At 44.1% G+C, this 72,089-nt stretch overlaps 1 long non-coding RNA gene and 1 other non-coding gene across 2 annotated transcripts; one reads left to right on the top strand and one right to left on the bottom strand.

Annotated features, from left to right (window-relative positions):
• Positions 1–21,716: 21,716 nt before the first annotated feature.
• Positions 21,717–21,847, top strand: LOC120098378 (small nucleolar RNA SNORA17). The gene has a single exon (XR_015643189.1). It is a non-coding gene; the product is annotated as a small nucleolar RNA SNORA17 (small nucleolar RNA).
• Positions 21,848–42,051: 20,204 nt separating this feature from the next.
• On the bottom strand, positions 42,052–51,305 carry LOC102548779 (uncharacterized). The gene is made up of 4 exons (XR_015643153.1): positions 51,141–51,305; positions 48,792–48,856; positions 43,000–43,092; positions 42,052–42,275 (listed from the first exon to the last, which is right to left on the bottom strand). It is a non-coding gene; the product is annotated as an uncharacterized LOC102548779 (long non-coding RNA).
• Between the last annotated feature and the right edge of the window lie 20,784 nt (positions 51,306–72,089).

A 72,089-nucleotide genomic window follows, 5' to 3' on the forward strand; every position in this document is an offset into this window, starting at 1 on the left:
TGTCCCCCTCTGGCAAGCACAGGGTGACTGGTGAGCTTCCCCAAGCATATCATCTACTGGACAGAGGAAAGATATGTCACCCTTCTGGGTGATATGGTTCACTCTCGCGTGAAGCTTCCCAAGGTTTAACTCATTGCTGTTCTTCTGAGTAATCAATTCTGATAGTTTCCACGTTAGCGTTTAGTTTACGGTCTCATTGAAACAATAGCATTTGTATTCTTTTTAATGTTCGAGTATCTATTATGACTTATTGTAGAAGTTTGAATTAAAGAATAACTGACCTCTTTTAGTAAAACGCTCACGTCACATGGACTTTAGAATTAGAGAAAATGCGGTATTAATTTGGAATTCATTTTAGAGACAAAATGTCTCAACTTTTAAGTTATTACAAGAACACAATGTTATAAATCTTAAAATACAGAATGATGAAGTGATTTTCATACTCAAAATTTGGTAAAAATATTGACAAATGAAATCAGATACAAACACTATCAGAACACAGTCCATGCTAGGACCTTATCCTCACCCCTGAGGTTACTGGAGAAGAGAAATTAGATTGGAGTAGCACGTGTTCAGTGGCTAAGGACTGGTTTCCGTCACACATAATAGCGTCTCATTCAGCCTTTCCATAAGACTATCATATAATGAAATATTCAGCCCTGAGAGTAAATAAAATTCTTATTGATGAGGCTTGGTGAGGTTTGTTTTAATTTCCACCTGCTCCACGTACTTCTGCCAGCTGTAATTTCTTCTTGCCTCCCCAGACCTCAAATCACACACCCTCTGCTTGGGTGTACCTAGTAATCCGACAATAGTTCACTTTCTCCAGGATGGGTTAGTTTTGCACAGCTATGGTGCAAACACAGAGAGGGTGTCTTAATTTAGCTTGGCTCACAATCTCAGAGGTTTGTTGCATGGGTGTTGGCCCCATGAACTTGGGCAAAACATTATGGTGACCGATAATATGCAAAAGAGCATCTTGAAGGGGGTTAAGTGAGAATGTCCAACACTCGATATATACATGTGTGAAATTGTCAAAGAATTTAAAAAAAGAAAAAAAGGAAAAAGAAAGAAAAGCTTTTCCAGGGAGTGTCGTAAGGGGACAGTGCAAGATGTATCCTTCAAGGACACACTCCCAGGGACTCCTTCCTCCAACCAGGCCCCACCTCTGATTTTTTTAAACTTCTATTAATGCAAGCAGATTCTAGAAAGATATTAAGTCAGAGTCCTCACAATCTTGAGCCGCATTCAGACGGATGCTTTCCTAGTCACCTCTTCAAGTCAGTCCTTGTCACCCTGATCCCTAAAATTTATTTCCTCCAACTGTCCCATTCTACCCTTGGCGGCTTGTCCATCTCATGGGACTGAATACAATTTGCTCATCTCCGTGAGTCTCTAACAATTCCACCTCTGTTCAAAAGCCTAAGTTCAAAGTCTTCTCTGGAACTCAAAGCAAGTCTTACCAGCTTAAATCTCATAGCTTCAAATGAGGTATTTGGGACACACTTCATCAAGAGGTGAGTCTCAACAGGCTCAGATATCCTTGTAGCCCTGCTATTTGCCTCCTACACGGCCTCTCTCTTTAGCTCTTCTTATGACCTGTACTTACCCTCAGCAGACGCCCTTCATTGCTGGCATCTCCAACACCTTGACATCTACGTTATAGCTTAGGCTTCACCAACATGGTCGCACATGTTAGTATCTCAGAGCTTCCCGCAGAGACCTTCTCACATTGGCTGGCCTTTTAGGTTTTTCTTGGAAATCTGGATAGAAGCATTTATGCCATCCAACTCTTGCGTTCTGCATGGCTGTAAAGCCAGCATCACGGGGTATGATTGTGTGATCTGTCACCAGCTTAAACAATGGCTGGTCCTCCATGGACCAGAACTATATTAGCCTCTGAGTGTCTGTGTGGTGGAACCAAGGAAAATGCATCCCCGGGTTTCTCTGTGAAAGACTGAAGCCCTTCTCTCTTCTTAAAAATAAAAAGGAAAGAAAGAAATAAAAGGCTTTGTGATGATGTTATAAGTTTACAACCTTGAGTCTAAGATGCAGTATCTTCTGCATTTAGCCAATTCCTGGATGCTGTCAAGCATCCGTTCTCTTTCAAAGTGTTTGGCTTCTCGTTCATCACTATAATCTCTTTAGCAGCCACACTTTTCTACTTGCTGTTTTGCTGGCCAAGCTGCTCTTGTGATGAGTTTTACTCTTGATTCTCATTGGACATCTTATTAAAAGCAGAAAACAATAACTGTGCCCAAACCTAAATTCTGTTGTGGCTTGAAATTTCCTCCCCCAGATTAATTAGTCCATTTCTTTCTAATCTGACTTCGCTCTGAAAGCACCAGGGCATAGACAAGGTGTCCATTCCTGTTAACATTCTGGACTCCTTAGTGTAGACCAACCACCTCTTACCTCCTGCTTACAGCATCTTGAGCTCTCTCTACTCTAAAAACCTTCCCTAATTTTCCCAAAGGATTAAGGCACAACCGGTGAGGTTCAATCAAAGCAATAGCCCACCTTCTCTAGTACCAATTTTTATCTAGTTAATTATTTATGTATGGGACTAAAATACTTGTGAGAAGCTAAAGAACAAAAAACCTCATTCAGGTGAGTCTTTCAGAGATTTCAGTCCAGTTGCTCAGCCCCATGCAACTGGGCAAACCATAATTCAAATTGGGATAGCCTTCTAGGCTCTGTCTCATGTACCCCTTAGAAATGATGTATTATTGCATTATGAATCCCCCAAAGGAACGAATCCACCTATCAAGTGTTAGCTGCTCTGATCTAAATGTCTCTAGAAGCTCTTCCCGTACTTTGCATAGTCATATCCAGAGGTATGCTTAATCTTACAGCAATTCTCAATGCAGTCAAGTTGGCGATCAAAATTAACCATCAAAAGAAATAAAATAAATGCTGGGCACTTTCAGGGGGGATATGTTATGCAGACTAGTACCTACTAGTGATGGTATGTACCAGGGAGATTGTTGCAAATGCAAGAGAAATCCATCAGGAACCATGCAGTGACCCATGTAAAGGTAGATCAAGAATGGGAAAGAAAAGATATGCTTGCCAGTAGATGACATTCTCATCACCAAACTCCAGTTAGGGCTTCTCGGGATGCTGGATTGACAGGGAAATCACTTCTAGAAATGAGGTAAGCCTTTCTTCCATAGAACCAAGCAATATGGAGCCTTGGCCCAGCCATTTTGCATTTCCTTCTTCCATTATTGTTAATCCTGATACATGTGGTGCTAGCCATAGCAACAGAGTGTGTTAGACTGCGCGTACAAACTGAGTGACCCCCCCCCTCTCTTCCCCACCCCCAGACCCCGCCCCTCTCTGGAGAGATTCCTAGTTATAAAGATCAACTCTCATGGCATATGGTGTTGCTGTTTTCCTACAAGGTTTGAGTTTGGTTATGTGCAATTCAGGAAGTAGGGAGAGTAGCAGACCCTGGTGCCCTGCAGGCGCCATCAATAAGCTGGTTTTGTTTCGTCTTTTATAGTAAAATGTCAAAGAAACCTGTTCCGTGGTGCCTTCACAGACTGTCGAGCTTCCCTCCGAGATGGTGTGGGTGGGCTCTGTGTACCGAACGATGACCGGGGAGCCTGTACCTTGCTCTTCCCTCTGGTCTGTCAGCTCCACTCACCCTTGGTGCAGACAGAATGCAAAATAATATTTTAAGGAAATTTGATTCCTGAGGTTGTTGTGCTTCCCTTATACATAAATTACCCTTAAACCACAGTGGTTATTGAAATAAAAATTCCATTTCTCTTACATTGACAGTCCATCCGGGGGGAGCAGGGGAGTTCCCCCGCCACGAAGTGGATGAGAGGAATTGGGCATGACATCAATGCGATTATTACAGTCATGCCTTTTATTTTTAATATTTTCCCGTGACAGATTTATTTCTTTTCAAATCAGGAATATTCCTTTCTGAGGAAAAAAAATATATAGCTCCTGTATGTTTTTCTGATACTGAAAATTACCAGACGCCAAGCTGCGAATGTAAGGAAATTGAAGACCCTGGCGGGTGACCTTAAGGACCATGGAGGTGGAGAATTGTGATACAGCAGCTTAGGCAATTTCACTGCAGCTGCATGGTTTGTGAAAAATGAGAAATAGGTTTTCTATTACCAAATATAATGAATTTCCTTTGTGTCCTGTCACAAATTGTCAAACTTCATTGAGCAGAAAAAAGATCCCGGCCGACATTGGTAGGCGGGTGGTATGGTCCCCACATTGTCCAGAGACGAGAGCTGAGGGAGGTGATGTCATCACATTACATGGACCTAAAACTTTAGACTAACATAGTTACTGAACAAGGTCATACCCCACACTTCAACTTATAAATAAAATACTTCAAATGTCATGGGGGGTAAAACTACACACATATATGCTTGGACATGTACATTATTCAGCGGGCCCAAACTACATCCACGAAGAGGTTAATCACCTCCTAGGAAAACCAAGAGGCTCCCTGCATATCTGTCACACTTGTCATGAAACAACATGGGGTCTGGGGAAGGTTGCGTAATGTCAGAGAAGCAAGTGATTTACAAGACAGTGACAGTGAGGACAAGAGAGACGACAGCTCTGGGTACCTGGACATCTACTGATGCCCAGCTTATTACTTGTAGGGCAAAAGCATCCGGTGCGTCAGAAGTGTTTGTGTCCCCTTTTGACCCATGCTGCAGGGTGGCTGGGTGGCTGTTTGAGCTTAGGAGGAGCTCGTGTCACCCTCACCCTTGCAAACACGACACTGTGTGTGCTGTCATCCTCACACCTCAGTGAGGTTGGACTGGGAGACACCTGATACTGCCAATCTGTAGTCATCAAACGGGAGCTCAGAGCCTCGGAAGCCACAGCTCCCTCTGAGATGTGTGGTGGCAACTGTGCCTACCTTTTGGAGATACAAGTGAGGCCACTTCTGTAAGCTCCCCCGAAGTTTCTGAAATTTTAGAAACACCTCTAGCCTCTGCGTGCGATGACTAAGTTTAAACTGTGTTTCGATCTGAAGGGATAGATGACAACGTTCAAATAGCACTGAGAAGCAGATGTCGTGAATCAGGTTTTAATATATACCTAATAACTACTGTGATCATTTTGCATAACTGGCATCTAAGAAGAGTTTGGTTGTGTAGGTTGATGTCATGCAGGCAAAGGCAGACAAGATAAAACAAGGCCTGCCATTGGACGAGAAGGAAAGGAGGTGGGAACAGAAGTTTTAGAAGGGAGAAGAGAGAGGAAGCTGGAACAAGAAAGGAGCTGAGAGAACATGGTGGCAGATGTTAAGATTCTTCTCTGTTAAGATTCTTCTCTGTGCGTAGTTACAGGTTATTATGACTATTTTTAAGGGATGGGTGTGTGCAGGATTTTGTGTTGTCTAGATGGGCAAATTAAATCTTATGAATTGGATCAGAGGTTATTGTGTGATGTGTTCTTTTTTTTTTTTTTTTTTTTTTGGTTCTTTTTTTCGGAGCTGGGGACCGAACCCAGGGCCTTGCGCTTCCTAGGTAAGCGCTCTACCACTGAGCTAAATCCCCAGCCCCGTGATGTGTTCTTTCATGTGGCGACTTGAGTTCAAGAGAGTGTATGGTGGCGGGAAGCACCGGGCCCCACCATGGAATTGGGATGTGGATGTCTGGCATGGTAATAACCCACTATGGGAACTGTATGGATAGAGAGATTGTTGTCTGGGTCAGAGAGTACTCGAGGTCAGCCTGGAGCCGCTGAGGTAAATAAGGGCTAGTTCTAAAGGCCAGCTGGAACTGGAACTAGCCAGAGCGCAACCGCCAGGGTACCCTCGGGAACCATTCCTCCCTCTTTTATTTATTTATGTATTTATTTATTTTATTTTATTTTATTTTTTTACTGCAACATGGTTGACAGCCATAGGGGACTCCGAAGACCTTGACATGACCCCTGGTGTCATGTGTAACAGACAGATGTTCAAATTATAAACTTTCAAAAAGACCAGTTGTCGAAAGCAAACAGGAATCTCAAGATGTCTTCATGACCATGGGCTCTGAAGCAGAGGATGGCTTTAAAGACCCAGAAAAGAGAGACTGGTTATCCAAACTGACCTGTGGATGCTCAGCTATGCAGAACTGAATGAACAGGGGTAGAGCCGGCCAGGGAAATCCACCTGGCTATTCTGTTTTACGCATACCTGCAGAAACGCGATGTGAGAACATCGTTCCATTTGATCTGCAAGTGTTGTGACAATATCTAATCTCAATCAGGGGCTTCCACCCTAACTTTGGTCATGCAGTTCTTGGATAAAGAACACACACAACCTTTTTATTTACAGTAAGCTTTCATGAGCAAAAACCCTCTATGCTATTGCACTCTACTTCCCTATTGATAACCCTATTAATAAGCAATAAGATATTGCTTATCTTTCACCTAGGCTGCTCTTGACTCCAATTGGCCAGCCCTCAGAGCCATGCTTTCTTGACTCCTAACCCATACCATCTTTCTTTTCTCTCTACCTTCTCCTCCCTGCTCGTGGTCTCCTCAGATCCCAGGCCCAGCCACCCAAGACCCCGCCCATCTCTCTTCTGTCCAGGTATTGGCTGTCGGCATCTTTATTCACCAATCAGGGATAACTAGGAGGGCAAGGTCAAGAGCATCACCTGGTCTATGGGTCTACGGGAGCACCTGGTTTTTAGCATAGCAAAAGACCAAACCTCAGCGTGCAAGCGAAACAGTGGTGTTTTCAGTGCTTTCCCGACAAGATCACAAAGTCTCCGAGAAGTTGAGATTAAAAGCCATTCAGCAACTGAATAAATATGCACCCAGATTCAAGGCACCAGAATCCAGCGGAGCACACTCCTCTGTAGCTGGGCCCACTTGTGCACAGCATGTTATCTCTAACTTTAAATATAAGAGACACAGAATGAAAACATATTCTGAATGTGGTACGACCTGCCTAAGATGCCATGGGTCAGAATCTAAGCTGTGCGCTCCACACAGAACGAAGAAGACCTGGATGTGAACCCAGGGGTTCCAGAGCCTCCGTGAGTCTCCTGGAGTCTGTGATGGAGGACAAACCCTCAGATACTTAAACTTGTGTGGTGATTTTTAAATTACACCTCGGTCTCAGTGGAGTCTAGAAGACTGTCTCCTAGGTCACAGCCCGAGTGTCACGTACAAGGGAGTAGTAATATCCCACTTTTTCTTTCATACGAACCATCAGAAGCTCTCCAGCCCCGTCTGCACACAAGCTTGCCATTGGTTGTCATGGTGTTTTACATTTCCATTTTCTTTTTACCGAGAACCTTCCCTCTAAGTCTCCTTGGAAACAAGGATACTGGAGACACAGCACGGCTCCCTGCCCTATACTGCCCCTTGCCTGGTGCCTTCTTCCCATGGAATATTGTAAGCTTTCATCTTGAAGGTGCCTCATAGCCAGGGTGGGGCAGGGGTATGGTTAGAGCATCTATCAGTATGAGTTCAGTGTTCGCCCTTGGGATGTCTCTTTGGTGTCCCAGAGATCAGTTTCTGGAGCAACCGTTGAGGTTGTATCATAGAGGTAGGAGGAAGAAGGGGGGAGTGGGGAGTAAACGTAGAAGGAAACGAGAGGAGGGAGGGAGGAAGAAGAGGAAAGGTAGGGAGAGAAAAAGTGAGAGAGAGGGTAAAGGAAGGAAGGAGGAAGAGTGGAGGAGAGGGGAAGGAGGGATATCTGGGCTGCCACTCAGTGCTTGACCATTTCTCTAGCACACTCAACAGCCGGGATGCAATTTCTAGTACTACGGAAAAATATTCTTTTGAGGAACCGATAGTTTCTCAAAGATGCTCTTATGTTTTGCCTTTCTGTCAAGCAGCATGAGAGAGTTCCAGTTTCTCCACCTTCTCACCAACTTGAGTTTATCTCATCAATGGTTGTCTCCCTAGTGGTTCCAACTTACACATCCCTAACAATTAAAGATTTGGGCTTCTTTTAATAACAATTCATGCTGTTTTTGTATCTTTTTCAAAGAACTATCCAATGGAAGTTTTCTCTAGTTTTCTTTTCTGCTTGCTTTTTAAATTTCTCATTTTTGAAAATTTTCATATACTTTGATCATTTTCTTTCTCATCACACGTAATATCACCTATCGTCCACCTTCTTTCTCTTCTTCTTCTTCCTCTCCCTCTTCCTCTCCTTCTCTTCCTCTTCCTCCTTCTCTCTCAAAAAACTCTACCAAATAACACACAAAAATCACGGAGTCCATATTGGATTAGCCACTGCTCCTGAGCATGAGGTCTACCCTGGAGTGTGGTTGATATACTCATGTCACTCCATTGGAGATAGCTGATTTTTTTTCCTCTTCTGCTGGTTATAAATTTCAAATACCTTCTTGGTTAGGTGTGGAACCTAACTTTGGCCTACTTCCCTTTCTCCATCTTGGGATTTTATCTGCCTTGAACTTGCGCGGGTCTTACATATGCTGTCACAGTTTCTGTGACTTTGTATGTGTTTGAGTCCTGTTGTGTCTGGAAAACATTGTTCCCTTGGACTTATCCACAGCCCCTGACTCTTACAGTCTTCTACATAGATCCATGTGCCTTGAAGGGAGAGATGTGGTACAAACATCCCGTTTAGGGCTGAGTATTGCAAAGTCTCTCACTCTGTGCATTATCTGATACTGGGTCACTGGGTTAATTATCATCTACTGCAAGAAGAAGCTTCTTTGATGAGTGCTGCATGATGAACTAACTGGTCTATGGGTAAAACAATATGTCATTAGGAGCCAACATATTGCTGTGTTTGTTTACACGAATAGTAGTAGCAGGTTTTCTCCCAGGGCCCACTACCTATCTAGTTTCAAGCTTTTGATCTCATTAATAGTGTCAGGTATGGGTCCCACCTCACGGAGTAAACCTTAAGTCCAGTTTTTAAGGGTGGTTGGTTACTCCCATAGCATGTGCCATGATGGCACCAGCATATCTGGCAGACAAATCACCATTGTAGCTCTCAGGGTTTCTGGCTGGGTAAAATTAATTTTCTCATCCTTCCATAACTATGAGTGCTAATAAGTAGAGTTGAATTTTCTATTGGGGCACCATTTAATTATTGCATTCCATGTTTGATTGTATCAGTATGTGGTGTCTTCAGCAATGCACTCTTCCACAAAGTTGTAGAGGGTGTTCAATTGCTTTAGCAATAGCCTTTATAATAGCTTGTGGGTGGTTAATGGGACCCCATAGGTCAATTGACCCATAGGTCAATGACTCAAAAAAAAAAAAAACTAACCTATTCCTAGTACCGGGGTGAGGTTGCCTGGTAGCATATAATGTCTAGTTGGGAAATTGTCTCCCCATTATATAGTAACTGCAATGGGATTTCGTTTATATAAATTTTAGGAAGCTTCTACAGGAGATTTGCACATGCCTCCACATATTCCCAGATTTACACGGCCTTCCTTTCCCTCCTACTTTAGCTTTTCCATTTATCCACTTATAATGCTAAATCCTACTTTCCACCCCATGTTTATTTTTCATATAGATCACACATTTTTTATGAATGAATTTAACGATTTTTGTACATTCTGAATGTAGACTTCTTATCACATGCATAGTTGGCAAGACTTTTTTTCCCCCACTTTATGGGAGTTTGATGAGATCCAGCTTATTTACTTTTGTTAGTCACTTGTGCAATTGGTGTTGCATCTCAGAAACTATGACCAAGGTCGTAAGAATTTGTACAGCATTCTTTTCTAGATGTCTTAACATTCTAGCTCACACTTAAGTTTTTGGTGCAGTTTGAATTGATTTCAGCATGAATATAATGTGAGGTAAGAGTCAATGTCATTATTTGTATAGGCTGCCAGTTTCCCGAGTACCATTTATTTGAAAAGATGTCCCATCTGCCATATGTCTGTCTGTCTATTTATCTATTGGTATCAACTATTTCTGCCTCATCTATCTTTATCATCTCTTTATCTGTCAGTTATTTATCTATGCATCATCCATCTCCTTGTCAATTATCTGCTGTTCAATCATATATATATATATATATATATATATAATCTATGTATCTGTAGTCTACCTGTCATCATAGATCATCAATCTATAATCTACTATCTATGATCTATTATCTGTCATCTTCCTATCATCTACTGTCTATCTATCCTCATCTATTACCTATCTATAACTATCTAGTACTGATTCCTTTGTCATCTATCTTCTTTCCCCTATCTCTCTGCCCCAATATATTTATATAGATATCTTCTAGCTGTAACACCTAGTACTTAGATTGCTTTGACCTCTGCCTTCCATTGTTCTATATCTTCTGGTGTTCCCTTGGGCATAGTGAACTTTTTTTTCCCCTTCATGATTTCTCTTTTATCCTTGGATCTCAAAAGCTTCACATGCAGTCACTGAGTTTCCTGGATGTACAATCTTCATTAAATTGGGAAGTTTCTAATCATAGTTTCTATGACGAGCTTTCTCACTCATTTCGCTCCTTTTCCTGGTTCTCCCCTTCATCTACATGGGTATCTTGATGGCTCCTTACACTTACCTAAGGGCTAAGATTCCTCTGTCCACTTCTCTTGGCTCTCTTATCTCTCTCTATTCTTGGCAATATAGATTTCTGATTTTGTGTTTCCTGGAAATTTCCTTTGCTTGTTCACATCTCCTATAGAGTCCCCTGGTAAACTTTGAATTTCAACTCCAGTGCTTTGGGGTCCAGGGCTTTCATGTGTGCCACATCCCATCTGAGTTCTAGCCTTTTATGCTGGCATTTTCCACCGGAATATCCTCACCACAACCCTACCTTCTAACTTCCTAAACCACATTCCCTTTTGTTTGTTGAAAATGCTGTCAAGTCCTGCTTTGACGTCTTTGTCTCCATGCCCATCAGTTCCCTTCCCTGAGCAGCATTTTCCAATGCTCTGCTTGGGTTTCACTGGTGTCTTTATGTGTCTTACGGCTCTGTGGGGGGACACCTAGCACTCTGAATAGTGCGTCATAGCAACAGAGGATGCTGGGCTGTCTTCTGCTCTCTATAGGTTATGAAGTCCTATGGATTTCAAATGCAGAAGTATACACCAGAGTGTGCTAATATTTGTTTAAACACTTTGCCCTTGACATCAAAGGTAGACCCATAGACAAGAAGTAAATAGTGTACAAATAATACAATTTGTTCAAATGAATACATTCAATAATCTAAATTTACCTGTGCTGTGATCCCATGGTGCTTTTCAAGGGGTCATTCAGTAGCACTGAATTTACTATAGAGCCCAATGCTGAACAGCCGAGACAATGTCTCATTGTGGAATTTAATGTCATAAAAAAGTTCCACCTGTCTGTAGCACCAACTGTGACTCCCAACAATGGGGGAAAAAAAATCAGAATTAACTGTAACATAATCATGTCCCAGAGCTGTCACTGAGAAAAAAGTAATATCTGAAAATACTAATTATACTATTTCTGAGAACTGTTAGTGTTATCTTAAGAAAAATTAGCGAAATAGCATAACTGCTAAAATGGTTTATATTTGAAATCATTTTGAAAGCTCGATTTTAAGACTTTTTCCCTTAGCTACAGAGCCCTCTAGTGGAGTAGTGGTTGTCAGAAATGAGTATGTGGGGAAAGGCCCTGCTGCAGATGTGGACCTGTCATCCCTAAGGGTATCGAGTCTGGGTTTTGACATATCTCTGGGAGAAATGATTAGTCTCAGCTTTCAATTATCGTCTTCACAACAACGTGTTTGCTTAGTAAAAGAAAGAGCCTACCACTTTGGGAGAAACACATGTGAATTTTTTTATTTTAAAAGAATTTTTACTTTATGCTTTGATAATTCCATGCATGTATACACTGTATATTGCTTACCCCGGTACCCTTCATTCCCTCCCACTGCCCTTCTTCTGATTGTATCTTCCCATTTTCATGGCTTTTTTAAAAAAAGAAAACCTGATGAGTTTAATTAGTGTTGATTGCATATTCATTTATATGGGTTTCTAAAATAACATTTTTATTAATTCCTTGAAATTTTAATACAATGAATTTGGTCACCATATTCCCCCACCGTTTCCCAACTCCTCACAGATCCACCTCTTACTTACCCACCCAGTTTGTGTCTTTTTTCTTTTTCTTTCTTTCTTTCTTTCTTTCTTTCTTTCTTTCTTTCTTTCTTTCTCTCTCTCTCTCTCTCTTTCTTCCTTCCTTCCTTTCTTTCTTTTTTGATTTGTTGTTTTAAGCACATCAAGTCCAAATTGTACTGCCCATGTCCTCTTGAGTGAAAGGCCATCCACTGGAGCATGGTGAACCTACCAGGTCCACATCCTTAAAGGAAGCCAACTCTCTTCCCCTTAGCAGCTCTCAACTATCAGTAGCTCCCTGGCTCAGAGGGGGAGTTTCTATCCTTCTCCCCTCTCCATTTGGGGATTTTCTGGCTTGAACTTGCACAGGTTTTGTGTGTGCTCTCACGGACTCTATGAGTTCACATGGGCAGCTGCCCTGGGACCACTGAGAAACAGTCTTTGCTGTAGGCATCCAACTCCCCTGGTTCTTGCAATCTTTCCACCTGTCTTTCACGATGATCCCTAAGCTTCAGAAGGATAGAGCGTCCCACTTAGGGCTGAACACTCTGCATTCTCTTATACTCAGCATCACGAAAATTACCAGCTAGAATGTCTCTGTGTTAATTGTCATCTACTGTATGAAGAAACCTCTCTCATAAGAGATGAGAGGTGTGGGAATCTTTGGGTGTGACTACAAGGCATTAGAAGTTGGTTTAATGTTGTCTGTTTAGCAGAGTAGTAGTAGTAGTAGTAGAAGAAGAAGAAGAAGAAGAAGAAGAAGAAGAAGAAGAAGAAGAAGAAGAAGAAGAAGAAGAAGAAGAAGAAGGGGGAGGAGGAGGAGGAGGAGGAGAAGGAGGAGAAGGAGGAGGAGGAGGAGGAGGAGGAGGAGAAGAAGAAGAAGAAGTTGTAGTAGTAGTTGTTGTTGTAATATAACTTACCACTGACAAGGTGGGAGATGACAGTTGAAGTCTCCTGATGGTTTTTTAATAACAGATTAATCCCTGACAAGTGAACTTGTCACTGATATTGTGCATGTAGGTAATGATTTGTGCCTTGGCCTTGCAGGAACTAAGAAGAAGGTCCTCCTCGGTGTTTGAAATCAGATGTTATACAGTTAGTGCAATCTGCCAACACCTGTGGCTGAGAGAAGAGGTCAAAGACCACTAACTAAAAAGAGCTTACAACAGCTGAAAGCTGGTCTAAGAGACAGATGAGAGCAAGGTGCAGACAGTGCTCGGATGGGTGGGACAGACAATGGTTGGGCAGAGCAGACAATGGTTGGGTGAGGAAGACAGTAGTAGGGTGGAGCAGACAATGGTTGGGCAAGGCAGACCTGTGCACCTCCATTTGTTTTCCTCTCTATCACCAGAATCTGTGCTGTGGATGGCTGTAGGTCCTAAAGCCCCTTTTCTCTTCCTTCTGCATTCCCCACACACTCACATACACCGTACCCAGAGGTTTTGCTTGCTTCCCACAGAATGTTAATTAACTTGGGTGAATATCCTTGGCATCACTAACATCGCCTTAACCAGGAACATCTCTCATCAGCGACAGGTTATGGGTTCACTACAATGGAAAATGCAGGCTACGGAACCTAAACTTCTCAATGAGAAGAGGATGGGAGCCTGTTACAGGCTCTATGGAGGGTATAGGGGACTTGATCTAGCTCATGGGATGAACAGTGGGCTTACTATAAATACTAGCTGCTGGGGAGGGGAGAGGGCTTTGTGTAGACTCCTGAAAAGTGAACAAGAGGGCTTGTTACAGACACCACTACTGGGGAGGGAAAGGGGATCTTTTTACAGGCTCTGGTCCCTAGGATGGAGGTGTAGACCTTGTTGCAAGTTCTGGCTCCTGGGGAAGAGATAGGGTTTGTGGCACATATATAGTCGTTGGGTTCAAGGGGAAAGAGCAGAGGGGCTTGTTGCAAGCTCTGGCTCCTGGGAAGGGGACAGGGAGTTTGGCAGAAGTTCTGAAGTCTTAGGAATGGCCAGAGAGACTTGTCATATTATACTCTCTGGCTCCTAATGAGTGTGTTTGGGTGTGGTTCAAAAAGAAATGTAGTAAAGGAATAGGAGGAGAAGAAGGGGGTGGAGAGGAACGTAGGTACCCTGCATGGGTCGCTGTCTATCCTCAGGGGGAAGGGGGAAACAGCGTATGACAGTGGAAGACAGCACACATGGCCGTCTCTCTGGGCTGGACAGTGTTCTCTGTGGTCACTTCTGGAGTTATCTCACCTGTGGCCAGTGTTCTGTGAGACATCTCAGGCAAGAGGAAAAGCTCAGGTTCAGGTCTACAAGTTCCCACTCCCAGGAACCAGGGACTCCTCTAAGAAGAAAGCAAGGTACTTGTTACAGGACCCACCTCCATGTCCCCTCTCTGCCCAGCTCCCATCTTGGGTGTGGCTTGATCAATATCCAATCTGCCCTGCCTCATCTTTGTAACTGTCTTCCTTCGCCCCTGTATTCTGAAATTCTTAAGCTCTAAGGAAGCTGACTTTCTCTCCCATTCACTCCTAAGACTCTGCCCCAGTATTCACTTCCGTTAATGGAGCCTTTCTGATGCTTCGAGGTGGTCAGGATCCTAGCTTGACCCATGACCTTGCTACCTCCTTCAGTGGCTCCTGTGGCTCTCCCTAGTCCCTTCCTGAATCCCCTGCTCATTGACTGTGCCGGCATGAAGCACATCTCATATGCACCCCTCAGTGAGGTGCTGCATTCCCGATCCCCATCGTTTTCTTCAGATGCTGTATTCTGTGTACTCACAATGCTCGACTTGGAGCCTCGTTTACCTTCTCTGGGTGTGAGAACCAGAGGATTAATGTATCCTGTTCCTGTTTTCTTCCTCTTAGACTATTACCGTGGCTATGAAAAATGCTCAATAAAGAAACAGAAATGTTCACCAAGAAACTATTTCTTGTTCTCTCACCTAGGATACTCAGTTTGTTAATAGGCTACCCCATGTCTCAATTATCTCAGCCATAGCTGGGAACTCCTGGGAGCTGATTGCTAGGCATTAGTTTTCAAACTCCTCTATTTTAGTCTATATTTCCAACAAGGCCCCTACATAAATAAACCCAGTTCCCACAAATCAGAACCAACCTACTTAACTTCCTCTCCATAAGTATTCTGGAGTTGGGTACCCCTTCCACCTGCCTGTCCCTTGTGCTCCATCCTCCACATGTTCGTCATGTGTCACTGTCACTGGTCCTCTGAGCCCTGCAAGTGTAGAAACACCTAATCTCAGTAGTTTTCATCCCGAGAGTGCCTTAACTCAGCCTGGCTCACTGCGGATCCTTTTATATTTAAAGCAGAGAGATGATGACTTTTAATGAATTGCATTATGTTTTACAGTGCTTACCCATGATATTCAAAATCCATTTTTCTGTGGGCACAATGCTATATAGTAAAGACACTTTCCTTTGTTTTTATACAATATATTTTAATCATGTCTTCTCTCCCATAATTCCTTTTAAATCTTCCCCACATAACTACTCAACTTCATGTTTTTTTCTAACTCTCTTTTTAAAAAGAAACACAAAATAAAATGCAAAACGAAAAACAATACGTTTTTTTCACCGCCAGAACCAAACAAAAGCAAATAAAAGACACACACACACACACACACACACACACACACACACACACACACATCACACAGCCCTACAGTTCATTTTGTGCTGCCCAGCTGCATCTGCCTTAGGACCTGCCCTTGAGGCCAGTGACACTTATCCTTGGCCATCAGGGAAACGGTAAAGACATTTTATGTTAAAAATCCTCATACGTCAAAGTGTGTGTGTGTGTGTGTGTGTGTGTGTGTGTGTCTGTAATAGATGTCACCCTGCTTTATAGTAGACTTTACAAAAGTTATGTATGGGAGAAGACAGAGACCTACTCAGTCTTCTGTGGAGGCTCTGAGGGACCAACCAACAGTCTCTGTCATCCATGGAGGCTGTGCATGACATTCTCAATCACCGATCCTTTGCAACTATAGTTAGAATCCTCATTGTCTCTCACACAGCTTATCACATATGTTTACATTATGAAAAAAATTAATTAAAGATGAATTCATGACAGAGATTAGAATTTCCCACAAGCCTATTGTGCCTAGACGGCCATTGCTTCATTGTCTCCAGCCAGCAGATGGCGGTAGGCTCACATGATTTTGGAGTCCTGACTGAGTTTTCTCACATCAGAGCTGAAGTTGCCCTTTTTCCTGAAATCCTCCGTATTAATCACATTGGCTTCCAGTAAACATTCCTAATATAAATGTACTGGGTGGAGTGGGGTGGGGACTCAAGGATCAGTCACACTGTGCAGCTGTGAATTAAAAAATTAGAAGACTGAATTCTGCATATAACTGTAGTGCTGACCTGAGTATCATGTCCCCAAATAACCTTTACCAGGTATACATAGTAAAACAAACGTTTGGTGCATTGCAAACATTTCCGTCTTAATAATATATAATGATAGGGCTTTTTCTAGCATTTTCTTTCATACATGTATTTAATGTATTTTGATCATATCTACCCCCATTGCCCTCTCTTGTCCCCTCCTATTCCTGACAATCCTTTCCCCTTCCCAAAGAGGACCCTGTCAACTTTCATGTCCCTTTGTATGTGTGTTTGTGTGCTGATGAGCTCAGTTGGGTTGTTTCATAAGAATGTGAGGGAGGGGCTATTCACGGGCACACAGGCAACTTTCCCATGGCTGCCCACTGAAGGGAAGTTCTCTGCCTTCCCCAGCAATCATTACCTGCGTGTAGCCCCTCATCTAAATGATTTCACAACAGTGACACTGGATATTGTTTCAGTTTCAAGGCTAACCAGGAGCTCCTCAACCCCTTGCTTCTACCTCATGAATGGAGATTACACAGTAGCAACCAAACTTCCAAACACTAAACAGAATCATCAGCTTGACCTCCGTTCTTGCTCAGCTGCCTGATGTCACATAACGTCAACCTTAAACGCACCTCATGTGGACCAAGCTGTGTCTCGGCTTCAGCTACTAGCCTTCCTAGGTAGATTTTGTCCTCTCTTCTAATTTAGTTCACAGCCTAGTGAGATGTGTGTGTGTGCACGTGTGTGTGCACGTGTGTGTGTGTTTGTGTGTGTGTGTTTGTATGTGTGTGTGTTTGTGTGTGTGTGTTTGTGTGTGTACACTTTTCTAATATTTTTTCCTGACAACTTGGTATTGGGTAGAGTTTCCATGGACTTCTGTTCTGTCATAAGGCAAGAAATAATCATGCCATTTTAACCTGTCAAGCTGGATTAGAAGCACAGCTAACACAGTATTTCCAAATCTGAAATTCTTTGGATATCTTGATCTTGAACACTGTCCTGTATGCTTTGAAGACAATTGTATTTATTTTTTTCCATATGTTCTTATGTTTTGAAACATTGAGATTAAAACAAAGCAATGGATGAGTTAAACAGAATAGAAAAACTAGGAAAATGAATAAAAATAAAATAATGTAAATTGGGGGTAGGAAGGAGACAACTGAGGTCTGAAGACCCAGAGGTGCCCTCGCAGAGGCTAACACTGGTCTGTTAAGGAGCGCTGAAGGAGAGTAGATGATTGCAAAGAGGTGATGTCTAGAACAATTCTGGAAGTCTTGTAGAATTAATGCAAACATGGCTTTAGGCCTTCTCCAGCACTCTGTGTAATTTGTTGCGATGGGGGTGTGAAAGCAGTGCGTGCTCAGGGCCTTCAGTGGTCACCAGACAAGCCAAGGATCTCAATGTTAGCTTGAAAGAGCTTACTTTGCCTTAACTAGAAAAAGCCTGGGTTCTCTATAGCAAATGACGTCAGAGGCCAGTGTGACCATCTCTCTTCACACAGATAAAATAACCATTGACTCTGAACTCTAAACCCAGTCCAAGCCGCAAGGGAGAAAGAAAAGCATTGCTGTGTGACAGGAAGGAGGCCCGTGTGCAGGGAAGAGGATGAAGATGAGGAGGAAAGGAGGAGGAAGAGAGTGAAGAGGAGGATGGAGGAAGGAGGGAATCAGTGGAAGAGGGGGAGGAAGAGAATAATTTTTAACAAGAAACGAAACACTAAATCATTCATTCATGGCCCTTTTTGCCAGTTCTGCATCTCTCCATTGACTGCTGCCACAGCCAAAGGAAGTTTTTCCAACCACGGCTGAGGTCAGCACAGGTTGACAGGTAGACACATGGATTTTGAGGAAGCAATTTTGACACCTTGGCCATTTAGCAAAGCAACCATAGGAGGTTCTATCCAGGGCTCATGACCTCCTCAGCCAGACACTTTGACCAGGACTAAGTATTGGGTGTGAAGACACATCACACAAGAGGGAACAAATGCATGCACGTGAGAGCTGGGGGACAGGGAGAAGTGCTATGAAATGCTATCCTCTGGACACACCCACTGCATACAAGATACAGTTATGGTTACACAACAAGCCTTACATAAGAACAGGACAGCTAGAATTTCAGCGTGGGTGTAGTGGATGATATGTAGGCCACCAGTCCTTCCTAAGGCCATCAGTTGCAGTTGCAGGGAGACTGCAGACTTGTTGAAGTTGTTGCCATTGGTAGGTTTCCCATGCTCTGATGGATGGAAATGGAAATGAGCCCGTGGAAACACACATTTAACCAAACCGAATGGGTTATTTAAACACGGGAACACAAAGTCGAAAAAGAGACTTGTTGACGGAATATGAGGGGAGGGGTTGGAAGAGAAATATGGGTGTAGATATAGTCATGTTTCATATGGATATATGAAATTGTCAAGAATAAAGAAACATTTTATAATATGAAAAAAGAAAAAAAGTACACAGGCATGATAATCAGAGGCAGTGCCCTGCTGAGGACACAAGGCCTCCAGGAAGCAATAGAGAACACCAGAATCTGTAGGGAGCCAGGAAGGGAGGATCTACGGTACAGGTGTCTGGGCACTGTCTGTCAGTCATGTTGACTAAAATTGTTCTATACAGTAAATATGACACACTCCACATGCTTAGAGTTCTGTGTTGAGGACTCATTGTCTACACAACCCGACTCCCCATCACAGAGGCCACACTGAGAGAGTTGACAGTGGTATGCGCTCATGAGAAAAGAGCAGGATGAATATACACTTCTAAGTGTGTGTCAGTGGGGCTGTCAGTCTAAAGGGAACCAGCACTTGTTCAGAAGAGATTGTGTAAAGGAGGGAGGGTCCGTTGATACATTTGAGTGGTGGTTCTCAACCTTCCTAATGATGCTACCCTTTAATATGGTTCTTTACATTGTGATGACACCCCTCCCCCAACCACAGAATTATCTCATTGCTACTTCATGGCTATAATTTTGCTACTGTCATGAACTGGTAATGTAGATATTTTTGGAGAACTGCTGTTTTAGAATCTCCTTCCCTACGAGGAGCTCTGCTACAGAGAAGCCATCATGAGAGGCCTGGGGTGGAAGAGAGTAGCCATTGTCTGAGTAGGCAGCTATGTGAGCTGTAGTGTCATATGCTCTGCTTTTAAAGGGAAGGCAAGCAGAGATGGTATCTGTCTGATATTCTTATCATTGTGCAGTCCATATCATCCAATATTATATGCCACTCAGAAGGATTCGGGTTATACCTTTTGCCACCATTTACACACCATTGCTCCTGTGAAAGACCCTCTTTCATGTAAGTAGAAGCCTTCAAAGCCCTCTGATTCTCAGCAGTACCTAGACACTGCTTTATGTGGAGGTTCTAAATGTGCAGATTTGGAAGCTAAAATGTATGGAAAGCTCCGTGTGCAATGTTCTTGCTTTACATAGCCCACTGTGAGGCATTAGAAGACATTTAGTAGATGTTAGGTTTGTGGTTGGGGTAGGTATTTCAGCTTTATTGGGTATCATCTTATCGCTTAGTTTTAATGAACAAACATTTGAAATAAAAGTGAAGAGAATAGTTCACGTAAAAGATCGTGCTCCCTGAAATTTCTGTATGAGAATGATGATAAGGATGGTGACTGCGATGATCTTGGTGATAATGGTGAGGGTGATAGTGAGGATGAGACAGATGATGGTGACGACGGTGATTTGGGTGGATGCTGCTGGTGCTGATGAGGATAGTAATGGTGAAGATGATAATGATGGGGATAGTTGTGATGAGATTGAAGATGTTGATGATGGTGACAGTGTTTGGAATGGTGTTGTTGATGGTGACAGTGTTTGGAATGGTGTTGGTGATGGTGACAGTGTTTGGGATGGCATTGGTGATGGTGATGGTGACAGTGTTTGAGACTGTGTTGGTGATGGTGACAGTGTTTGGAACTGTGGTGATGGTGGGGACAGTGATTGGGATTGTGGTGATGATGCGGACAGTGGTTGGTGCTATAGTAATGATGGTGACAGTGGTTGGGACTGTGGTGGTGATGGTGACTGTGTGGGACTGTGATGGTGATGGTGATAGTGGTTGGTGCTGTGGTAGGGATGGTGACAGTGGTTGGTGCTGTGGTGGTGATGGTGACAGTGGTTGGTGCTGTGGTGGTGATGGTGACAGTGGTTGGTGCTGTGGTGGGGATGGTGACAGTGGTTGGTGCTGTGGTGGTGATGGTGACAGTGGTTGGTGCTGTGGTGGGGATGGTGACAGTGGTTGGAGCTGTGGTGGTAATGGTGACAGTGGTTGGGACTCTGGTGATGATGGTGACAGTGGTTGGTGCTGTGGTGGGGATAGTGACAGTGGTAGGGACTCCAGAGTAGTAGTAGGTATGGTAGAGCCTTTGAGGTCATAGTGGTGGTGCTAACACATGGCATAATGGTGAGGAGTGGCAGAGGATGGAGTTTTGAGATTCTTGGATACTTCCGTTAGCCTTCAGAATATAAGAGCACACCGTGTTCCTCCCTTCCTCTGCCCCTTCTGCCACGAGATAGCGCATGTGAAGGTCCATGCCAGAGGATAGCACCTTGGCTTCCCAGACAATGAGAAATAATTTAATTTTGTTTATAAATTACCCAGTTTGGGGTATTCTGTAATGACAGCCCACAACAGAGCAGGCCAGAAACAGAATGTTAAATTTGCTCATGCCTTATGTTCACTGACTTTTGCAGCTTGATAATTTCAGGATGAAAATGGCAGAAGTCAGCAGTCTTGCCAATGAGGTAACCGCAGATGAGGCTTGAAGGTTTGTTTTTGTTTGTCTTTTTAATTGCTGCCTGTTTCTCTTTACTGTTTTGTGCTAGTTAGTCTAATGGTGCCTTACAGCGATCGAGATAATCATTGGTGTCTAGATAGGAGGGAGCACACATTATCATTTTTCAGATGAGAAATCTATGGTAGAAAAAAATGTGGCTTGCCTACGGTCACAAACTAAAACCAAACTGGTATGGGAGAGAGAGCGCCCACGTGCTTGTCGCAGGAGCTGTGTCCCTGTGACGGTCTGCATTATAGATCTCTGAATCGATTTAAAAACATGTTCACTCTTGTGCTCCCTTGGATCTGCAGTTTGACATTGTGACAGCAATTTGTGTCCAAACTGAGGCAGTGATATGGCACCACCATTCCTTCTTTTGTTCTTCTCAGTGTCAAGGATTTTGTTCTCTTATTGTCTATCTCAAAATGCTCTTCATTTAAACTCTTGGTGAGTAAGAAAAAATTCACAATATCTAATCTCTAGATATGGAGTTTCATTTCAAAATACAGCAACGCTTTGCAGAATAGATTTAATAATAATAATTATTATTATTATTATTATTATTATTATCTTGCCCCCAGGGGCATTGCAGGTATGGGTGCTGTACCCCATTGTGTCAGTAGGTGGCAGAGAGGAGAGAGGTTATGTCTATGCTCAGTGTTCTGACCTGTGGGCACCTGAATAATTAGTAGCCTAACGTTCCCTAAAAAAAGCGAGCCTGAGACCCACCAGCCAGGCGCCATGCAGGCCCTGACTGGTTCGCAGAACAGAGAGCAAGCTAGAGACTAGAAGAACCCACCTGAGACTGTGAGCCCAAGACAAACGACCCCGGGGCTACTCAGATGGCCTGTGGGAACCAAACCAGAAGCTAGCTTGAGATGACCACCAGTCTGGCACTGCACATGCGTGAGTGGGACAGAGCACTCCTGAGATGACCCCAGACGCTCAGAGACCCTGGGTGCCACTAAGAGGAGCAAGTAAGGGTGGAGAAATGAAAGAGAAAGAAAAACAGAAAGACATGAGCATAATGAAGAGGGACAGAACTGGAGAGTGAGGAGAGGTGAGTGAGGAACAGCCAGATGATGAGTAGCTGGTAATGCCACCTGGAACCATGGCGGTGTCCTGTTCTGAGCTGCCAACAGGGGGCACATGTGTGTCCATGGCCCTGCAGCAGCAGGGCTCTATCACCACCAAAGGTCAGATGAATGTCCCTGGTCTGGGCTGCAGCCTGGGGACCTGTTGATGTTTGAGGGTTGTGGAGAACTGGCCCCACTCCTCACCTGGGCATCCTGTGGGAGACGGCCTTGGCGTGGGGATGAAGGTTGGAGGGCTGATCCCACTCCTAGCCAGTTGCATTCTGGGAGAGAAGGCCCTGCACATTGTGGGAGTAGCCGGTGAGCTGGCCCGGGGATATGAGTGTAGGAGAGCTGGCTCTACAACTTGTCTGCTGTGCAATGGGCAATGGAGAGAGGTACTCCCTTACCCTCCTCCCTTGTCTCCTATAGCAGGCAGGAGAGCTAATGCTAGGGTCATGAGAGCAGGCGAGCTGGCTGTCCTTGCCCCTCACCTGCTGCAGCGCTGGGGAGAATGGGACCTGCACCTCACCTGGGCAGCACAGGAGAGCTGGTCCTGGGTATGTACGTTGCAGGTGAGCAGACTCCGGGGCATGAACATAGAAGAGTTAGCTCTGCTTCTTGTCTGCTGGGCAGACAAGACATGGGGAGGGAGAGACGTCCTCCTCCTCTCCATCATCCATTGCCACCTATGGCAGGCAGGAGAGTTGTCCCTGGGCACCAGAATAGAGCTGGCTCTGGTTGTGAGTATTGCTGGCGAACCAGCCTGGAGGTGGGAGAGTGGGAGGGCTGGAGGGCTGATCAGCACCAATACCTCTCGGGCCCAGATTCGGGGCTTTGAATGGCCCTCCACCCCCACCCCACCGCGTGCACCATCTACGAACTGCTGGAGCACATGAAGGGGTTTGGTCCTACAGATCCAAAGCTATAGGATCTCCATGACACAGGGAAATAACAGGATATCCAAGAGCAGTTCCAGTGAGGTCCCAGTATTGATAGAGTAGCAGAAACCAAAGACCTCGTACCAGACAGAATCATTGCAATGGACATTTGCAAGCAAACAGGTATGCACAAGGGGGCTGAAGAGATGGCTCAGTGGTTAAGAGCACTGACTGCTCTTCCAGAGAGGTCCCGAGTTCAATTTCCGAGGTCACATCTGTAATGGGATCTGATGCCCTCTTCTGGTGTGTGTGAAGACAGCTACAGTGTACTTATATATAATAAGTACACTGTGGGACACACCGACAAACTACAGCTTCCACAATAATAAGATATGTTTTTCCTCTGTTGGGAGGGATGTTGCAAGCTTGGATGGTGGGCATAGGGGACGGGGACGGGGATGGGGAGGGGGAGGGGAGTGGGGTTGGGATGCCTAATATGAAATTCACAAAAAATAAAAAAATAAATAAAATCCATGTCAAAATTATCACTATCTTATCCAACATTAAATTCTAGGGCTAGAGGGAGAACCCATACCTCACAATGGCTTAAAATTACCACAGAATTGAACTCAAGGGTCCCAATCTCCTGGCGTGCCAGGCTGAGTCTTCCTGAATGAACAGCAAACAGGGCCTACATACCCATTTCACAGGGTCACTCTGCCAGATGAAGTCCCAATTTTTATTCTTTCATGTAACTCAATTATTTCTGAGAGAAAAATACAACAGTTAAAACTTGGAAATCATGTCAGGAGCAGGTCAACAATCAAGAAATAAAATGGCAGCCGAGTCCTGAAATTAAGAGGTTTCCTTACAGAGCAGAAACAAACTGTCGATAAAGCGAAGAAGAGTCCCCCAGAGTGGGAGACAAGCTTTGCCAGCTACACCACAGGCTTGGGATTCGTGTAGAATATACAAATAATAATTAAAAAAATCCAACTATTAAGAAAAAATATCAAACAATTAAGAAATGGGCTATGAGACCAGGCACTAATCTCAACAGAAGAAATGAAATGGCCAGGAATCCGTTCAAAGGACTCGGTGGCCCTAGTCATTCAGAAAAGGCCTGTTAGAACTTCGAGCCCTGTCTCACCTTATTCCTAAGGGCCATCAGCAAGAGCACAAATGACAAGAAATGTGGACGTGAGGAATGTTTATACAGTGCTGGTGGGAATGTTGATGGGCACAACCATGGAGGAAATCAGCTTGGAGGCCTCTCAAAAACCTAGAGGTAAAGAATATCTCATGATCCAGCCATACCACTCCTGGGCACGTCCTCAAAGGACTCCCTATCCTGCTACAGAGAGACTTGCTGTCTTAGTCAGGGCTTCTATTCCTGCACAAAACATCCCAACCAAGAAACAAATTGGGAGAAAAGGGTTTATTCAGCTTACACTTCCATATTGCTGTTCATCACCAAAGGAAGCAGGAGAGGAACTCACACATGGCAGGAACTTGGAACAGGGGCTGCTGCAGAGGCCATGGAGGGGTGCTGCTTAATGACTTGCTCAGCTTGCTCAGGACCACAATAGGCTGGGTCCTCCCACCTTGACCACTAATTGAGAAAATGCTTTATAGCTGGATCTCATGTAGGCATTTCCTCAAGGGAGGCTCCTTCCTCTGCAATAACTGCAGCTTGTGTCAAGTTGACACACAAACCCAGCCAGTACACTTGCCCATTTACATCCATTACCTCTCTATTCACAACATCCAGGAAATGGATACAGCCTGGGTGTCCATCAACTGTCGAGGAGATAATAGAAATGCAATGCATAGTAACTCCGTGTAATTTCGCTCAGCCGTAGAACTGTAATTTAAATATTTTGGGGATAGGGGTTTGTCAAAAGGGTCGAGACCCACAGGTTGAGAATGGCTGCTCTATACCTTGGAAAATCATTCTAGGCTTTCTTATGGTAGGCAAAGTTTTCTCTGATTATCTTATTCGTGAATGACAAATTCACACGTTGCACTGGCTAGTTTTTGTCAACTTGGCACAATCTAGAGCCACGTTGGAAGAAGGCATCTCCATTGAGGCACTGTGTTTATCTGTGGGAGTATCTGCGGGTTGCTCGTTTGGTGAATGATTGACGTAGGAGGGTTCAACCCATTTTGGACAGTTCCGAACCTAGGCTCAGGTGATCAGTGAAATTATGGGAAGCAAACCAGGAAGCAGTTTTCCTCTGTAGTCCCCGCTTCAGTTCCTGCCTCCAGGTTCCTGCCCTACATTCCTGCCCTGTCTTGCCCACATGATGGATGACAGGTGTAAGCTGAAATAAACCCTTTCCTCTCTAGGCTGCGGTTAGCATTTTACCACAGCCGAGGGAAAAGTAGCTTGCCATGTGTTTAAAGGGCTTACTTCCTATACTGTCCAAAGATAAACAAGTTACAGAGATGCAAACGCCCATAAGACACCCTGTGGGTTACCACATCCATAGGAGTTACTCAGTGTTTGCTGACAGGTCCAACTCAGACACCTACAGCACAATCAAGGCTGGTGCTACACCAGATGATATTGTTTAAACATTAAACAGTGGATAGATGGAGTTAATTGTAGGCTATAAAATTTCCCCCCCAAAATAGGTAAAATTTAAAGGGTTTTTTTGCAATGTAAATAAAAGTAACCAAAATATTTAATTCATATTTAATATTTATAAACAACTATACTGTACTGTAAACTCACACATGTAAACGGTATTGTATAATACTTAAATTTATGCACCCTTGTAAGAAACTCTGTAATTTTTTTTCCTTTACATTTTGGGAGCCATCTAGAAATTATAACCTCTGGCCCATAAGCCAAAAATTAAACGGGAAATAAATGTTCTCAGAACAATTGATTTTTTTTTAAAAGAACTAACTGTGGGCTCTTAGTAGCCATGGGGAAAATTACCAAACTGGAAAGAAAGACAGGTGTAAACGGTTCAGCTGCAAATGAAATTGATTGAAAGCTGGGGCGTGAGGCCGGCTCTGCTCACACACTTGGTAACCTCACAGTCTCCCCGTTCCTACAAGACTTACAGCTCCCGCCAGAGGGCAAGACCTCAGGATGAGCGCAGCAGGGCTGAGACACGAGTGCTCTGTGAATGTTTCAATTTCCACAGGAGAAGTAAGTATCAAGTTGGAACAGAATAGTGGAGTGTCCCTCAGTGTTACTTAGATTTTTCCAATAAATCCACTCCTTGGAAAGCCCGATTAACTAACAACCTGTTTTCCTCTGAGTGTTGAGCGCTGACAACAGGTTAATTCCTATTTTATTTTCATGCACTTTTAAGCAACACTGAGCCTGCTGCTTTGTGAGCGTGAGATCACGCCAAGATTCACAAAGTGGCTTGGTTCATCCAAAACTCAAATACCTCTACCGTGGGACATGCATGGACAGCAAGGCACTGGCGAATGCGCCCACAAACTCACGACATCTGATAAAGTACAAGTGTCTGGGGGAAATTCTACAGACGCGGGTGCCGCAGGGCTACCTGTCAGTCTTTCGTTAGTATTCGAAAGTCTCCCCTGTGGGATAAACACGTAGTCTGGCATTGATATGAATGTAAATTTCTGCTAATTCCTCATTAGAAATGATATTTTCAATCACAAGCACGTTTACACTCCTTTAATTTTAGAAAATTTGGAAAATCGATGAAGCCTTACAGAAGAGAAATTTTAAAACCTTTCAGTGCCAACTGACTATTAATACATTTTACTTCTTTGCCGGTCTGTTTACTTTTCTATGTGCAATTCTGTGCATTTCCAGTGATGCTGTTAAGTCCAAGTAACTGATGGAGCCTATTTTCCACTAACCAGATCGTGACTATTTTGTGTGGCCCTTAGGAAGCGTCTTAGATGCCTATTCAGTATCTCTGTGGGAATTGACAACTTACATTTTGATAAATATCATACTCTTCAAAGTCTCCTCATCAGTTAGAGATGCACACAGGGGAGTGTCCAGAGGTGGGAGTAGCTTTATACAACACAAGAACAGGCAGCTGAGTGAGTGAGCTGAGTGAGTATGAGGTGGGAAGGGGAAACCGTGTTCTTTGTTGATCTATGTGGAAGGGGGAACCCAGCCTCACCTCAAATATAACCACTTACACCTTGGTGCTTTGGAAGTATTCTCTTCTTTCATGTCTCTGTCCTTGGTAAACTTTAATAAATCCACACAGTTGATTTGATTGTCCACTTGGGTCCACAGAACCATTCACGTCGGCGGCAACCTCGACCTATGTGCTGCTACTAGCCTTTGGTCGAGGCTAATCTGGTATTCGGTCAGTGTCTGTGCTTGTCGCTTAGCTCGCTGGGGCCTCCATGTCTTGTTTTCTCCTCCTGCCTTTCTCAGTCTCCTCCCCAGCCTGTTTCTTAACCTGTTTTCTGCTCTTATTTTAGGTAGATAACATCTTGCTTTCTGTTCCACAGCCAGCCCTGACCATTGGTGTGCATGGTCAACTTACCAGAATCTAGAATTCCCTAGGAGACAAGCCTCCAGGCATACCTGTGAGGGATAACCTGGATTGGGTTAGGCTCTGGCAGGCCTTTGGGTGGTTATCTTGATTGTGTGAATTGGTATGGAAATGGGTAAGCCCATTGCCTGGGTGGGGACTCTGGGTTATACAAAATGGAGAAAGAGATCAGAGCCCCAACAGTCATTGCTTTTGTCACAAGGTTTTATCACAGTCTTAGGAAGATAGCCTAGACACTGGCATGTGTTTAGTTTCTTCTGGCGAGGGCCATTTTCTGTTCACACCTACTGCTCAGAACAGTGTTGACTCTGCAGTGTGGCACTGAGCTGACACACTGGCTTCCAGTCTCCTCATAACTACACGAGGCGAGTTCGCCTGGAGTTTGCTGAGTAATCGATCTGTGGACTGCACCATCTAAACTATGGTATCCACAGTACCCAGCAAGCTCTCGGCTGTCCACTGGATAGTCTGTGATTTCAGATGCTTCATAAAGGAGACCAAATCCTTTGTGTCCTTTACTAAACCAAGAAAAGATTCTCCTTGCGGAAGGATGGTGATGGTTAAGTTCAAGGAAGTGCTTCATTCTATAACTCGTTCATTACAAGGTCAGAGCAATAGTTTCACATGGCCTTGCTTTATCATAGGGCACACCTGTGGCCTCATCCTTAGGCCTGACCTAGAATGAACGTTTTTCCTGGATCACTAATTTGTCCCAAACCTATGTCTCTTCTTTGTGCCATTGTGTTTCTTATTACAGAGCCTTATGTACTATTCTATGGGACTGGGGGGGGGGCACATTCTATTCTTGATTCTAACTTTATTACATCTTTCTGGCAAAACATCTGGAACCATCTCCATACCTTAAGTTTTATTCCTAAAATCATCTGAACCAAACCGGGAATTCTACAGACCCATTAATTCATCTAAACAGCATTGATTCATGAAATTTCATCTTCATGTTGATCTGTAGGAAACTTGCCCAACATGGGGATGGGGAGCAATCAATCACCCAGGAAGTAATCATAGCAGGATATAGTCAGGCTTTCAGGATCCTCTCAGCAGATAACAATGTGCTCAGTACCTGATGAGTGAGATAGACACACAGCTACAGGGTGAGAGGGGCAGCCATGTTCCTTGGAGAACATAACCAATGCTTGGGCTTCATTGCATTGAGAACTGAAGCACCCAGAAAGCCACCCATTCCCCATGCTCCAACCCAGACAGGAATTATTGGCAGATTAGAGCTTTGTGGAGACTTAGATTGTTGTAGATGACCTTGAAGTATCATCAGCCATGTTATTAGCCATGTGTTGTCTGTCCCACATTTCACTAACATTCTTGCAGCTACCACTTTAAGTCCTTGGAAATGTCAGAAGCTCTACCAACCCAAAAGCCATGACTGTCCTCAGAGAACACCTGAGACTGTAACAGGAACTGTCCTCTTTCCTGTAACCTTCACCTGATATCCCCATCAACACATTTGAAAGGAAGGTGTCCACGGCTGGCTGGCTGTACAGTCCAGGCATAGACAGACAACAGGCGTAATTAGTGTCTGCAGATTGTTATATTGTTCCATTATGATGTAGAGTTATCCTGAGGATTATGCTAAGCCTAAACAAGTATATTTTCCTCTTTATGACTTTTAAAATCTGTAATTAAGTGTATATTATTTCCTGGAGCAAAGTTGCCCAGGAGGCCTAGCACCAACAGCTGCACCTTAAGGCCATGACGGAGATCTCACTCACTTGCTTTTCTTTATAGACATGCATAAATACGCCTCTCAAATCCGTCTAGTTAGCAAAATATCCTTCTATTCTTATATTTACCTAGAAGCTACTCATGCTTTACTTATGAGCTTATAAAAATAATTAACAATTAAAACTAACTTTGCATCCATAGTTAAAAGCAAACATCTTAATTGAGTTGGACTTACAATTAGAGACACCAATACCAGCCAGGTACAGAAGCTCCCAGTCTGGATAATATAGAGACAGGTTTGGACAGCCCTGTATAAATAGCTGTCCTCGGTGCAGATACCAGGTGCTGTTGATCCAGCAGTGGCAGGTACTCCGGTCCATCCAGGACACACTCTGCCCCAGGAGGATGCTGCTAGTCACATCCACAGAGCATTTGAAAAGTATCATGGACCAGGGACTCTGATTAATGCTATCAATGTGCAAAAAGAAAACATCTGAGGGAGCCAAAATGGTTCCCAGCCCTCAGCTCAAAGACGTTTCTGTGATTACCGATGCCCCCTTCACATAGTGCTGAGCACCAGCTCTACTAAGGACAAAGATCCCTCTCTCCTGGGAAGAGAGCTTGGAGAAATGCCACCAAATGTCATCACATTTCACCAAGTAGAGGGAACAACACAGACAGGCAAGAGCACAAGAATCTTAGTACAAAGGGCTGCTGAGGCCTCTGTTGACCGTAGGGGGTGTCTTAGTCAGGGCTTCTATTCCTGAACAAAACACCTTGAGCAAGAAGCAAGTTGGGGAGGAAAGGGTTTATTCAGCTTACACTTCCACATCACTGTTCATCCAACAAAGGAAGTCAGGACAGATACTCTCACAGGACAGACACTTGGAGGCAGGAGTTGATGCAGAGGTCATGGAGGGGTGCTGTTACTGGATTGCTTTTCCTCGCTTGCTCAGCTTGCTCTCTTATAGAACCCAGGACCACCAGCCCAGGGATAGCACCACCCACAATGGGCTAGGTCTTCCACCCTTGATCACTAACTGAGAAAATGCTTACAGCTGGGCCTCATGGAGGCAGTTCCTCAAGGGAGGCTCCTTTCTCTATGGTAACTCAAGCTTGGGTCAAGTTGACCCACAAAACCAGCCAGTACAGGGGGGAACTGATGACATCCCAGCGTGGTGTTCAGCTGCTGAAACTCAAATGCACAGGCAGTTAGATAACCTAGGCATCAAGTTATTGCATCTGGAATCAACTGAGACTCACTCTCTGGGCTGGCGAGTGGGCAGTGCCTTCCACAGTGCCTCCATATAAGGAGGCTTGACAGAAAGCTGCGCTAATTCTCCCTTTATGCCTGGCTTGTGAATGCATCAACATTGTTGCTACTGCTGCTGGCACTACACCTTCCCACACTGGTGGACGAGAAAGTGGATTCCGAATCCACCTTCTTCAACCTTCCAAGTAGACTGAAAGCAGCCATCCCTCTAGGAATCTTCCAGGTATTCAGTGTCTGATCAGGACTTTGGCCTCTTGAACGGAACAGCCCCTGGGCTCTCAGCCCCTCTAGCATGTGGTCGTCCACTGTTAGGTTTATCCAGCCTGTCCGAGTAAGCCAATCTAATTAATATGTATTTATTCCACCACCCCTCCCCAAATTTGTTCCTGTCGGGAAGTCTGGGCAATGCAACAACCATAGATGTAATTATTAATCCTGTGCCAAACACTAGTTGTGCAAGGTGAAAAAAATCCCAGGCTAGCTGGCCTAAGCGGACAAAACCAGTTAGCACCCAGAACTAAGTAAACTATGTACTGGAATGATAGCTGTGTGGCATCACACTCAGTTTACACAGTACGGGAAGTCAAACTCATAACCCTGCACCCTTGGCCAGCACTCTATCCCCCAAGGTATACTCCCATCCCTCTAGACCAAATACTCCACTTGGAAGAAGTCTGTTGTCTCCCTACAATTTAGTTTTAAGGAATTCCCCTCTGAACAAATGTCAGACTGCAAAGGTTTCCATCAGCAGGACCACAAGGCCTGAGGCACGCTCTTGACGAAGGAAGGAAGCTTGTGGAGAAAGGTGACTGTGGAACACATGCACAAATGGACAGAGTCAACTGTGTGAGCGCTAAGGGCCTAGAGGGGCCAGGCAGGCACTGTCTGCCACAAGACAGCCAGTGTCACCTTCCTATGTACCCACTTCAGGTGGGTGAGCCTCAGCGTGGCCCATTCTCTATCTGTAGGAGGAGCTCAATAAGGAGCAGGTCGCAAAAGTGTGTTTTAGAACAAGCCCAGCAAGAAAGGCAGAAGCGACAGCCGGGGACGTGGCTGTATCAGTTGAGTGCTTGCCTATCATACAATGAAGCTCTGAGACTGATCCTCAGGACTGCATAGACCAGTCGTGGTGGAGTGCCAGCCTGGTAGGGGGTGGAGACAGGGGCATGAGAAGTTCAAGGTCATCCTGGCTATCTTGAAAGCTCAAGGCCTAACTGGGCTACAAGAGACCCTGTCTCAAAAACAAACAAAAACCAGAGCCTTCCCATTCCAAGTTTTCCAGTCTGACCCCTTCTCCCGGTTTTGAGAAACTCCGCAGACTAATTTAAGAGGAAGCTGTTCTAACCTGTGCCTGGACTTTGGTGGGAGGCAGTTGCCTTCCTGGACTCCCGTACGCTGCTGTCTTCACAGGGCCCAGAGGACATCCCCAAGTCCTCTGTGACTTTCATCTCTTTACAGCCCACACGCACACTTGCCATACTTCTTGCTGCCCCCCTCTCATTCCCACACGGGCATCTTTCTGTTCTCACTAATGTAACTGATTATAAATGGAATACATTTCTGCCAGAAAGAAAACTTGACATGGTGTAAAAGCCAAGCATAAGAGAAGCAAGAGCACAGCTGATGAGAAGGAAGCACTGCTAATGACTGGATGAATTAATTAATTCACAATTTCCCCTCAAATATGCATACCCATGGAATTACTAGGAAGGGTTAATAAATCACTCCGTGTGGTAACTTGCTTCCCCGTTTGGAGTGACATGACATGGTGAACACCTGCTTCAGTCTTCTGGTTCCTTGAATAGCCCTACCATTGCATAGAAACCAACAGGATGAAAAAGGAAGCAATGTGACATCAGCCAGTGAGCATTGTGTCTGGTGTGTGACAGGTCTCACGCGACTACTTCTCAGATGGATAGGCCTGGGTTTTAATGAATGGCTGTTCCTCGTGGCTCTATACACAGACACCTTCAGCCAATGGGAAAAGTGACCAAACAAACATCCTTGTTTTTCAGTTCTTTCTTCGAAAACCTGTATGATGCACCCTGAAGCTAAAGTGGGGATTAAACTGTTTAAAAATAAAAAAGAAGAACTGATTGAATGCAGCACTAACCCTCCTTCTCCCTCAGATCCGATTTCAAGCCGCCAGACAGAAGGTCCACAGTTGTTGAGAGGTGTTCACGGTGGCCTCACTACATGCCCTGGCATGTGTGTTCCCAGTGCCTCCATGGTGTGGCAGAGGCAATACTGTGTGTCACCCATTTTCCTGGCTCTCAACAGTAGAGCTAGCCTGTCTCCAGCCCCTTCCCAGGTGGCCCAGATAAATCCTGGATGGTGGGTTTGCTCCTTTGTCAGTGAAATCATCAATCTGATCTGAGGCTGCAGGACTCCTAACCCTCTGGCTCATGTGAAGTCACCAAGGGTAGGGAACTAAACCCCTGAACAATCAAAGGAAATGTCATCTATTTGAAGCAATGCTAATCTGCCTGAACCTAAGCACATTCACCAAGAGGCGTGGCCACTGCTAGTTGGGGGCTTCTGGGAGCAGCTGGGGACAGATGGGGCTGCTGGAGACAGATGGGGGGCTACTAGAAGCAGCTGGGGGCATCTGTTGATCGCGTGGGGGGATTCCAAATTGCTCCCACCTTTTTCATTGAGTATGATCCAATTTATAAAGCTGCTGATACTTGCCTGGGTGCTGTGGTGGACAGGCTGTGTATCCCAGATGATGTCATTGTGAGCCAAGAAAATACAGAAGCCATTTCTTGGTTCTGAGACAGCAGGAGTGACCATGCCTGACCTAGGCATTATCTCCATGGTGTACACCCACAGTGATCAGCTCTCCTCACTCACTGCCAAGATCTTTCGTTGTAAGATCTTGTAGTTTATCCACTTGGAAATTTGAAGAAATGGAAGGACTTGTAGTATCTTTGTGAGAAAACCATCCTTATTTGAAGGTTTGAGTTCTAACCCCATCCTTCTGATTCACCATGAACCTGACTCTCCCAGCCCAGCTCTCTCTTGCTTCCAGCATGTCAGCTCACTGCAGTCCAGCACAGTGCTGAGGTCCCTTGGCCTGGATTTGGTGTCAGTTACTTCCTGCTCTCTCTCCTTTCATGCTTTGGCTTCTGCCTCCAAGGGGAAGGAGCCAACTGCACAAAGAGAGACAACATGCCCTCCGGCATCCGTCTCCTGGTGTCTAACATCTGAAGATGACCCAGGCATTTACTTGTGTTTTGTTGAGTCATTTTATCAAGCTGTGTGTGTGTCATCAGGCGTAATCTCTCTGATTTATTCCTCAGGTCTCATGGGCCCAACTCCTTTCACTGGTATATAAATTAGATCTTTATTAAAATGTTTACGAACTTACTAAATGGTTTTATCCACCCACCCACCCCCGTATCCCCAACACACACACATAATCCACTCTTAGCCTGGAGAACTGAATGCAGATCCGAAAGCCTGAGTGGTCCATGAGTGTTCTGAAAATTTACACATTATAAAACAAAACATGGAGTTTGAAGTTTTATTTCTGTGACTTGTAGCACAATACACACTCAAGGTCAATCTAGGTGCTCATGGTCAATCTCTGGCCTCCACATAAAGCACACGCATGGAGACATATGTGCTACTGCTCACATGTGCTCACACATATGACTGTGCATATGCACAACACACACACATATCCAAGTGGAGAACAAACAGAGAAAAGAATGAGGCAGGAGGTGAATTACCAGTCACGTGAGAAATAGTCCGAGGAAGCAGCTTACCCACAAAGCCCCCCGACAGCCCCTCCCCATTGTGTAGGCAGGTCATGTGATCTCCGGAGCTGAGAGCTCATTTCTGGCTTGGGAAAGCTGATGGGCTTGTGCTGACCTTTTACATAATAATGAGAAAAATGATTCAATCTTACTGAGAAGCAGCAATGCTAAGACACCAAGAAGAGGAAAAAGGGCTGAAGGTGGCTTGTCTTCTGACCATGGGGATTTATGATCTCCTTCAATGACATTGCAGCAGAGACAAAAACAAAGGGAAATTCAGGAATTAGTCTGATGGCTCATTCAGTAATGTGCTTATATGTAACTATGAGGACCTGAGTTCAACTCCCCAAACTTATCTTAAAGAGCCAAGCATGGCCAGGCGGTGGCTCACACCTTTAATCCCTTGCTGAGGGAAACGGGGGTGCAAAAGCAAGTGGATCTCTGTCAGTCAGAGGCAATCCTGGCCTATGCAGTGTGTCTGAGCCCAGTCAGTTTTGAGACCTTGTCTTAAAAGGGAAAAAGGCTGGTCATGATGGTATATGTACCGAGGAGGCAGAAAATAAGGACCCTTGAGGCTTAGTGACCAAATCACTGAACCTCGGGTTCAGAGAAAGACACTGTCTCAAAAATTATGATAAACAGTGTTTTAAGAAAACTTTTAGTTTTGACCTCTGGCCCATACATACTTGTATACACATACCTGCACACATGTACATGCACACACACGTACCATGCAGAAAGAGCTGCAGAGGGAAAGCAAGCTTCCTGGGAAGATGGTCTACCATCTTGGATGGCTGCAATGGGAGTACTCAGCTGGGCTTCAGCCCTAGAGACTTTTTTGCTCCTTACTACTGAAGTGCTTTCTCATGCTTGACTTTGCCAAATTCCTCATTCATTGGGCTTGGTGTGAGTGAGAGTTTTCACTCAGTCCCAAGGAAGTCATCTTAGAACTCCTAGAAATATGAGGACAATCCTATTCCCTTCCTTTTCTAGTGATGTTGATGGAGTCTTCACTTGCAAGATTTCCTTCAGAAACTTCGTGTGGGATAGGAACACACACACACACACACACACACACACACACACTGAGAGAGAGAGAGAGAGAGAGAGAGAGAGAGAGAGAGAGAGAGAGAGAGAGAGTTTTTAAAAATGTGTCTGTGGAGACACTGATTGTCTCTGATAAAGCAAACCCCTTGTCATCTAGCACATTGTTCTTCCTGAAGCAGGAGGATGCCATTGCCCTTTGGGGAGGAATACTGTGTGGTATCTGTCCAGAAGTTTTGGGTCAAGTAAGAATGAAACCATCTCTAGTCTCAGCTGTGTCCTCAGCTGTTTTGTTCAGTACTTACTATATATGCTACACTTAGATGTGTGTATGAGGTAAAACATACAAGGCCTATTTTCAATATCAGAGGAGCCTCAGACTTAAGTTTACCAGGTCACAAATAATCAAGAGGTGCTGGGTCCGTCTCCTTGGCAGCTGCTGCCTGCCCGCCTAGGTGTCTGGTTTACCTTAAATTTGAAAACTTGCACTCTGCTCTGTGACTGAACCCATACACGTGGAAAGGGAAGGAATATTGACCCCCAGGAAGTTGGGGGAAGTTCTAGGTGGAGCTGGCCTAGATGGACAGGAAGACTGTAACTCTCTGATGGACCTAGGCAAAGGGGAAGAGAAGTAGGAACTTGGAATTAAGACTACGAAAGCCACTGCTGCTACCAGATGGGTATGGCAACCATTTTGCTTCTTGGTTTGGACTGCAGCCAGTTTTGCAGAAACAAACAGTGGGCTTTCTTATATCGTCTGTGACTTGTAGTCACTTATACTGGTTATTGGAAAGCAGAGGTCTCATCTATCCCAGCTCTGTGGGTTTCAGGATGGCTGATGGCAGTTGGGGACCTGGGCCTGGGATTGCTGCTGTGGTTTTGAGGCAGCACTGGTTTGCAGCCTCTTATTGCACTCGGGGGCTTATTCCGAGTGTTTGACTTTGATTGTTCTATTCTAGGTATAGATACTGTCAGATAGTGACTCATAAACTCTCACGGTCTAGCCTGTGTACCAGGTGCTTTGGGGACTTCTACGCTGGAGTCACTTACACTTTAAATGGTGTCCATCAGCTATAAGACCATGATCAGTTTACGAGCAAGGGAAACAAGGAGTGGGGACAACAAGATCTGGCCTTCTTTGTTGAGCCAATAACCACCACAGAGGATCCCAGTCTGCATGTGACCCACCTCTGCTTCCTCTGCTAGGTAGCCACAGTTTGAGCCACTGTAAGAACTCGGTGTACTCGGTGACCCAACAGGACATGGGATGAAGGGGACATGCTGGTTCCTCGGGGACAAGGATATGGTGGTCTCTTGCTCTTGGTCACATCCCTCTACTAGCTGGGCAGTTATATAGTCATCTGGCAGCCAGGATGATGGGGGAAATGATCAGAGGCCAGAGGATTCAGGGAAACAGTCTTTCATTAAAGAGGAAAACAGTTGCTGGCAAAGCACATTTACTCCTGTGACCCCCACAGAGCCTGGAGGGAAGCTACTGCAAAAGGCACAGGACTGGAGAAATCAATCCAAAGGTGTCAGCTATTCTAAAACCAACCGCTCACTTCCCAGTGTCAACCGCGGTTCTATTCACACTGTGAAACATAAATGGAGCGAGGAGAAATGAAAGGATACGATTCCAAGGGTGGTTCTCTGGACTCGGTAATGTCAACTCTCCCTCAAAGACCATCAAAACATTTCCTGATTAGAAGACTCCAGCTCTTAAGCCAACAGCTGTTGCAGAGAAGCTGGATTAGAGCAGCCTGCTGGTGCCTTGTTATGGAGCCAGACAGGACTTTGTATGCTTGGCTGCTTCAGAGCCTCTTCCAAAGAGGCAAGAGACAGTCCGCCCTGTGTGAGGCAAGACTGACAATGGGCAAACAAATGAGAATGTTGAGGTGATTCTTCAAAAGTAAACTGTTGCCTTGATTAGAGGGAAAACAAAGCTTGCTTCTCTATAAGGAAACGCTGTGGCTTGAGGGCACCGTGTTACCCACAGTCTCCTTTGAAGACATGGTTTCCAGTTGGCAGGGGAGGTCAGAGGAGGTTGTAAAATCTGTTGGAGGTAGGCATTTGCTGAAAGAAATAGGTCACCAAAGGCTGGTTTCCTGATCTCTCTCTCTCTCTCTCTCTCTCTCTCTCTCTCTCTCTCTCTCTCCTTCTGCATTCTGATCCCCTGGTCCCCCTCTCTTGCAGCTTCCTGGATCTTCTGGATGTCTAAGGTCCTAGGCACATGCCCCTGCTACCAAGAGGTCTGCCATGCTATGATGGGTAGTATCCTCCAACCAGGTCGCTCACTTCTGTAAATCATCCTCTTCTGTCACTGCAATGAAAAGGCAAAGAAGGTGACACTGGAACGCTAAGTTATCTTGCAGCATGTTTCTGAGCAACAGATGAGCACAGGCTTGTCTGCAGCCTCACCTTCAAAAGAACATCCTGACACAGTGAATGATATGCCAGCCAGGTGGTCTAAGGGCCAACATGGAGTAGGTGGGCACAGGAAGGCCCTTTGCTCATGGTCTACCAGCTTCCATCAGAAACTCCTTCCTTTGGTCTATGGTGCTGCAGAACTGGGTAGGGCCCCTAATGCCACTGTGGCTGCCACTTCTGTCCCACCCCTCAGGTTATGACACAGACATATGGAGTCTTCGAGGGTGTGGTGATCCATTCAGAAGGTAGAAGCAGAAAGACAGGCAGGATTTGTGCAGCACTGTGCTCGGTACTGACAATGAAATGAGAATGTCCACGGTGCATGAGCTTTGAGTTATAAGGGACATTAGTCTGCAGTGCTAGTCTCTCTCTAGAAACCTTATCAGTTTATCACTGATCTGTGAGCTCTATCCAGTTACTTTAATTTACATGGGAAGTAAATGTTGAGTGTCACTTTTCTCCACCCCGAAGGACCATGAAGCATCAGCTATTGAAAAGAGTGCTGTTCCCTTGGAAACACGTCCAGAGTAGGATACAGAAAACATGGAAAGTCTATCCTATCTTAAAAGAGGTGAATCAAGGGGTTGGGGATTTAGCTCAGTGGTAGAGCGCTTGCCTAGGAAGTGCAAGGCCCTGGGTTCGGTCCCCAGCTCTGAAAAAAAGAAAAAGAAAAAAAAAGAGGTGAATCGATACATAACTTTAAAGGAAGCATGAATGTACATATATTACATTCATATATACATATATTCATAAATATATACAGACAGACCACACACACATTTTCATAAATATATACAGACAGACAGACAGACTACACACACACATATATGACCAAGAAATTATACTCAGAACCTTAAGGCAGCAAAGCAAAACTAGAAGAAATAATTGAACAAACACTTGAGAAAAGAAAACAAGAGAGCACAAGTGTGTGCAAAAGTATTCATAAGCTTCCTAAGGGAAATACCAATCACAGTGGGTACCAATCACATAGACTACCACACATTCTCCTGTGCATGGCATGCAGAGTTGCAGAGCACCGAGGCTAGCCTTGTGGTCAAGACCATCTGGCAGTTTGCTGCCAGAATAAATGCACCTGTGGCATACTATCCAGCCTGTTACTCTTGGGGACTCATCGGTGGCATCATATCTAATGAGTTACTCTTAGAGATTTATAAGAGGAAAATAAACAACACAAATAGAAGTGTGTACTGAGGTTCATGGTACCTCCCATTACAATAACAAAATCTGGTGTGAGTTGACCTATCTATGGCTACATGATGAAAAGATTGTGATTGATCTGATTATTGACTCTTTTCAAGGAGATACCATTTATCTGTAAGTCTGGGTGCACACTTACATGCACACATCAATATGGATGAACCTTAAAGCCATTAGATCCATAAAAGACTCCAGACACAAAGAACCACAATGCATGTTTTCATTCATGTAATTGGTGTGTGCCTGCGTGTGTGCGTGCGTGTGTTGGATAGAAGTCAGCCTCCCATGTCCCTTCTCAGGCACCATCCACTTTATTCTTTGAAACGGGGTTTCTAAGTAGCCTGGAACATGCCAAGTAGGTTAAGCTGGCCAATCATCAAGTCCCAGGGCCCCACCTGTCTCCTGCCCAAATATTTACATATAATGTTTGAAATCATAATTTACAGACCACAGGCAGCTGTGGGCATCGGCCAGTGCTTGGGTATTTACAACATGCTTCATCTGTTGATGTGGGTTACTCCACATTTTGTGTGCTTGTCAAATGTCACCAAGTGTCCACTTAATATGGGAGGTTTTGCTCAATGCAAACTCCTTCACCACAGCTGCTTCTCACAGAGAAGGTAGCAACCAGCTCAGTCAAGGGCTTTCCCTCCAGGCCTCTCACCGTAGAAGCTGAGCAATAGGAGAGGACTTTCTCTTTTTAAATTAGCAGCTATAGATAAAGCGATTTGGCAAAATGACGCTGGTTGTTAAGGATGGGCCATAGGCACACAGCTTGCGTCAGATACTTCTCTGTGTTATTATCTGTTTTCCTACCCACATGAACCTCTGGTTGCCCTAGTTCTACTCCCCAACTCTCTACTGAGTACCTATGAAACTCTCTCACTGAAGAGAACTCCCTGATTTCCTAACTCGGGCTATAATCAATGACTAGATTGGCCAGTGACTTATAAGTTCTGTGATCAGGTTAAGACAAGGGTATCTGTAAAAGCAGCTGGCTGGTCTCTGTTACCCTGTTCTTCATCTGGGGTACAAGTGTGCTCTGCCAGCTTCCTGATCCCAGCAGGGGCCTTCTGCTAACCTCTCATGTTAGTGTGAGCACGCTAGTGCCTACCCACTGCACAGAGAGCTCCAAACCGAAGCCTGAGGCATATGCAAAAGTGTCTCAGTCAAGTTCAGCTTCAGGTGATGGACAGAATTCTAACATCATTTCTGTTGCTCGGATATAAAACTCTGACCCAAAACAACTTGTAGGAGGAAGAGTTTATATTAGTATACAATCAAAGATTACTTACAGTCCTTCAGGAAGCCAAGGTAGGAACTTGAAGCAACTAGTCACACCGTATCCACATTCAAAAGCAGAGAAAAATGGGTGCAGACGTGCTCAGGGTCGCTAGGCTATACCACTTCTCTGTGGTACAAGGCCCCAAACCAGGCTATGGTGCCAAGCACAAGACAACCTCCCTGAGACATGCTCACTAACGTATTGTTTACCATCCCCGCAGTGAGACTCTCTTCCCAGATTATTCTAGCTAAGGTCCGGTTTACAGTGTGGGCCAAGCATGAAGCTAGTGTCTGAGAATCAAACTATGTGCTCTAGGTGAGACAGTAACTTTGGGAGGATTTTACAGCCATGGATCTTGTCTAGGCCAACTTAATTATACGGACTGTTGATTCCGGTGACCCAGATGGAAACTGTGAATTTGTGAATTTTTCGATGGTTTCAAGAACGGTGACGTTCTGGATTCAGACCGGCTCCACAGATTCCACAGTGCATCTCCTTTGCTCGCTAACACCTACAGATGCACAGCAGAATGTAGACCAGCAATGTAAGTCTTTCCACCTCGTTTTAAACACTTTACACATTTTAAAAATATATCCGCCTTGGAGGTAAAGCTGGTCCCTTTATTGTTCATTTGTTTTTGCTATCTAATTTTAATTTATTCTTTGAAAACTTCATACATGTGCACAATGTATATTGATCATATCCTCCTGCCACCCCACACCTCCAATTCTCCCACACCTTCCTCCCAACTTCCTTTCCTCTCGATTATTTATTTAAGGTGACTGAAGGACAGTGACGTATGAACATAGGCTAATCCCACTGGAAGCAGCAGTAAGTGACATGGGCATTTCTTAAGTCTTTGTCCCATATGCTGCTCCACTAGGAAACCATGGGAGTACTGCTCTGTTTTACGGCCCATAACACTCTCAGGAAATGTACGTTCTGCAAGCTTGCTCTCACCATCTCTTTAGAGGTAGCATGTGGTAAGTGATCACTAGCCACTGGTCACAGTGCTCATCCTAGCATCCACCTCAAACTCAAGGGTCAACAAAAGACTAGCCCTCGCGTGCACCCAAACCTGGATGCCAGGCAGGATCAGCAAGAGTTATTGGGCTTAACGACTTATGAAAAAAAATAACCAAGTTTGAGAACCTAACCTTGCAGGGTGCTAAGTAGCTATGCAGCTTTTCTGCTAACTTATGTGACTGTGCATAGGGCTGGGGGCTTCAGCTATCCCAAGAAGCTCTCTGAGAAGAGCTGATTTTCATGCTCCCAGAGTTAGCAGGTAGCACACAGGAGACTTTCTGTTCTTCCTCTGCCTGGGTAAGCAACAGGTTAAAGGTATCAGGGTCTGGACATCTGCAGGCTGGTAGTGGGAGGCTCTTGGGAATAGCACCCCTTCCCTGTCCAGGCCACTGGACTTGTCCAGAGGATGAACTTTATCCAGCAAGGAATGGCCAGCTTTGAGGAACAGGAGAGGGTAGTTATGGCTGCCCCAAGCTGTGGACACTCCCGATCCCATTTAATCCCTGAAGAAACTCTGCTAGTCTAGTCATGTGTTCTTCTCTATGTCTCTATTTCACAGATAGGTGATCTGTGATTCATCTGAGATTTCAATGTGAAAACAATTCAGACTGGAATCACCTGGCACCGGATACCACGTCTGTAGCTATGAGACTGCCCGGCTTCTTGCATTCAATCCTGAAACAAGGTATATAGCCACCAAGTCATTTTCAATATCCCGTAATAAAAACTTTAATTAGAGAGCCTTCCATCTCCTGCAATCTAAACTCCTACTAGGACAGGTAGTTGTGAACTACAAAGGCTCGGTCCCGGCTCTAGTCCAGAATAGCAAACACAGTCTGTTTCATCTTCATGCCAAGCTGCAGGATCTCAGACGGACAGCAGGGGGAGGTGGTGACCAAAAGTGGAGCTCAGGGTTCTGCAGGATTGCCTGCCTGCTGCAATGGAAATGTGTGGAGATGAGAGTACATTCGTTAATTTTCCAACGAAATGTTGCTCTTTCCCGCACGCCTCGAAATCACTCCTCTGTAGACCTATTCTCATTGTTCAATACCATGAGATGACAGGGAATGGTGGCTAAGATAGGGACAGATAGCGAAGTCTTTCAGCCTGCTGGGGGATAGCTCAGGGGTAGAGAATTTGCCTGGCGTAGACAAGGACTTGATTTTGGCTTCCCATTCTACAAAGAATAAAAAAAAATTCCTCTACATATAGTGATTAAATTAAATGTTTTAAATTAATATAAGAACTTCTGAATTGTATTTCTTATCCATTCTTTGATTTAACTTTGCCTTACTACCTTCTTGGTAAAATACGCATAAAATTCAAAGCAGCATATATATTCATGAATGAATATATTCAGGAATGAACTAGTATCCAAGACTCATAGTTTAGCCTTAGAGAGGTGTTTGCACTAACTGGGGCTAGACATCTGGGAAAGAATGTTAACGGAGCCAGTGTTTCTGTGCTGGTCATCCCATTCTCTCTGCTGAGAGGCTTAGACTCCTCCTTTAAGATGCACTACTGAAGCCTGTCAGGACATGCCAGCCATGGACACAAGGCACAGGGACCACACTTTCAAACAGGGTAGAAGGGCAAGCAGACAGTCCTAGCTGAGGTGTGTCATATCTGGGGACGAGCTCAGAGCCTGTACTCACTCACCTGGTGGTGGGCGGCAGTCATGACCCCTCTACCCTCTATAGCCAGTCCACAGGATGGAGTCTCATTAAAATATGGGGAAAAGAGAAAGGTAACCTGGTAGAGATGAGAGAGGGGATGAAAAGGTACATTCTATGGCAACAATGTTCAAATCCTCAGTATTCTTTTACTATTTATTTATTTCGTGTGTGTTGGTGTTTGGTCTAAATGTACGCCTGTGTGCCACGTGTGTGCAGCGTCAAAAGAGGGCACTGGATCCCCTTGAACTGGAGTCACAAACACTTGTGACACGTCACATAGGTGCCAGGAATCAGACTCGTGCCCTTTAGAAGAGCATCCAGTGCTCCTACTTTTGAGCCATTTCTCCAGCCCCAAAGATAGATAGATATACTGTATACTCTACTCTACTCTACTCTACTACTATACTATATTATACTACTATACTGTACTATACTATACTACTGTACTATACTATACTATACTATTCTATACTACAATGCTATACTATACTATACTACTATACTACTGTACTATACTATACTATACTATACTATACTACTATACTACACTATACTATACTATACTACTATACTCTACTCTTCTATACTATACTACTATACTACTGTACTATACTACTATACTATACTACTATACTACACTATACTATACTATACTATACTATACTATACTACTATACTCTACTCTTCTATACTATACTACTATACTATACTATGTACTATACTATACTATACTACTATACTATATTATACTATACTACACTATACTATACTATACTATACTACTCTACTCTACTCTATTACTATACTATACTATACTACTATACTACACTATACTATACTATATTACTATACTCTACTACTATACTATACTATACTACTATACTACACTATATTACACTATACTATACTATACTACTCTACTCTACTCTACTATATAGATATACATGATGTGTCATGGTTTGTTCATGCACACACATGCATGTGCACAGGTGCATATGCAAGTATGCACACACACACCCCCACACACACAAACACACACACAAACACCATTTTTATTTTTACCATTGTAAAAATTAAATATGAGAAAATTAACCTGAAAAATGTTTTACTAAAATTGCCTTAGTTCAGATTCAGCCGGGAGCTTCTACAGGGAAGTGAGGTTTGCAAGCTCAAGACCTGCTTCCTGCTTTGACTCCACCTCAAGGGGAGTCCACCCAGGGAGAACGCTGCTCGGTCCGATTGCCTGGGAGGTAAAAACTGCATCCTGTAGTTTAGTACTTCATTGTGCTTCCCTGTCTTGTGATGTCTTTTGCTGAGTTGAGCTGGGTTCCTTTTGTTGTCTCTGACTTTAGAAGTTTACCAGCATCAAAGGTTTACATTTAGCTGTCTACAGGGTAAAAGCTCGGCAGGCTGTTGGTACTGACTGCCATTAGAAACCTGCTGTAATCTTTATTTGTTTCATGATAATAATGCAAAGATAAAGGTTTGCAAAATCCAGCATCACAGGAAAAGAGTGCTTGCACCAATTTCTGCCTAAGGCTGAGTCGTTTGAAAGTTCCCAACACACAGTACCTCTTCCCTTTTCTTTCATTTGTACGCAAGTGTCCAAAAGTATGTGGGCACATGTGTGTGCACTGAGCTGGACGTCAGGTGTCCTTGACCACTCTCCTTGCCCACTGATGCTGGGTCTTGCAACTGAACACAGAGTTGTTGGATTGCATTTCGGCTGGCCGGCTCGCCCCAGGAATCCCATCTCTGTGTTCCTAGACTTGGAATAACAGGCAAACTGCAGTGCCCCCCCTGGGATTTATACAGGTTCTAGGGATCTGAGCTCTGGTCCTGATGCTTGAACAGCAAGTACCCTGACCACTGGCCTATGGCTCCCAGTCCTGGAGCTTACAATTCTTCACCATATCCAAACAAACTTCATAAAGTAGTAACAAGTGCTAGATGTTGAAATTGTCAACACACACACACACACACACACACACACACACACTTGTACACTTGTACCACAATATTTGTTTGACAAAACTGATGTTGAAATGTAAAAGAAAAACTTTAGCATGTAGACGTGGTGGCTTCTCTCTTTGCCTGTCACCCATCATCAAACAATGTCACACAAGTTGGAACATTTCAGGAATTTGTTTTGTAAATCAACCAGTTTCTTAGCATAGAACATCTTTACTGGTGGATCTCAAACACAGCTATCATTTCATCCAGGTTGTCTGGGGGTCCTTAAATTGGGTATTTGAAACATAATATACCAAATTTTTCTCCATGGCAACTGCATCACAATGAACAGACTACAAGACTGGACTGCAATAAGAATGAAGACACAGGTTGTCGAGGACTGAGATTTAGTGCAGCACGCTGTGTAAACGCTATAACACACGTATGCTTGGGCACACACCAGCATACTAACATGCTTGTTTTCCATAAGAAATAATAAAGGAGACGTGTATCTGTCAATCTGCATGAGTTCAAATTGAGAAGACCCATGACTTTGCAGCAGGTAAATTAATGAGATATTTGAAAGGTGATTTTTTTTTTTTTGCCATATAAAAATCAGTGGTCCAAAAGGCACTTTGTAGCAGGTAGTCACTTGGACGCTAAATATTTAGTATTTTGCTATAAAAGTATGCAGGGCTGAACATCATCGATGACTTCTACAATGTCTGTTTCTTAAGTCAACACCTACAGCATATGTTTGGAGAAGCAACAGCCATTTAAGAGTTTCCAAAATGTCAGAAGTTTATATCAACCATGTATAGCCTTGAAAAGCAATGCAGATATGTCTAACTTTTAAATATTTTGACATCATTATGTACACAAGAAATTGTGATCGTGTCTCCCCATTTCCTCCTTGTATCCCCCTTCTACTCCTGTTGCCGCCTCTGTCTTTCTAACTCCGCCTCCTCTTGCTTTTGTGCAGTTCTTCCTTGCACAGAGAACTATGGCTACTCTACGCTCAGGATTCCAATGTCGGGGTAGGTAGCATTTGTCTACAAGGCAGCATTTTGAAGCAGCACTGCAGCACTCTCTCCCCTTTCTCTGGTTCTTACAGTCTTCCTGTAGCTCTTCCTTGGATCTTAGATAAGGTTATGTAGATGTCTAATTTAGGAAGCTATTTTTTAAAAAATTGAAAATAGTATTCATCAGATGGCTCTTCTTGGGAAGGTATGAACCAATGTCTATTGATTCCAATGAGAAAATCAATACAGACAGACAGACAGACAGACAGACACACACACACACACACACACACAAAGAGAGAGAGAAGGGGTGGGGGAGGAGAGAGGGAGAGGGAGAGGGAGGGGGAGGGGGAGGGGGAGAGGGAGAGAGAGAGAGAGAAACTACTGAACAATTCCACCCAGACTGATTTTCATGAACCGATAGTTTACTGAGGTTACTCACAGGAGTGTGGGTGACTCAAAGTCAGCTTTACTAAAATTCATCCCCACATAGGGATCCCACACTCATGAAAGCCGTATTCTTAAATACACGCACCCCCCCACACACACACACACCGTTCCCCGCACAACTTCAGGTTGCTCCAGTAGAGTCTCCGGTTCCCCAGCAACTGCGCACTGCTTATGGGCACCAGAGGTGCCTGGGTGTATCTTGTAAGGTTCTGAGCTACGGGAAGTTTCCTCCCCCCTCTGGGGTGGACTGTTTCAGGTCAGAGGAAATCGCCCCGTAGCAGCCTTGGTTTATGCACAATCAAGAACTTTTAACACCGGGCGGATACTTAATACGAGGCAGAATCTGCTCGCTGGTTTGGTGTTCCGATGACAGGTGAGGATGCAGAGAAAAACATCGCAAACATTTTGCTCTGAGTTGCACGGACACCCATCCTTTTTAAAAATATTAAAACTGTAAATTACATCTTTTCTTTGACTTAGCACCTCCTTTCACCCTCACTTTTGACATCACGGCTTCGGTAACAAAGGGTCCGGTTGCCATGGTTACAGGGCACCAGCCCTACTTCAAGTGAGAATTGCTCTTCCCCTGGTGTATTTGCTGTGTCACGCTTCCTTGAGACACTCTTAGGTTGAAGGCTGGCTGTCCAGGAGTAATTTAGAGATTCCCCTCTCTCAGCCCCCAGTTAAGCAACCATAGTGCTCCTAGTCTATGCTCGTCCTATAACATCATACCCTAAATACTCAGGTTCCATAGAGATCACTCACCATCCCCAAAAGCAGAAGACCTAAGTTTGGACCCTAGTATTTCCATTCAGTGGTTCACAGCTGCTTATAACTCCCGCTCCAGTGACTCCACTGCCTTCTTTCTGGATTCTGCAGGCACCTGCACACACCAACTAACTCTCTCTCTCTCTCTCTCTCTCTCTCTCTCTCTCTCTCTCTCTCTCTCTCTCTCCCCTCCCTCTCCCTCTCCCTCTCCTACCTCTCCCTCTCCCTCTCCCCCTCCCCCTCCCTCTCCTACCTCTCCCTCTCCTCCCTCTCCCTCTCCCTCTCCCTAACTAATTTACGTGTTTTGGAAAAAAGGAATCAGGCTGCTAGAGTGAAGTAGCAGTGATTTCAAAGCAGCTTCACTCAGTGCTTCAAGGAGCACCTACAACACAGTTAAACAATGAAAACATGAAACCTCGAAAAAGAAATGCAAGCACCAGGACTGTAGTGGAGACGTGAGATGCCAAGGTCAGGGGGAGCTTTGAATGATGCAGTTAGATGAGGTCTCTTCAACTGAGGTCTTGGTCAAGGTTTAGGTTCGGTTTAGTGTCGCCCAATCCCCAAAGAACGAGCACAAGGGCCCACAGCCTCCGGATTTCACAGAAAGAAATTTCCATAAAAACTCCACACCAAAGCAAATGATGGTCACAAAAGGCACGCTGCCAGTAGGGCGGAGCAGGCATCTCGGCTAATTTAGAGACTGCCTTTCATCTTCCACACACGTAATCAGCAGCCTTCCAAGCTGCTTTCACACCTCCCCAAGGCTGGTGCCTCATCCTCGTTTTCTCATCTTTGATTCTTGCAGTAGCCTGTTTAGCACTTATGAGCATGCATTGTCAGGCTGGAAAAGATGTTTGTCTCTCTTTAGGTGTCTCTCAACAGAATAACACCCACCTACTTCATTTCCGCCTTCAGATAAATCCATTGTATCTACTCAGCTCTGATTTGGACTTGAGATCCCTCAATTAAGCTTACTGATGTCTCAGCATCCAAAAAACAAGCAACTTCCACTTTGGGGGGATTCGTTAATCTCTATCAGTGTTGACTCAGTTCATAGTCACAAACCGCTAAGGAAGGGAAGGATTCAGGGGTCAACACAGAGTCTCAGGAGAAGAGACTGAGATTGGGATTTTGTACCTGAAGAGACTTAAATCAAGTAGTGGTTAATATTTTTAACTTGACAGACTTAGAATGAACAAGGAGATGTGGTTCTAGGCACGCCTGCGAAGGATCATCTAGATCAGGTTAATATCCACTGGTGAGCAGCACCCCACAGGCTGGGCTCCCAGACTACGTGAATGTGAGCTGAGTACCAGCATCCATACCCTCTCTACTCCTGGTTACGGATGCAATGTGGCCAGCTGCCTCAACCTAGTACCATCCGGACTTCTCCACCCGGATATGTACCCTTATACTGTGCACCGAAATAAATGCCTCCTTCCTTGGTTGCTTTTGTTGGGTGTTTTGTCCCAGCAATGGGAAAGCTGTGTTGAGTTCAGGGCATTACCTTTTTATCAAACTCAATGCTTTCTATCCTTAATTGGTCTAGTATCCATTATGCATTTTTTAAAATTGGGCTTACGGTTGCAGAAGACTGGAATCCATGATGGAATGAGCAAAGGAGGCAGATGAGTCGCGAGCTCACACCTTGATCCGTAAACAAGAGGGAGAGAGAGAGAGAGAGAGAGAGAGAGAGAGAGAGAGAGAGAGAGAGAGCTATTTGAGGACGGCACGTGTCTTTCGAAACCTCAAGCCTGTACTCAGTGGCACACCCACAAGGCCACACCTTCTCATCCTTCCCAAACAGTTCCACCGGTTGAGGCACAAGTACTCAGACGTGTGAGTCTATGGGGACATTCCCATTCAAACCACCACATCCTTTCCATAGCCTCTATTTGTGTTTCCTATATCATAACCATCTGTACTGACTGGTTTTGTGTGTCAGCTTGACACAAGCTGAAGTTATCACAGAGAAAGGAGCCTCAGTTGAGGAAATGCCTCCATGAGACCCATCGATAAGGCATTTTCTCAATTAGTGATCGGGGGAGAGGACCCATTGTGGGTGGTGCCATCCCTGGGCTGGTGGCCCTGGGTTCTATAAGAAAGCAAGCTGAGCAAGCCAGGGGAAGCAAGCCAGTAAGTAACGTCCCTCCATGGTCTCTGCATCAGCTCCTGCTTCCTGACCTGCTTGAGCTCCAGTCCTGACTTCCTTTGGTGATGAACAGCAATGTGGAAGTGTAAGCTGAATAAACCCTTTCCTCCCCAACTTGCTTCTTGGTCATGATGTTTTGTGCAGGAATAGAAACCCTGACTAAGACACCATCTCATTAACCTGCTTTCAAAATCCAGTCAAAAGTCCAATTACTCCATGAAGCCTTCCAAGAACCTTTACAACTGAGTCACTCATGTATCAATGTCAAAGGAAGTTACTGGACCATGTCTTTTAAATATGGATGTAGGGGTATTTTGTTATTTTGTTCAACTTGCATTTATATTTTATTTGTCAGGTTTTTAAAAACTTATTCTCAGCAGGGGTGTTCTTGAATTTTCTTCGAATTTGCCAAATGACTATAATACATAGCCCAGGCATGCAGAAGATGGTTTTAAAGTTATCGACTTCACTCAGCATGGGAATGAAAGTCCTCTCACTGGAAATGCAAGCTATTAACACATATTATAATATTTTTATTTTAGTTATGTCTGCTCTAAGATCTCATGAGCTGAGATTAAAAAAAAACTTGATGCAACTCTCAAAACAAAGAGGGGGAAGAAGGGGATGTGGAAGAGGAGGAGGAAGAGGAAAAAGAAGGGAAAATGTGTCCTTTAAAAACTCTATTAACTCAGATTCATCCAAGTGAGTGTTTTGCCTGTATATATGTATGTGTACCATATATGTGCTTGGTTCCTGCGGAGGTCAGAAGAGGTCATCAGATGATCTAGAACTGGAGTTAAGGATGGTTGTAAACCACCATGTAGGTTCTAGGTTCTGGGGACCAAAATAGGGTCCATGGTCTTAACCAGTACAGTAAGTCATCTCTCTAGTCTCTCAATAGTATAATCATTTAGAATTAAAATATAAGATAACCCAAGAACCCACAATGTTACTGTTAAAAGTCAAGATGTGAATGATCTTACCCATAGCTACTGCTTTGATAGATGCGTCTATGAAAAGTCAGTATATTAGACACAACAACTTTACTGAAATTCACATTACCACTTGTTTCTGATAAGGGTAATTCCAGAGGGCAAATCTAGTTTCCAAGTGAACCCCTGAACTTGTCAGGGTCCTCCAACAGGCCTTGACATGATGGGCTTGGAAAAGCTGCCCTCTGAGGATCACCAGGAGCATGAGAGAACAGAGGGCATTTGGTCCTGATACCCTGTCAGCTTTGTCCAGAGGCAATTGGAACCGAGCCTGCTTGCTCAGAGACCCTGTGCTTCTGGGAAAATGGGAATACCATAGGGAAATTGTGGCCTTGTTTGATTATCTTCCACACATAATCATAGAGTCGTTGGGTGGAAAACGGGCCTGGATTGAGAGGGATACATAATGCATTGTTATAATTTGGAGGACCCATGATTCCGAGGAGAAGCAATAGTGGCCCGGGCAGGACTTTGAAACACATCTATAGAAAAGTGATTGGTTCAGACTTGTGGATCCATCCAGGACAGGCCAGACTTAAGCATATTTGTGGTTTATGTTATTGGAGATAATTTCTAAGTTTTTGACTCAAGTAGGTAAGTGAATGATGGATTAGTTAATGAAACTACTGTGAGCTTGGGAAATAGACATATATTAGTATGGGAAGAGCCCTCAAAGACGGCGTGCATTTCAATAAATGCGCTCCTAAGGTGCACAGGGACTAGACGGATCAATGCAGCTGTGAAAGTAAAACTTTAAGAGGCAGCACCTGTGCTCCCCAAGTCCTACCTTTATTGTCTTTCCAGTACTAATGTGCTCCCCGGAGCATCCGTAATAGAGATGAAACCATAGGATGTAAGTGGACTAGGCGTTGAGTGTTGAGACGGCTGGAGAACAGAGGCTGGGTTGTTTCATCTTGCCATAGCAGCTTTTGTTAGCATTCTGTCTAGCTCCACCCCCACAGTTACCCGGCAACAGCTAGGTATGCCTGACACTATAAAAGGGGCTGCTTGCCCCCTCCTCCCTCTCTTGCTTCCTCTTGTTCCTCTCTTTCTCTCTTGCTCTTACCCTCTTCCTGCTTTGCCCCTTCTCTCCCCATGTCCCTCCCCCCTTCTCTCCATATTCTCATGGCTGGCCTCTCCTCTCCTCCTCTCCTCTTCTGTTTCTCTACATCTCTCTCTGTTTCTCTGCCCTATTACCCTCTGAACTCCCCTCCCCATGCCCTGAATAAACTCCATTCCACACTATGCCATCGTGTGGTTGGTCCCTCAGGGGGAAGGGATGCCTCAGCATTGGCTCGCCAAGGCACTCCCTTTAGCCAGACCGCCATGGAACCTATCCCCACTCTCTTTATCTTTTTATCAACACAACAGCTTTCTTCTTTCCACATCTGACTCATCAGTGAAATGGTTCTGGTGGATGCTCGTTGGTCTGCATTTAGTTCAAGGATATGTACTTTCACACCTTTGTGCCTACTCTTCTTGCCTTCAGGGCAAGCAGTGACACATCTGTTCCATCCTCTTAACTGTTTATTACCTAGCTCTCTTGTCTGAACATTCATGTACGGATACAGTTGGGGAATTGAATTTGATATTTATTCAACCAGGTGGTTGGGTTCATAGGCTGCCATCAACAGAAAAATAGACAGAAGCCCTAGGTAAGAAGCAACTGAAATCCAAAAGGACCCTCCCTTCTGAGACCTAGAAAGAAAAACATGGGAATACTAATACTCAGGCCAGCACAGTGCCTGTTTTGTCAGTGACACAGATACCTTACACACGGTGTCAGAGAAAGAAAGGAAATGGGTGTAGGAAACTGGAAACTGGCCATGGCTTTGTTCCTGCCATTGTTGGGGGAGATTCGTGTTAAGAGATTTGCAGATGCTGGCACCAGCCAACAGCACAGGCTGCCTATAGCAGTCAAGAACCTGACAGGACCCAGGAAAGCCCAAGGCCCTAAGCAAATGGAAATGGATCTATGTGAGTGAGCATCCTTGCCTCAAGAATCAGCACCATTCCCTCTTCAGCGAAGGACCTGGCCAGCACTCGCCTCTCTCTGAAATCCCTCTACATTTCTCTTCACTAGAAGCACGCCCATGTGTAGCCACGCCCCTAGGAACTAGATAAAGACTTTTAAAAAACAAGCATTCTCAGTCTTTGTGACTTTCAGTGAAGGGCCTCCATAAGAGAAACAGTTTATAGACATGAGGTGGCCATCTTGGCATCTACTCCTCACTGTGACCACTGGGAAAGGTGCTGTGGTCCAGCTAATGCAAGACAAGGATCTGCAAATTGGGGGGCAAAGGTCCTCATCCAATCATGTCCTCAGCGCCTGTGGGACGTAGGAAGCAGCACTGGAGGAGGACAGTCATCATCCCGCCTGACATTTAGATCCATGAGGTGTCCCAACATCCACCTGTTATCTGAATGCCTCTGTACTCCTCAAAGATGGGGTTCCTTCAGTCTTTGGAGTTCAGGCTGACTTCTGCAGACCCTTTGTACTGGCCAGTTTTCTGTTGCTGTCACAAATACCTGAATAACTGTAAAGTGGGGGTACTTTGGGTTCAGCTCCATAGCATAGCACTTGCTCACCATTCACAAGGCTCTAGTTCCTTCCCCTAAGGTGAGAAAGAAAGCACATGCTTATTCTAGCTCACAGTAGAGGCGGGCTCAGGGCGCAGATGCTCGGCCGTTGCTTTCTTGCCTATAGCACAGCAGAATCTTCTTGACAGGACTGCGGTGGGAAACTTCTCACATCATAGCAGCCAGCAAGCAAACGGAAAAGACAGAAAGCACAGTGGTATACCACACTTCGGTTTACTAGGCCACCACCAAGCATTATCTCCTAAAGGTGTCTTCACCTCCAATAGCGCTATTAGCTGGGGCCTAAGCACTTGATTCAGACAAAGCCTTCTACTATATCTTCTTTCAACAATGTCAATATTATTTAAGTGTACTTATATTCTGGACCTGTCCAAGTGTGTCAAGTTTGATAGAATCATAATTTTAATTGAGCACAAAAATAATACTGCGTCTAAGAGGTCACTAATAACCAAATGTTTAAGTTTAATATATACTGTATAACTTATATAACTTATAACTTACTGTATAACTTTTATAACTTATGACTTTTATAACTTAAACTTATATATTATATATTACATATATTTTTGGTGGAGAGAAGCTTGTATGTTCTAAAGTGAAAGAAAAACAGAGCTGTGTTTTCCCTCTCTCCTGATCACCTGTTCATGCTTCTGACTGAGAATGCAATCCGGGGAGAGACAGGAGTGGTTCATTGCCAGACATCTGAGTATTCCCGATGCATCTGTATCTAGAGATGGTAGGAAATCCTATAACAGTAGATTTGAGATGCAAATCCATTAATAAATTTACTGTTTATATCATTCATGTTATTGACAACATTAGAAAGGTCTCAGGCATGATACATGCTCTCTCTGAACCGTTGCATTTAATAACATAAACCAGTGGCTTTCCATCATGGAAATCGGCTGCCCGGGCTCCAAGATAAAGAAGATGAATCTCAGGCTCCAGCTGTCACTCTCCGGCTGTGGCTCTGGAATTTAAATATTCTTAAGTTCACGGTCCTGTCGATTACATACAGGTGGTGATAACTGGCTGCCACACAGAATCACTGAAATGAAACCACAGGTTGCTGTGAGTGACATACGCAGAGCTGTTAGCTCAGGGAGAGGGCGTGGCGTGTCATGAGCACTTACAGAGATCATATTAGCAAGAAATAACATCCTAGTACTCCTCCTGGCTTCTCTCCCATCCCTCTTACATTCGCCTCACATTTCTCCTCTGTCAGCAGCATTCTTCTATGAATTAACAAAGACAGTGACTTCAATGGACCAGACACAGACTGCCTATCCCCTGTGCATCAAAAGGGGAAGTTGTTCTTCTTCTCTTCAAGACCTAAGTGGAGTTGGCTAAACCCTGGGTTGCCTTCAGAGGGTGAAGGCTCTGTCAAGAGAGTATGAAGGGAGGGTTCCGGGAAAAATGAATGCTGTCCTAAAGAACAGAAGCCAGAACAGAGGTCATAAGATTCTTTGAGACTCACTATTACAGAATGCCTGTCAGAAGCACCTTCTGAAGAATGGAATGATTTTGCCTCACAGTTTGAGGGGATATAGTCCATTGGCTCACAGTTTGAGAAGAAGTGTCCATCGTAGTGGAGAAGCCACAGCAGCAAAACAGTAAGGCAGCTGGTCCCACAGTGTCCTCAATCAGGGAACCGAGAAATGAGAGTTGGTGTCATGCTGGCTATCTCCTCCTCTTCCTTCCCCTCTTCCTCCCCCTCTTCCTCCCCCTCTTCTTCTTCCTCCTCTTCCTCTTTTTCTTCCTCCTATTCCTCCCCTCTTCCTCCTCTTCCTCCTCCCCTTCCTCCTGCTCTTCCCCCTGCTCTTCATCCTCCTCTTCCTCCTGCTCTTACTCCTGCCCTCCCTCCTTCTCTTCCTCTCCCTCTTCCTCCTCCTCTTCCTCCTCCCCTTCCTCCTGCTCTTCCCCCTGCTCTTCATCCTCCTCTTCCTCCTGCTCTTACTCCTGCCCTCCCTCCTTCTCTTCCTCTCCCTCTTCCTCCTCCTCTTCCTCCTTCTCTTCCTCCTCCTCTTCCTCCCCCTCCTATTCCTCCTTCTCTTTGTTCTCATATTCCTCCCCCTCTTCTTCCATCTTTCTCCTCTACTTTTTCCTCTTCTTCCTCCTCCTCTTCCTTCTCCTCTTCCTCCTCCTCTTCCTTCTCCTCTTCCTCCTCCTCTTCCTCTTCCTTCTCCTCCTCCTCTTCCTCCTTCTCCTCCTCTTCTCCTTCTCTTCTTTCTCCTTTTCTTCCTCTTCCTTCTATTCCTTTTCTTCCTCCTCTTTATTACCTTCTTCCTCCTCTTCCTCCTCTTTTTTATTTCTTATTTTTATTGGATATTTTTTATTTACATTTCAAATATTATTCCATTTCTCAATTTCCCAGACATAAGCCTCTATCCCACCCCCTCCCCTTCTTCTATAAGGGTGTTCCCCCTCCCTAACCACCCCCTTCCTGCCCTGCCATGATGTTCCCCTGCACTGGGGAGTCCAGCCTTAGCAAGACCAAGGGCTTCTCCTCCCATTGGTGCCCAACAAGGCCATCCTCTGCAACATATGCAGCTGGAGTCATGGGTCTGTCCATGTGTAGTCTTTGGGTAATGGGTTAGTCCCTGGGAGCTCTGGTTTGTTGGTATTGTTCTTATGGGGTTGCAAGGCCCTTCAGCACTTCAAACCTTTCTCTAATTCCTCCAACGTGAACCCCATTCTCAGTTCAGTGGTTTGCTGCTAGCATTTGTCTCTGAATTTGACATGCTCTGACTGAGCCTCTCAGGAGACAGCTATATCAGGTTCCTGTCAGCATGAACTTCCTGGCTTCATCAATATTGTCTAGTTTTGATGGCTGTATACACACACACACACACACACACACACACACACACACACACACACACACACACGTACGTATATGTGGGCTGTATACCCAGGTAGGGCAGGCTCTGAGTGGCCATTCCTTCAGTCTCTGTTCCAAACTTTGTCTCCATATCCCCTCCTATGAATATTTTTGTTCCCCCTCTTAAGAAGGACTGAAGCATCCACACTTTGTTCATCCTTCTTCTTGAGCTTCATATGGTCTGTGGATTGTATTTTTGGGTAATTCAAACTTTTGGGCTAATATCCACTTATCAGTGAATGTTTTTCTGTAATTGGGTTACCTCAGTCAGGATGCTACTTTCTAGCTCCATCCTTTGCCTATGAATTGCAAGCAGTCATTGTTTTTGATAACTGAGTACTACTTCATTGTAGAGATGTACCACATTTTCTGTATCCATTCCTCTGTTGAAAGGCATCTGAGTTCTTTCAGCTTCTAGTTATTATAAATAAGGCTGCTATGAACATAGTGGAGCATGTGTCCTTGTTGTATGTTAGAGCATCATTACGGTATATGCCCAGGAGAGGTATAGCTGGGTCCTCAGGTAGTGGAATGTCCAATTTTCTGAGGAACCTCCAAACTGGTTTCCAGAGTGATTGTACCAGTTTGCAATCCCACCAACAATGGAGGAATGTTCCTTTTCTCCACATCCTCACCAGCATTTGTTGTCACCTGAGTTTTTGATCTTAGCCATTCTGTCTGGTATAAGGTGGAATCTCAGGGTTGTTTAGATTTTCATTTTCCTGATGACTAAGGATGTTGAACATTTCTTTAGGTGCTTCTCAGCCATTCAATATTCCTAGCTGAGAATTCTTTGTTTAGCTCTGTACTCCATTTTTTAATAGGGTAATTTGGCTCTCTAGAGTAAAACTTCTTGAGTTCTTTGTATATTTTGGATATGAACCCTCTATTGGATGTAGGATTGATAAAGATCTTTAGATCTTTTCCCAATCTGTTGGTTGCCGTTTTGTCCTAACCACAGTGTCCTTTGCCTTACAGAAGCTTTGCAGTTTTATGAGATCCCATTAGTTGATTCTTGATCTTAGAGCATAAGCCATTGCTGTTTTGTTCAGGGAATTTTTCCCAGTGCCCATGTGTACGAGGCTCTTCCCCACTTTTTCTTCTATTAGTTTGAGTGTATCTGGTTTTATGTGGAGGTCCTTGATCCACTTGGAATTCAGCTTTGTACAGGGTGATAAGAATAGATCGATTTGCATTCTTCTACATACTGACCTCCAGATGAACCAGCACCATTTGTTGAAAATACTATCTTTTTTGGATGGTTTTAGCTCTTTTGTCAAAGATCAAGTGCCCATAGGTGTGTGGGTTCATTTCTGGGTCTTCAGTTCTATTCCACTGGTCTATCTGTCTGTCTCTGTACCAATACCATGCAGTTTTTATCACTATTGCTCTGTAATACTGCTTGAAGTTAGGGATGGTGATTCCCCCAGAAGTTCTTTTATTGTTGAGGATAGTTTTCTCTATCCTGTGTTCTTTGTTATTACAAATGAATTTGCAAATTGCTCTGTCTAATTCCATGAAGAATTGAACTGGAATTTTAATGGGGATTGCATTGAATCTGTAGATTGCTTTTGGCAAAATTACCATTTTTATTATATCGATCCTGCCAATCCATGAGCATGGGAGGTCTTTCCATCTTCTGAGATCTTCTTCAATTTATTTCTTCAGAGATGTGACTTTCTTGTCATACAGATCTTTCACATGCTTGGCTAGAGTCACACCGAGGTATTTTATGTTATTTGTGACTATTGTGAGGGTGTCATTTCCATAATTTCTTTCTCATCTTGTTTATACTTTGGGTAGAGGAAGGTTACTGATTTGTTTGAGTTAATTTTATACCCAGCCACTTTGCTGAAGTTGTTTATTAGGCTTAGTTGTTCTCTGGTGGAACTTTTGGGGTCACTTAAGTACACTATCATATCATCTGCAAATAGTGATGTTTTGACTTTTTTCTTTCCCATTCATATTCCGTTGACCTCCTTTGAGGAGGTCTGATTGCTCTGGCTAGGACTTTGAATATACATTGAATAAGTGGGGAGAGAATGGGCAGCCTTGGCTAGTCCCTGATTTTAGTGGGATTGCTTCAAGTTTCTCTCCATTTAGTTTAATGTTGGTTACTGGTTTGCTGTATATGGCTTTTACTATGTTTACATATGGGCCTTGAATTCCTGATCTTTCCAAGACTTTTTACCATAAAGGAGTGTCGAATTTTGTCAAATGCTTTCTCAGCATCTAATGAAACGATCATGTGTGTTCTTTTCTTTGAGTTTGTTTATATAGTGAATTATGTTGCTGGATTTCCATATATTGAACCATTCCTGCATCACTGGGATGAAGCCTACTTCCTTATGATGGATGATCATTTTGATGTGTTCTTGGATTCGGTTTACAAGAATTTTATTGAATATTTTTGTGTTGATATTCATAAGGGAAATTGGTTTGAAGTTTTCTTTCTTTGCTGGGTCTTTGTGTGGTTTAGTTATAATTGTGGCTTCAGAGAAGGAATTTGATAGTGCTCCTTCTGTTTCTATTTTGTAGAATAGTTTGGACAGTATTGGCATGAGGTTTTCTATGGAGGTCTGATAGAATTCTGCACTAAACCCATCTGGGCTCTTTTTTGGTTGGGAGACTTTTAATAACTGCTTCTAATTCTTTAGGAGTTATGGGGTTGTTTAAGTGGTTTATCTGATCCTGATTTAACTTTGGTACCTGATATCTGTCTAGAAAGTTGTTCATTTCCTCCAGATTTTCACTTTTGTTGAGTATAGGCTTTTGTAGTGGGATTTGATGAATTTTTTTTTAATTTCCTCAGATTCTATTGTTATGTCTCCCTTTTCATTTCTGATTTTGTTAATTTGGATACTGTGTCTGTGCCCTCTGGTTAGTCTGGCTAAGGGTTTATCTATCTTGTTGATTTTCTCAAAGAACCAGCTCCTGGCTTTGTTGAATCTTTGTATAGTCCTTTTTGTTACTGCTTGGTTGATTTCAGCCCTGAGTTTGATTATTTCCTGCCTACTCCTCCTCTTGGGTGTATTTGCTTCTTTTTTCTAGAGCTTTTAGGCATGCTATCAAGCTGCTAATGCATGCTTTCTCCAGTTTCTTTTTGGAGCCACTCAGAGCTATGAGTTTTCCTCTTAGCACTACTTTCATTGTGTCCCATAAGTTGGGGAATGTTATGCCTTCATTTTCATTATATTCTAAGAACTCTTTCTTTATTTCTTCCTTAATCAAGTTGTCATTGAGTAGATCATTGTTCAACTTCCATGTATATGTGGGCTTTCTGTCTTTTTTTGTTGTTATTGAAGACTAGCCTTAATCCACAGTGATCCAATAGCATGCATGGGATTATTTCAATCTTCTTGTATCTGTTGAGAACTGTTTTTTTGACCAATGATATGGTCAAATGGTCAATTTTGGAGAAGTTCCATGAGGTGCTGAGAAGAAGGTATATTCTTTTGTTTTAGGATGAAATGTTCTATAACTCTTCCTCCTCTTTTTCCTCCTCCTCCTCTTCTTTTTTCTCCTCTTCATCCTCTTCCCCTTCTCCTCCTCTTTTTCCTCCTCCTCCTTCTTTCCATGCTCTCATTTAAGGTGTCTTCCAACCTCAATTAACAAACTCTAGAAACTTCCTCATAGACATGTCTAGAAGTTTGTCTCCTAAATGATTCCAGTCCTTTCAGGTTTATGTATTAATCATCACAACATATAACCTTTGCTTTGGGAATGATCCAACCAGTCAGACCTCTGTCTCCATTCAATGCAGACACTGAGACCTCAACAGCTCTGCCTACTGGGCTGTACAGCCTCTTATGACACCTAGACCAAGTGTAAATACTTGAGTTTTAGGCCCCAATCCAACTAGATTCCTCTCTTTGGTCAGCAGAACTCAAAGGTGTCTATAAGAATGGCTCGTGCTAGTGACTGAGGCAATGTGGCAGCTAACACTGAGAAGGGAGATCAGAGAGGGAAAACGTGTAAGTGTCAGGAAGGCAAATTATAGACAACAAAGATTTGAGTGTTGAGTTGTAAAATTAGATGGAATATGGACCTCCAAATTTTCCTATACTCACCTGAACCCTTTGGCCTTCACACTGAGCCCTAGGTACAGAGGAGTTTCAAGCTCCACAGCTACTCCCCATTAGACAGCAACATCACACTAACATAGCACAATTCTGGCGAAGCAGAGGAGTCAGTTGATCATCACTGATGTGGGGAGAATGTGCAACTAGGCAGGACAATATGCCTGTGCACCTGTGAGTACTAAGCATAGTCAAAGGAGACTGATCAGTGACTCAAACATTATAGGCAGAACGCAGTGGTCACCGCTGGGATGGAAATGAAGAGAAAAAGTAAGGGATGTCACAGAAACCCAATGAGAAAATCAGACTGGACAGGAGGAATGTGGTCAAGCTTCCATACAAATCCAAGTGGTATACAATGACATAATTGCTGCCTGGGCAAGGGTCCTCCCATCCACCCCAATGGCATGCTGTGTCATCAACTCCTACACTATTCTGTTCTCAAGGATAAACCAAAGGCTCAATTTAAGTAGCAGCCTTCTTCGGGGACATGAAGTCACCAGCATTATCTAAACCATAAACCCCAAGCCTTCCAGTGCTGATAGGATTGTGTGTCTGAATCATTAGTACCCTCATGCTTTCCATTCACAGCCAGAAAGGCGATATGCTTTGTATTAACAGTTCATAAGGATTGGGGAATACAGACTAGGCTATGGACACCAATTGTGGTGATAATAGAGAAAAGCATGCCCACCTAGTAGGTCCTTTGTTGTCTACTGATATTCATGGTTAATGCATTATGATCCATAGCCTAGGATATAAAGGACAACTCTGTTTAAATCAGAGTGGGAAAACGAGTCAGTGAATATAAACTAGTCCTAATGTGTGCCTCCTTCTATCTTCCTGGGTAGTCGTTTTCGAATTATTCCTTAAAGAGTTTTGAAGTTAGTATGTGGTGGTCGATATTCATCGTCCACTTGGCTACTTTGGAATTACCCAGGAGACACTATGTCTGTGAAGGTGCTTTAGAGAAATTAGATTGAGGAGGGAGGATCCACCCTGCATGAGGGGAGTTCCATAACCTGGAATGGGGCTTCTCATTGAATACAAAGATAAAAATAGAATGTCAGCTGAGAACAAGTATTCATCTCTCTCCTCTCTATGGACAGTGTGATCAGCTGCCCCATGTTCTCTTCACTGAGGTACCCCACCCCAGTTATATCTCTTCTTAAACTCTGAGCCAAAATAAGTAAGTTGCTCATAAGGTATGTTGTCACATATGTGAGAAAAGTAACCAATACCACTGCTGGTTCAGTGGAAGTGCTTCGCCCATCCCACCACTTTTTAATCTCTGGAATTTCTGTGGGACTTATAGCAACCAGGAAGTGCTTGATACAAAGAGATGAATGTCCTCCAGCAGAAGGATACCAGTAAATGTCTTCAACTGTCCTCACGGTGACTTGTTTTTTTTACATTGTTCTCATGCCTGCTACATGGATGGAAATTGTAGAACAAGATCATAGCCCGCCTGTTTCCTCTGAGAATTCTTAATATCTGAGCATTGTATTTCATCAAACAGGTACCTCATGTTATCTTCCTGTGTCACAGGGTGGTGGTCATAAGCGACTAGAATGCTCACAGACACAACTACCTCACTCTTGAATACATTCACCCCAGTTCCCAGCAATTCCAAGGCCACCACTGGGCTATCTTGTCCAAAATCTGTGCAAGTCCAATCAGTACTTAAGACCTCTCATCAAGATGGGCAAAGAGCAAGGAAGTGGGAGTTGGGGTGCAGCTTGGTTCTAGCTTCCAGGGACGATAGGAAGCCCATGTGTCCAGCACACTCTTGGCGTCCACATAGGCCACACCCCATTGACTTTCTGCAGCAGAGCAAGCCAAGATCTCCCTGCTACAGTCAAGAGTGTTTGAGGATATTTGAAAATGGGTCGCCCTAACTTCAATTCCCAGCTCAGCACGAGCAGCTCACAGCTCTGTCCCTAGAGAAGACCGAGATCTCTGGGCATGTGAGGAAATGTTGTGACTTGCAAGAGTCAATCTGAAGAAGAGGAACAATCACTCCCGGTGCCATGTGCTTTCTGTGAGAACACGAATGCGCTGTGGAGGGTTCAGATTCTTGCTCTCAACTGAATTCAGAGAGACGCTGCACTGAGAAAATACAAGAGGCGCTGCTGGAGTGGGTATTGTCAGGAAGAGAAGAACATTCGGACAGCATGCAGGTAGAAACACAGTGGGAGAATTACAAATTTGAGAACACCAAATAAACCCTCCACAGAGCACAATGCTATATGGAAGCAGAACCGGCAAAATAGAGGTAACGGTCAAAAGATGATAGATCTGAATCTTTGTAAACTGCGAGCCTAAAGGACTCACTGAGAAATGGAAATAATAATAGGGAAACCAAGTCCACATAAGCACATCCCAATGAAATTGCTCTATTCAATATAAATAAGGTAGAAATAGGCATTCCAAAGGGAAAAATTACATCTAAACTATCATGCTTGTCACAGATTCCACACTGGGAGCAAACCATTTATATTTTGAGTTTTATTTTTGATGCTTATAAAATATAGTTTTTATGATGAAAAATTTGAGGCCCAAGAATTCCGTGTCCTGACCTTTTTTTGAATTTGTAAGTCTACATATGACAATGATGGTAATAAAGTAAAAAAAAAGAATACAATGTAGACACAGTAAACGGTGAAAATATTGGGGTTTTTCCAGATTTTTTTATTTATGTTATGTGAATACACTGTCCATGTTTTCAGACGCACCGAAGGAGGGCATTGGATCCCATTACAGATGGTTGTGAGCCACCATGTGGTTGCTGGAAATTGAACTCAGAACCTCTAGAAAAGTAGTGCTCTTAATTGCTGACCTATCTCTTCAGCCCCAAAGTTAATGTTTTTTTGTTGATTTAATAATGAAATTATTAATAATGCAAAATTATGGGCCTGGCTATATGGCTCAGAGACTAAGTACTGCTCTGGTCTCTCAGAAGACTCAAGTTCAATTCCCAGAACCCACATGGGTGGTTCACAACCACCTATAAATCCCACTGCATATGGACCTGATGCTCTCTTCAGGACTCCACAGGCGCCTGTACTCACACACACAGCTCACACATGCAGATACACACACACACACACACACACACACACACACACACACACTCACACACACATAATCACAATCTTTTAAAAGATGTTATAAAAGAATAGAATATTATCTACAGTGAAAATTTACTCAGGAAATAAAAAGCCCTATATAGGCTTTTAATCGTCCATGTTGGTCATTTAAAGTAAGGAACTCAGGGTACAGAGCTAAACAAAGAATTCTCAACTGAGGAATATTGAATGGCTGTGAAGCACCTAAAAAATGTTCAACATCCTTAGTCATCAGGGAAATGCAAGTCAAAACAACCCTGAGATTCTACCTCACACCAGTCAGAATGGCTAAGACCAAAAACTCAGGTGACAGTAGATGCTGGCAAGGATGTGAAGAAAGAGGAACGCTCCTCCATTGATGGTGAGATTGCAAACTGGTACAACCACTCCGGAAATCAGTCAGGAGGTTCCTCAGAAAATTGGACCCGAGGACCCAGCTATACTATGCCTACTCCTGGGCATATACCAAAAAGATGCTCCAACATACAACAAAGACACATGCTCCACTATGTTCATCGCAGCCTTATTTATAATAGCCAGAAGCTATAAAGAACCAAGATGCCCTTCAACAGAGGAATGGATACAGAAAATGTGGTACATCTACACGATGGAGTACTACTATTCAGCTATTAAAAACAATGACTTCATAAAATTTATAGGCAAATGGATGGAACTAGAAAATATCATCTTTAGTGAGGTAACCCAGAAACAAAATAACACACATGGTATGCACTCACTGATAAGTGGACATTAACCCAAAGGCTTGGAATATCTAAGAAAAAATCACAGACAATATGAAACTCAAGAAGAAGATCAAAATGTGGATGTTTCAGTCCTTCTTAGAAGGGAGAACAAAATACTCATGGGACGAAGAATGCAGCAGAGACTGAGAAGGAAAGGCCATCCAGAGAGTGCCCCACCTGGGGATCCATCCCATATGCAGCCACCAACCTAGTCACTATTTCAGAAGTGCTTGCTGACAGGATCCTGATATGGATGTCTCCTGAGAGGCTCTGATAGAGCCTTAGTGATACAGATTAAGATGCTTGCAGCTAACCATTGGACTGAGCACGGAGACCCCTGTGGAAGAGTTGGAGAAAGTACTGAAGGAGCTGAAGGGGTTTTCAACCTCATAGGAAGAATAATGATATCAACCAACCAGACCTCTCAGAGCTCCCAGGGACTAAACCACCAATGAGTACACATTGAGGGACCCATGACTCCAGCTGCATATGTAGCAGAGGATGGCATTGTCTGGCATCAAAGGAGAAGAAATCCTTGGTCCTGTGAAGTCTCATTTCCCCAGTGTAGGGTAATGCCAGTGTGTTGAAGAGGGAGTGGGTGGGAGGATGGGGGATCACCCTCATAGAAGGAGGGGAGAGGTGGGAACCCGGAAAGGGGATAACATCTGAAATGTAAATACATAGACTATCCAATAAAAAAAGAATGAAATTACTGAGATGAAAAAAAAAGTAAGGAACTGGGAACAAATTGATTCAGAAATGGAAAGACATCAAGCATAAACACCTTATTTTGCAGCTTTCAGTACATTTAAAATATTGTCTCATTACAAAATTTATGTAAAGACACAAAAGAACGGAATGTTCTCAACTGGCACTTGGTTGAGCTTCTGATCCTCATACATAAAATAACATAAGAGGTGGTGTCTGACAGACAACTTGGGCAGTTGTTTTGTTGAAGAAGGTTACAGACAGCTAAGTACAAGAGGAGACTAGGAGCAACGATATGAACAAAGTGGGCCCCAAAGTGAAGGAGTTCCCTGAATGCCTGCCAGGCAGGGACAGGATAGAAGAGCTGCTACGTTGCGAGTTCCTCTGGGATGCCTTCCAGCTTAGAGTGAAGCTCTGAAAGACGCAGAATGTGTCCTGGAGTGTTCCCACTGACCTCTTGTGCAGAGCACCCACATTTGTGTTTGAGTCCCAGCACCCACATGGGAGCTCACGACCACCTGTAACTCCAGTTCCAAGGACTCCAATACCCTCTTCTGACCTTTGTGGCCTGGCATACATACATACATACATACATACATACATACATACATACACACACACACACACACACACACACACACACAGACAGGTAAACACTCACACAGACACAAACATGAGAACTCAGAAAAATTATTTTTTAAAAGATGCAGCATGTTCTAAATGGAGGGAAACATTCTGTCCCTCAGGGAAACTCATTAAATTCAGGAAGCGAACAGTTCAACCACTTGAGAAAGTTCCTGAAATTAACCAGAAATACGAAGTTAAACCCCTCCCAGGATTATATAAACAATGAGGAGTGCTAAGAGATACTCTCAGAGCAAGTGAGCTACCCCAAAGAGGCTCAGACAAGCTGACTCAGAAGATACAGAGAACACCTGAGTTGCCTACAAAGACAGTCTCCAACCTGCCGAGCTGTAGGGCTTGCAGCTAGTTCCAGATTTCCAGTTCTGTGGTCCCTTGCCCGTGTTCTAGCAGGCTTTTGGCAATTCCGTTGTCTTTAAATTATATTATAGTCTTATAAGTAACCCTTGACCTATACTCCTGTAAGTAACCCAAATTAAAACTCACTAGTTCACAGCGAACATATTTGCTGAGGTCCATCACTGGTCTCTCTCTCTGGGGTGAGAAGACATTTGCTCAACTCTCCTCGGGAATAGTGTCACACAACAATAGCCAATGGTGGCCTTAGAATATATGACAAGGTCTATAGGTATCTGCTGAGCGGTGGTGGCAGTTGACCCTGGCGATGGCCACAGAACACTGACACCATGTGAGTTAGGATGGGGAGGGGGAACTCTCATCCAGCTTTTAGTCATTGGAACTGTAGAAAGAAAAAGGCAAAGCATATGAACTCTTGGACAATTCCACACATACTTACCACCTGATCTGAAGTGTGACTTTCTCTGTTCACCCCTGAGAGCCGAAGGTACCAGTGCACGCAAACTGACAGCAGCTGGCAGTTCAGTACAGCCTACACCAGTGATGGCTCTATAACTTCTGCATGCCCGTTTCATGGAATATGGCTTAGCACTGAAGACACGGGCAGCAGGTGCTGCATCTTATGAGTATAAAACTAATTAAGAGAACTCAAAGATATTCACTATTACTACAAATTTTATATGGTGTTGTAGATAAGGAGATACATTGACAACACCGATTAATTACTGCCAGGGTGTGGGTGGCAGAGTAATGAGTGATGAGGAAGTCTGGGCCTACTGCAGAGTTGTAGTGTTAGACAGACAGACAGACAGACAGACAGACAGACATATAGACAGACAGACAGACATACAGAGACAGACAGAATTTTTAAAAATATATCACACATAATATTACGTTTGATGTATTATGTATCCAAATTTTATTCCATACGTTTTATTTTTTAAGAAGAATATTTACATGTTCATGGTATATTTGTATGTTACATAGCATGCAGTGCTGAGAGAGGACATTCCAGTTAAGGGGAAAACAACAGAAGGGGTTCAGTAAGTCAGTCCTGTTATCCTGGAAATTCAGATGAACCTACGTTCACAAAGCAAAAGATCAGCGCTATAACCAACAGAGGAACGAGTTCTTAACCACTGACAACTGCCATTGTTCTCCATTTACAAATCAAGAATAATCAATTGAGAAATTATTAAATAAAAGAAAGCTCTGAATGTTTTGATTTATATCGTGAAAATAAAAAGCAGATAATGGAGGATAAATACCTGTTAACTTATTCATCCAATCTCAAGAAGATAAACATCACTATCTATCTAAATATCTATCTATCTATCTATCTATCTATCTATCTATCTATCTATCTATGTGTATTTATGTATATGTATATATGTGTGTGTGTGTTTAATTTTTTTCACCAATTTATTTATTCAGTTTACATCTGATTGAAGCCCCCACCCACCCACCCATATACAGGGCAGCTTACAACTGTCTGTAAATTCAGTTTTATAGGGATTGGGCAACTTCTTCTGGTCTCTTGGGCTCCTGCACACAGATGGTGCACATAAGGTCATGCAAGCAAAGACAAGATAATAAATCTTATAAGAAAGGGAAATGTTGGGGTGTGCCCTGTCATGTCAGCCAGCCCAGGGAAGCTGTTCAGGAGCCTGTGTAGGAGCTGGGAGCTGTCCGGAGTGCTGAAGACACTCTGAGGTCGGTATATTTGTAGAAAGGGGAACAAGATGTAAGGGAAGAGAGATGGCAGAGGGGAGCAGACTGGTGAGGAATATATTTCCCATGACTGCCCTCCTCAATGTAACAACTCACCCCTGTGTTCAATACAGTGCTCGGTAGCCGTTCAGTGAGTGACTTAATACTCTGTGGGGACAGGAGTGAGCAAGCACTGGAAAGAACATTCAGAAATGGTAGCCTGCAGTCATCCATTACAGAGACAAAGTTCTTGGGACATCCCCCTTCCTTCACCTTCCAGGTTCCAGAGATTTCCAAGCTCTCCTGGAAGCTTCCTGTGGCATCTGAAACTCTGTACGGGACTGGGTTTTATTTGTAACGTATGATAAAGTTGAAAGGGACTCGACATGCCATTGAGCTGGCATTTATCTCGTGTGAGACAGTCGTTCCTGTAGCTCATGAATGGCAACACTCACTGTGAAGTTTCTACAAGGACAAGTACTTCTCAGGGCAAAGAGGCCTTCTTTTGACTAGGCTTTGGCTCACTGGAATCAGCAAAGCCTTTTACTGCTCTACACTACTGAAGGTTAGGGGTAAAGTTGGATCTGTGGTTATTCTGTGGCTTACATGTCAGGATCTGTTACGAAGCTTTTCAGAGAAATATAACTTTCCAAGTCAGCAAATGGGTTATGCAGACATCAGGAAAACAGGAACCATTAATAAACACATCTGCCCCAACACTGGGAATGTGTGGGAATAGATTGAGAAAGTTCTAGGTCTCCATGGTGATCTGTAACTAGATTTCATCTAATATGAGAAGAGGCAGAGAGATCAACTAGGGGTTCCTTCTTGGGGCTCTGGTGTAGATCCCTTTAGTCTCCATTGAAGAGAACATTCTGGGAGACATCAGGCAGAAAGCTGTTTCACTCCAGCTGGTTTCACCAGTGGTCTCTGTACCTCTGTCAAGACCACTGTGGAGTGGTCTGAACACTGCAACCTGCAGGGTGGGTCTTTCCTCTCTACTTAGGCCTTTCTGAAAAACCCTCACACAGACTCTCACTGTTTCCATGGTGACTCTAAATCCCATCAAGTTGACAATCACATTATCGAGATCCATTTCTCTGACACTTGATCTCTGACTCATGCCTTTCTTCCAAGCAACCTGTGAGTACATCTCCAGGCCCCATGCCTATGCTGACAAGTTCACATGTTCACCCGTAGGTTTATGGGTTCCACTCCACCACAGGGCTCGGCCACTGGGGAAGGCAGGACATGGAAAATTTGACCGCACTTACCCCATGGGTGTTGGGCCATAGGGCAGCCTTGGAACACGGCTCTGGGGATAGGAAAACACAGTCTGAGGTGTGAGACACAGCTGGAATGGCTCGGGGCTCCCAGGTCCTTCAAGGAGGCCATCGAGTTCTCAGGCTCTTGGGCATCCAGGCACCACTGGATGCTGCATAAGAGCTGTGAATGGAGTCAGGGCCCGTGGGCCTGGATCTAGCCTGGGGTCAAGGGGGGAAAGAGGGGAGCTCTGAATGGTCCCAGAGGGGAGTCCTTTGGCTGGATGGTGGTAGGCTGACTGCAGGCTTGGCTTTGTGGTGGCATCTGGGAACGCATGGAGGCCTTCTACCAGAGATTAAACCACAGCTCTGTAGGCAAAGGGCTTCTCTATGGTTCCTCATGGTGGATACTGATGAAAAGAGACAGTCCATGGTTTTAAGACATTTAATGTCATGGCAGGAAGTAGATGAGTAAAACCAAACTTCACTTCTCAGGTTGGGCCTGAGATTAAATAACTTTGGCAGGGAGGAGTGTCTGGGAAGGAAAGTTCATTAGCTAAGCCCCTAGACCTTTAGTCACCTCATTACAATGGAGATCTGTCTTAAGCCTAGGTGACCTGTGGTCTGCACAGCTCTACTGTTTGTGTCACTTCCTCTAGCCTGGGTTCCCCCATGAAGGCTTTCCTGTAGGACATGGTGCAAGAAGACCACATTGATCTCACTGCAGGCTCCCTATCCCTTTGGAGGTTGGAAGCTTAGCTGCCTATTGGGCACCATGATCAATGTGACCTCACAGAGGTTCTCTGCCCTCCCCAGAGGTCAGAAGCATGTCCTTCAGATCAAGCATAGTGTAGGGCCCTGTGATGGCTGCCACATGTCATGGGAACCCCCACACTTAGCCTAGGAACTCTTTGCTCAGTATCCTCTTAACGAAAGAGTCCCATGTTGTCTTAAATGATTTTCTTGTAATAAAATACCCTGGCGAGAGCAACTTAGTGAGAAGAAAGGGTTTATTTTGGTTCTTAGATCCAGGGATGGGAAACCATGATAGCAGAAGCACAGTGCAGTTGGTCACCACACATCCACAGTCTCTCAGGGAGAGACTGCTGGTGCTGAGTTAGCTTTCAGAACAGAGCTCAAGGCCAGGAAGCAGTGCAACAGCTTTGATCATGAGTCTTCCCATCTCAAACTAACCAAGCTAACCACCCACAGGCATAGACAGAAGTCAACCCTATCTATGTAACCTGCCATAGGTGTGCCCAGATGTTTGTCTCCTATGTGATCTTGAAAGAGCCAGAGTTGGGACCGATCTGGGGCCAGTGGGAAAATTCCCACCACAAACCTCTGAACATAAGGACCCCTCCCTTCCAGGAAGAAAAGAAGCTGGTTGGTTCCTGGAACAGCTGCAAACCAAACTGTCACACAAAGCTACCTGTGGCTTCCAATCAATCAATCCCATGCCTCATGCTTGGGAAAGTCCTGAACGGTACGCTGGGTCGATCTGAAAGTTGTTTCGAGTCACTAAATGTGCATTGTATCCTGCCTAGTTACCACTGTGCTCCAATTGTTTGAATTATGCCCCAATTGTTTGCAAGGTATATAACTTCCTCTTATAGTCTGCTCAGGGTTGTCTCCTATTGAAGTGGTATGACCCCAGCATGTTGGAATGATTAAACTCCTCTTGCTTTTACATCGATCACCACTTTCATGAGTCTTGTTCAAGAGGTCCTAGAAGAGGTTCATTCTCAGCCTCACATTCCCAGAACCTTTCGAGTAGACAATCAACCCTAACCGTCACACATCCCCATGTTTTTGTCCTATCTCAGGAGAAACTACATCACCCTCACTTGCAGATGGTTGATTCTGAAGGCTGATTCCCTCTCTTCTGTCGTGACCCATCTTGATCCATCTGGGGCAGGTTTCTGTCTCAGACAGTGTCTTTTCTGTGGTGCTTTGGAAATGGCTAGGTTAAAATTTCTCAGGTGGTTCAGACCCTCAAGAGACAGTACCACATTCCCAAAGAACAATCTAGAAAGTTGTGACAGATCCCAGGCTGGAATTTAAGAGGACACCCTGATGCTTTCAGTACAGTGAGAGCCAAGAACCACCTCACCCTGGCTTTCCTGAGTGTCCTGGAATGTCCCTGGCTTTCATCAGCTATACTCTGAGCTTCCCCACACTCAGCTCTGTGGGGAACTAATATGGGTTTCAGTATGGGTTGGACATTCAAACCATCTAAATGTCTTAATGGTAAGACTGAGGTTTGATATTCCTATCAGAAAACTGTCAGGCAGTGGGCGTCTCGGACCGGCTGATGGCTTGAACAGCAGCCATGGTGAGATCCACAGGTTCAGTCTGGACATTCCACGGACACTCTCCTTCTTTCTCAACTTTGACCCACTGTCATATTGGAATTGTCGTAAGAAATGGCCACTTGAATTAAACCCTATGCTTGCTGACTGGGCATGGATACCTCTACAGGGTTCTCTTCTTTAGATCATCAGTGCAACAAGCTGCAGCCCTGTGTCTTCTAACAGTGATTTGTCATCCTTTCCCAGTTCAGTTTGTCCCCTGTTGTGTTCCAGGTAGACTTAATGGTGACAATCCAGGTTTATGTTTCAGCTCTTTTTAATGGCCTAGAACATTTACAACTTCACGGTGAAACAGTGTAATAAATGAAGTTTGTATTTTAGCTCAAATGGGATGGTGATATCTTTCAAAGGGCCATAGATTAAATTAAACATGTCTGTAAGAGTTTAGGTTTCATGCTCAGCACGTGGCTGAATGGCAATGAGCAGTAACAGCATCATCCTCCCTGACACCACAGAGCCAGCAGCAGCATATTGCATTTTCTGTGGGAAATGCATGGCTTGGAGGGGTTTCCTTCTTACCCCGCAGAAGGCTGACTGTGTTTCCTCCTCTGCTGTGTCTGACATAATTTTTTACATTTTCTGTGGGAAATGCATGGCTTGGAGGGGTTTCCTTCATACCCTGCAGAAGGCTGGCTGCTTTCCCTCTTCTGCTGTTTCTGACATAATTCTTTACCCATTGCAGTAAGTCAGTGGATATTGCAGGATATTTTATCACACAGTGAACCCCCAAATTGTGTTATTTAATAAAAAACAAACAAACACAAAACAGCAGCAACAACAACACACCCATGGGGTGTGGCTCAGCCCTAACACACATCTTTAATCCAAGAGCTAAATAAAGTCAACCCTAGGTCAAGAGGCAAAGCAAGTAACCAAGCTGAAACAGAAAGGAGGACCGTTGAGTTTTAGGGTTTTTAAGACAACATGGAGAAGGAAAAGGAGCTTTTTTCTATCTGGGATGCTAGTGGAGTAGGAAGGTCAGCTGGGCACTTTCTCTGCCTCTCTGGGCTAGCAGGTTTTCAGCCCAGCATCTGTCTCCTGAGTCTTCATTGGTAAAATCAAACAGTTGAGATTTGTGGGTTTTATTTTTTAAACAAAAGAGGACATGCCCCACATCCTGGGGTTTTCCACAAACTTTCGAGTGAAAGTGGTTTCTGTCTGGCCCTTCAGGGAAGAGGCAGCAAGTACAGAAGACTGAAGGAGTCTCAGGCCACCCTAACCCAGCCCACCCCACCCCACATGCATAGTCTCCA

This window comes from Rattus norvegicus, chromosome 18, assembly GCF_021556685.1.
Source record: "Rattus norvegicus strain SHRSP/BbbUtx chromosome 18, alternate assembly SHRSP_T2T, whole genome shotgun sequence".
In the NCBI taxonomy this organism is placed as follows: domain Eukaryota; kingdom Metazoa; phylum Chordata; class Mammalia; order Rodentia; family Muridae; genus Rattus; species Rattus norvegicus.